Consider the following 60,948-nt stretch of genomic DNA (forward strand, 5'->3'; position numbering starts at 1 on the left):
CAACCATGTTCTAACTAATGTTGATGATTCCACTATGAACGGTCATTAAAATAAAATATTATGGCACAACATGTAATATAAACTGTTAAATACAGCCAAAAGTATTTAAATAGTTCTGCCACAGATAATATTGTGCTGTGATTTGTTGTTAAATTGGCTACATATTTTGTTTTGCCTTCAAATGATTTACCTTCCCTGATGAATTCTGAATAGGTGAAGCCTGAGTGCAATTTGATGTACTTCTTGATACTATTGCATTTCACCTTCAGCAACATGTCAACATCCTGAAACTGCAACTAGTGGAAAAAGGAAAAAGCGGTTCAATATTCTGCAAGGAGATGTTAGCCTATGTTTCACAAACAACAGTGATGATTGTTCATCATATGCAGGAAAAAGAAAAGAAAGAAAATCAAAATATTCTGTTTGCAACATGATGCCCTGGCAACTTTTTTAGAACTTTATTCAGAAAACAAGCATTATTAAAAGTTGTTTGCTTGTCATTTTGCAGACGGACCTGATACTTTTTTAAAATCTTTTTAATATGGATCATGATGTTGCTGTTTTGGCATACTTTAGACCCATTTAACAAGTAAATCACGGCGGAATTAGTTATTTTGGGTTCACACCACTTGTATAAATCCACTATCTATCCACAACTCTATTTAAAGAACGAACATTTTAAAAGGTTGTTTGGTTGTTGTCTTGTGGAAGGACCTGATATAGTATGAATTCAAACGTTTTACAAATCTTCATCACAATGTTTGTATTTCAGCTTAGTTTTTATCAGTTTATTGAAATAACTTAGCCTGACGTGGTCATACTCAGAATGTGAGTCTGAAACCGCTCCATTGGGCTGTGATTATGGGGCGTGTTCCAACCGAACCAGGAAAAAAAAAATGCCTCTGCATTCATTGGATAGACCTACAACCAATCAGAGCAACGGAACTCAACTCAACCATCAACAGAACTCAACATTGTATATCGTCTCCATAGCAACCACTCTTTGCACAATGCATTCGTTCTTATTTCCGACTTTTAGACTTTTTTGAAGCTGGATATATCATTTGTTTCTTGTAAATATAAATGTGGATAACGTTAATGATAGTGACATGCTCGCTACAGTTGCATTTCTAGAGATGAATCGGCGAAAACACGTTTTATTTCTCTGATTCACGGCTTTGTTCTAGCGCCGGCGGTCCCTCTCTTCAGTCTCTCTCTATGTCTCTCCACCATATAACGCTCTCTCTCTTCAGTCTCTCTCTATCTCTCTCCGCCATATAACGCTCTCTCTCTTCAGTCTCTCTCTATCTCGCTCCACCATATAACGCTACCGTGCTTTCGGGCAGTTGTTGAGGCTCCTCCGCTGAGGATTTTAAAATGAATGCGCTGTCGATATCTTCTGTAACAGACGCGATGGTGGAATCTACACATCTCAACAAATCCAACCCAAGCGTTCTTTGGTGACGTGGTTGATTCTGTTACTGTTGATCATCTGTCCGACAATCTGATTGGTCCGAACAGATCCTGTTCGGGCAAAAATTGCTTCTCAACGGAGCAACTCCAGACCGAATGTCAGTACCCGATCCGTTCCACCGGCACAATCCGTTCTGCGCATGTGCAAGATGACACGTATGTCATGACGTATGCGCAGATGATAATACCGTTTTACGACCTGCCCAATCTGTTCCACACTAGACTCCACCGGGATAGCTAACAGCTAATTCGGCTAACCGCTAGCCGACAGCCTTCAGTCTAAAATAACGCATGCGCAGAACGGATCGTGCAGGCAGAACGGACAGCAAGATTCAGTCTAAAATAACGTTAAGTCAAACATAATGGGAAAAGCAGGCTACAGCTAAATTAAGACTTTACAGTTATAACAATAAAGACAAGTATTGAGTGATTGTATTTTAAATGAGCACAAGTAAAGTAGAACTGATGTAACAGCTGTTATATATGTTAACGTTTATTTTCAAGTTTTATTTTGAGGGTCTTTTAAAGTTTACATGCTGTCTCAGCTAAGCGTGGGAACAGATTGGGTAGTGTCGTAAATCCTCGTACCACAGCACATGCGTGAACATCTTGCGCATGCGCAGAACGGATCGTGCCGGTGGAACCAAGGGGGTAAGCTTCGCTTCAGAACTCGAGCCATCATGGCGCCATTTTGTTGCTAACTGGCCATCACCTCCTGTTAGCATTCCGCTGACCGCCATTTTTTTTTTACGTCACTTGACTGAGAATAACTTTACATCCGAAGCATTTAAAGACTCGATTTGTCCATTGTTTAGTTCTAAAGAAACACGACAACGTATAAAAGGCTCCATTACCTTGTATCTCACGTTATGGCTCCGTAGCAGACGTTTTTGTAAAAATAGGCTAACGATTGTGTCATAACCAAGTGACTTACTGTCGCACAGTAGAGGAATTACCGTATAGTACAGGAGAAGCTCGCAGGCAGTTTCGACTTACATTAGCTGTTTAGGTTTAATTACTAATGTTAACTAGCATGTTAGTTAGCAATAATTAGCCTGTGCTTATGTTATCTCCTTACATATACCTACACTCTCCGTCTCTGTAAGATTGGGAATGATTGAGATTTCTCTCGGCACAGCTACCAGAACACTTACAACTTTCAGACACGTTGCTCACGTCACATTTACGCTGTCTCTCTCAGTTGGAGGCTGCGCAGTAAAGCTGGCCATCACCGGAAAAGTGCTTCTAATAGCCTTCACTGGTCTCCGTCCAGAGCAACGGGCTCTGTTGGTCCATTATATATATGTCAATGGGTGGAACGGATCGGGTACTGACACCGAACTTCCCGACCTCGAATTTTGTGGGCGGGGCTAAATTCGGCTGGCATCCAGGCTAGCAATAACTAGCTAAACAGTTAAATCTGAACCTCAAGTAACATTGGCGCTGGAAGCAGCACACGTAACGTTACTTGAGAAGGCTGTACTGGTTCGTTCCACCAGATGACGTTACTAATCCAGACATGACGCAGTTTAATTTCCTAACGTATCTGGGACTTCCACAGCAGAAACAAAGCTGCAACTGTCGGTATTTCTGCCATATTGATGGCGGAAAGAAACTATGTTGGGGCGTACAAATATACACCGGCGGGTAAACGCGAGTAATGTTAGCGCTATTATAAACATGGAGGACGTGAACGGCGCGAAGCGAAAATGGCCAGTGTGAAGACGCCTTCATCACTGACGAAAAACAAACGCGGACGTGCACAAATCATCTTGAACCTGACGACGACGCCACATAAAATTACTTCCATTAAACGTACTAGCTAGCTAACACCGTTAAGCACATTTTATATTAAAACACACTAATGTAATTTTACCGTTTTACAGTTGCTGGACTAACTTAGAGTGTCATTTATAAATGTGGTTCTCCTTTAAACCGAATATTCCTGACAGAAATGTTCTCTCACACAACTTAACCGTCTGCAAATTTTAAAAAATAAAAAGCAACGGCGACAACGACCCCACCCCCACATACACATTTTCAGTTGGTGTAGCTAAAACCCTGCTATCGTAATAGAACCATAGTAAATACAATGTTAAGCACTTTTATCACATTTAAACACGCAACGTAAATGTTTACCTCTAACGTTAACGTACAGTTGATAAATATAAGGAAAAAATGCTAAATTACTTGCTAGCTACCGTTAGCTATAGCAGTAAATTCCATTAATCCACATGTAAGCACATCGACTGCATCACACCCCACTTAACGTTAAAACATGGTTTAAATAACGACAAACAGCCTTTATAAATTGATAAATGTGGTTCTTACCTTTTAAACCGAATATCCCAATCCCACACAGTTTTCTTCTGGGCGCTAGCAAAATTCACTGCCACGGTAAGTGAAGACAAATATATCCTGCTCGTCAATGAATGAGCGCGAAAAAAACGGATGTGGAAAGTAACTCAAAATGAGTGTATGCTCCTAACTCCTTGAAATGACGCCCCCCACAGAGCTTTTTTCAGCACTGTAAGTGTTAAAATAACACACAAATCAACACCCATTCACTCGGAATAATTTACACTGGGAATTTAACTCAAATTAACATTACAGATTTTGCTGTGAACGTTTCCTACCCCTTTTCTATCATCAGGATGAAGAAAGAAGATCAAGCACCAATGTGTCACTTTGAAGTGGCATGAAATGAACATGTTCCTCTGAGTCAGTCACTCTAGTAATGTTGCATTCAAGCTCTATAGGAAAAAAATTTCTATGTGCTCGATACTATTACTTTAATTTCTTTTTTTCTATGTGCAATGTTAATTGCTTGTGGAATAAAATTTTAATTCAATTGAATTCAATTCAATTTTATTTATAGTATCAAATCATAAAAGAGTTAGCTCGAGACACTTTACAGATAGAGTAGGTCTAGACCACACTCTATAATTTCCAAAGCCCCAACAATTACAGTAATTCCCTCAAGAGCAAGCATTAGCAGTGGCTATTGCGACAGTGGCAAGGAAAAACTCCCTTTTAAGAAGAAACCTCGGCAGACCCAGACTCTTGGTAGGCGGTGTCTGGCGGGACCGGTTGGGGGTGTGATGAAAAAAAAAAAACGCCCCCCCTTTACAAAACATATGAACGGATCCTGACTACTCTGTGCGTATGAACATCACAGCAGGGCGTTGCAGGATGAAACGTGGCGCTGCAGAGCATGGGTGGATGCAGCAGACGCAGCAAGACGCAGCAGGACACAGCCGGGCATTGCAGGGAATCGCAGAGCATAGCTCAGCGAAGAAGAAACATTTGGACTCCGGGCAGTAAACTCCCCAGAGCTAGGTTAGTAACAAGCAGTTCTGGGACAGGATGCATACAAAAGGAAACAAATGAAAACATTGATGAGAGGCTGTACTGGCCTGCCTCCCTCTACTCTCACTATATTATTGATTATATGATAAATAAATCTGATGACTACGAAGAGAAGCAGGTGGGCCGGGTTAGGCGGACGCTGCAACTCCTCACTCCCTAACTATAAGCTTTATCAAAGAGGAGAGTTTTCAGTTTACTCTTAAATGTGGTGACGGTGTCTGCCCCCCGAACCCAGACTGGGAGCTGGTTCCACAGGAAAAGAGCCTGGTAGCTGAAGGCTCTGGCCCCCAGTCTACTTTTAGAGACTCTAGGAACCACAAGTAACTCAGCATTCTGGGAGCGCAGTGCTCTATTGGGACAATAAGGTACTAAGAGCTGTTCTAGATAGGATGGTGCTTGACCATTTAGGGCTTTGTAGGTCAGGAGAAGGACTTTAAAGTCAAACCTGAATTTTACAGGAAGCCAATGCAGCGAAGCTAATACGGGAGAAATATGATCTCTTTTCTTAGTTCTTGTGAGAACACGTGCTGCAGCATTCTGGATCAGCTGAAGAGTCTTAAGGGACTTATTTGAGCAACCTGACAGTAGGGAATTACAATAGTCCAGCCTGGAAGTAAAAAATGCATGGACTAGTTTTTCAGCATCGATTTGAGACAGGATATTCCTAATTTTGGCAATGTTACGAAGATGAAAAAAGGCTGTTCTCGATGTTTGTTTTGGATGGGCGTTAAAGGATATATCCTGATGAAAAATAACTCCTAGATTTCTGACAGTGGTGCTGAAGGCCAGGACAATACCATCCAGAGTAGCTATATCTTTATATAATGAAGTTCGGAGGTGTTTAGGGCCCAGCACAATAACTTCAGTTTTGTTAGAGTTTAACATCAGAAAATTGTAGGTCATCCAGGATTTTATATCTTTAATGCATGCTTGAAGTTTAGCTAACTGACTGGTTTCGTCTGGTTTGATTGACAAGTATAATTGGGTGTCATCCGCATAACAGTGATAGTTAATTGAGTGTTTTCTAATAATATTACCAAGAGGAAGCATATATAAGGAGAATAGAATTGGTCCAAGCACTGAGCCTTGTGGAACGCCATGGTTAACTTTAGCGTACTTGGAGGATTTATCATTAACATTTACAAATTGAGCTTGATCAGAGAAATAGGACTTAAACCAGCTTAGTGCGATTCCTTTAATGCCGACTAAGTGTTCCAATCTCTGTAACAGGATGGTATGGTCAATAGTGTCAAATGCAGCACTAAGATCTAGTAAAACAAGTATGGTGACAAGTCCTTTGTCTGCAGCAGTTTGAACGTCGTTAGTAATTTTCACCAGTGCCGTCTCTGTGCTATGATTCTTTCTAAATCCTGATTGAAAGTCTTCAAATAAACTGTTGCTATGGAGAAAATCACATAACTGATTAGCATCTACCTTCTCAAGGATCTTGGAGAGAAAGGGAAGGTTAGATATAGGTCTATAGTTTGCTAAGACCTCAGGATTGAGGGTGGGTTTTTTCAGAAGAGGTTTTATCACAGCTACTTTAAATGACTGCGGTACATAACCTGTTAATAGAGACATGTTGATCATATCTAGTAACGAAGTGTTAACCACGGTAAAGCTTCTTTGAGTAGCCTCGTTGGGATGTGGTCTAAGAGACAGGTAGATGGCTTAGCTGAGGATATCGTTAACATTAATTGTTGAATGACCTGTCTCTCTTAGTTACACTGTTATAGTTCTAGACTGCCGGGGGACTTCCTTCCTTTGACACACTGAGCTGCTCTCTCCTCTCCCTTTCTATTACCATTTGTGTGCATCCCATTCCAGAAATGCTTGTTATTAATCCTAGCTTCTGGGGAGTTTACTCCCCGGAGTCCTTATGTTTTTTCCCCCAGCGTATTTCCTTGGAGAACGTTGGCACCAAGATCCTGGTTGCAGCTGTCGCCGTGGTCCTGCTGCACTCCCTGCTGAGCTCAGTGGTGCCCTGCAATGTCATCCTGCGTCCTGCTGAACCCTGCTGCTTCCTGCTACGTCCATCCATGCTCTGCTGGGCCACGTTACATCCTGTAACGCCCTGCAGCGCCCTGATATGACATGAACTACTACGACTACCATTTGAAGTCACTGTTCCATTATTAATGTGACTATTATCGCCACTGTTTATCGCATCCCCAACCAGCACCGTCAGACACCGCCTACCAAGAGCCTGGGTCTGTCCCAGGTTTCTTCCCAAGAGGGAGTTTTTCCTCGCCACTGTCGCACTGGTCGCACTGCTTGCTCTTGAGGGAATTACTGCAATTGTTGGGGCTTTGTAAATTATAGAGTGTGGTCTAGACCTACTCTATCTGTAAAGTGTCTCGAGATAACTCGTGTTATGATTTGATACTATAAATAAAATTGAATTGAAATGAATTGAATTGAATTGAAGGTTTATAGGATAAAAGCAGTCTAAGTATATCTCAGGTCTAGTCGTTCTTTCTAGCAGTCCTGCGTTGAAAGGTGAACCGTTAGAAGTTGAGGGCAGGATGTGATGAATTTTATCTCTAATTGTTATAATTTTATCATTAAATAAGCTCATGAAGTCGTCACTACTCAGAGCTAGAGGAATAGATGGCTCAGTAGAGCTGTGACTATCTGTCAGCCTGGCTACAGTGCTGAAAAGAAACCTTGGGTGATTCTTGTTTTCTTCTATTAATGATGAGTAATAGTCTGATCTGGCATGTCTGAGGGCCTTCCTATAGGTTTTCAGACTGTCTTGCCAATCCAAACGAGATTCTTCCAGTTTGGTGGAACACCATTTACTTTCAAGTTTTCACGAGATTTGCTTTAATTTACGAGTTTGGGAGTTATACCAAGGTGCAAGTTTCCTTTGTTTCATCATCTTCTTTTTGAGGGGAGCAACAGAGTCTAAAGTAGTCCGTAGGCAGGCCGTAGCACCATCTACACAACTGTCAATTTGAGAGGGACTAAAGTTTACATAAAGGTCCTCTGTTGTATTAAAGCACGGTAATGAGTTTAGTGCTGTTGGAATATCTTCCTTAAATTTAGCTATAGTCAGATAGGCATCTAGTGTAGAAGCTTTTATCTAATTTCGTATAATCGGGTATTAAGAATTCGAAAGTTATTAAGAAGTGGTCTGATAATAAAGGATTTTGTGGGAATACCACTACATCTTCAATTTTGATGCCATATGCCAGCACAAGGTCGAGGGTGTGGTTAAAACAGTGAGTGGCCTCATGAACACTCTGACTGAAACCAATAGAATCTAGTAGTGAGTTGAAAGCAGTACTAAGGCTATCACTGTCAACGTCCACATGGATATTAAAATCACCTACAATAAGTACTTTGTCTGATTTAAGGACTACAGATGATAAAAACTCAGAGAATTCAGATAAAAATTCAGAATACGGACCTGGAGCTCGGTAGACAACAACAAATATAATTGGCTGTACTGATTTCCATGTTGGATGTTGAAGATTAAGAACAAGGCTTTCAAAAGAGTTATAATTTCGTTTATGTCTAGGATTAATTAACAGGCTTGAATCAAATATGGCTGCAACTCCCCCTCCTCGGCCTGAGCCTCTAGGAATTTGAGTATTAATATGACTGGAAGGAGTCGCTTCATTTAGACTGACATATTCTTCATGGCCCAGCCATGTTTCAGTAAGACAGAATAGATCAATTTGATTATCGGATATCAATTTGTTTACTAGTACTGCTTTAGAAGATAGAGATCTGATATTTAGTAGTCCACATCTAATTTTTCTATCCTGTTCTATCATTGCAGTGGTAGTTTTATTTCCAATTAGGTTGTTAAGTATTGCCCCTCTCTTGGTTACCTTTGATCTAACTGATCTGAGTCGAGGAACAGACACCGTCTCATTTTTTGGGACAGGCTGTGGCTGACGTGAACTGGATGCTAAATTGACTATGTTTGCAGTCAACTTCTTATTACTTAGGGGATTCACCACTTTGTATGGTCTGTTGTTGATTATAACTGGAATAGTACTAGTACTACATGTTACTGGAATAGTACTAGTACTACATGTTACCCTGCAGAAAACATTTTTAGATTCATCCACTTGTATAGTGCTATCAGGATCAATACCTGGGGGGCATGAATCTGTGATATTTTCAACAGAATGTCAATACTTGCCTTTCAGTGTGGTCGTTATGTTGTCAGATAGCAGCCTGGCTCCGTGTCGGTTTGGGTGGAGACCATCATGCTTCAGCAGTTTGGGCATTTTTTTTAGACTTGGAGTTGATTGTTAGTTTGTTAGTTTCTGTTTAAAAGGGTAAAGTACACCTGTTTCTGTAACTCAACCTCACACGCAGTTTGCTGATTAGACTCATTTCACTACTTGGATCATTGGAGTTGAAATGCAGTACTGGACTATTAGGCCTGTGTTTGACATGCATGTAACCAAGGTTGAGGATGGCTGGGGCCATAGGCGTAGATTTCAGGGGCGATGCAGGGGATATGTCCCCCCCAATATTTACAGTAGAAGAGGTAGATTTGATATGAAAGACAACCCACTCCCCAAAAAAAGAGGTAAAAATAACCGTTCAGGTGGCTCAAACATGTTTATATCCCTCTTTGGGCTGCTGCATTTCTCCAAAAGTAGAATGTGTCTCAACTTTATGACAGTATTGTAGAAAAAAAAAAAAAAAAAAAAGAATATTCGAATCCCAAAATTGAATATCGAACACCTTCCCCACAAATCAATAGCTGTATAGTTGGATATTTATAGTCGGGATCCAGCTTTACTTCTTACCAATAAATATATGTTTTCCAACAATTTCATACACAGGAAATGAAGTGTTTGACGCTCAAAAGCTTCCCCCCCCCACCCGCCCGCATTTTGACACCAAACCTACACCCTTGGCTGTGACAGGTTAAATGTCATGTATTTCCCAAACGTTGGCTGCAGCCCTGGACAGAGAGGAAAATGTACCTCCGCCCTCATTGGCTGACACTGTTCCATGGAAACTTCTAGAATAATATTATTGCCTTACTGTGATCACGTGTTGCACCTGTTCTTAAGGTAGCAAAGGTTCTTAAATTAAAATGACATTATGCCTACACTGTGAGAATATTTGCTGAATTTGAAGCATGTCCCTAATTCAAAACAATATATCAGAAGCAGACAAAATCTACAGAATAGTACTCTACATTCCCACGCGCCGTGAAGGCAACATTGTAACTATTACTGTAAACAGAGCAGGTGATTTCCATAGAAAGAAAGCAGGAAGTTTTTCATAAAACACCAGCTCGCTCGGTGTGTTTGCGCGTTAGTTTAGCGGTTGAAACGGTCTGAAATGGGTTTTAATGAGTGACCGGGACCTGGACTGACAGAATTCTTCCTTCACAATGGTTCTCCTCCGACTAGTTTCGGTGTTCATTTGTGTGTGGCTGTCGTCCGCGGTGAGCGTTTTATCACGGTCGCATCTCAACTGCCCTCGACAGGTAAGGTTAAGCTAGCTCGGCCCGGCCCGGCCCGTCCCGGGTATAATACCAATATTAGCCTATACAGGCTTTAGCTTTCAATAGATACAGAAAGTTATGTCTGATTTATTATCCCTTGTGGTGTCTTAGGGTCAAATTTTTATTTTTTTAAGTCACAAATTAGGTATAATTTCCTATAAATGAGGTGTACTGACCATGAATTCCAAAAATGAGCGTAAAACTGGTAATAGGTTGGTGTTGGTGGTGTTAATGGTAGTGAAAAGAAGCGTTAAACGTAAAAAAAGAGACAAAAACATTGAAAAAAGAGACAAAAGTGTCGGTCGATAAAAGAGACGAAAACGTCAGAAAAACTTTTGATTTACAGGACGACATGTACACGGTCGAATGGAAGACAACACAAGGGTTAGGCCTAATCTATGTTACCTCCTCTTATGTTCTGTATGTTGTGTCGTATCTAAATAATAAGTGTATATAATAGTGTGTATATAATCATCATAACAGCGTTGTCTTGATAGGCGAGATCAATATTGAATATGCTGTCATCCTGTTGAGTCAGTTTGTTATAGTGTAAAACTGGGGAAATGTCATTTGAAAAAGCCACAAGCTTTGACAAACCAAATGTATTCTTATACTAGAATCTGTTGTCACCATGTTTTTTTTTTAACTTTATTTTTTATTTAACCTTTATTTATTCAGGGAAGGTTCTCTGAGAGGCAGGCTCTCTTTTGCAGGAACGCCCTGATCACATTCACACAGTTCCACACATTCATACCTGGAAGCTGCCCAGTACAGCCACAGTCTGATCTGGTTGGGGTTAAGGGCCTTTTCTCAAGGGCACCTCAGTGGTGGTAATGAGGGAGGGACAAGCGTGCTGCTCTTTCACTTTCCCCACCATTTTATCCTGTCGGTCTGGGGATTAAACCGATGACCTCCCGGTCACAAGCTCTCTAACCTTTAGGCCACCATTGCCCTATGGTTGTGTTATGACAGCATATTTATAGCAATGTTAGAAACTGGATCATCTCAGTTTCTTGTAAAAACAAAAGATAATGTCATGTTATAAGGAACTGTTTGTTATTTATTTAAGGGGCCACAGGAGAAGTTTTGGGACCTTTAGTCAAAATAGACATGACCCTCCCTTTATCAACAATACATTTTAGATGACCCTCCAAAATGATTGGGAGAAAAAGGATGACCCTCCCCAACAACTTATTGTACTGATTTGCACTTGGCAAAGATGTACAGATTCCAATTGGGCTTTTTTTACAGCCATGACGTGACTAAACGGCTGCATTCTCATCTGACGCATCCCACTCCTCTGTTATGGTGTGGTGGCCATTTCAGTAGATTTACTCACTAACATTGTTGTGGAAACATGGAAACTAAATGCACACTTCCTGCATTACTGCATTACTTCAAATACTAAGTTACTCCTCTAGTAAACTAGTATTCACATTAGGGCTGGGCGATATGGATAAAATCAAATATCACGATATTTTTGACCAAATACCTCGATATCGATACCGCAACGATATTGTAGTGTTGACTATTGGTGCTTTCACAAAATATTTACACAATGAGATTTTTGATAATCAGTCTTCAGTAATGTAGATATAATGACTAAGTGGGTAAAGGCAAATAATAGAAAAGTTACAACAGTCTTGTAAGTTCAGAAAATGACATCACTTTACTGTAATGCAGCCTTTAAAAGCAGGAAAAGACAACACTTATGCCATATTACAATATCCAAAATGTAAGACGATATCTAGTCTCATATCACGATATCGATATAATATCAATATATTGCCCAGCTCTAATTCACATGAAATAAAACAATAAAACATTGAGACCATTCAACAAAGCACACTGGATAATTCAACACTGGTTGCTATGGACTCGTCACTAGGCTTCCTCAGTCATTGAATATTTTAGCATAGGTAAAGCTGCCGAAGCTGAACATTATCCAAAACTCCATTTCTCAGACGAGCGTCAATTTGGGAGCTTGCATGCTACCACTCCTTCCTTCTCAAATGCCTGTCGTTTGCACAATTTCAAAAATAATCGCCGGGACCGAAAGGATATACCTCCCGTCTCATGCCTTCCCGGCTGCCAGCTGGTGCTATCCGCGAGTTTCGGCTTTTCAAAGTAAAAGCTTGCCTCTGGTCAGCCATGTTTTCGTACGGTGTTTTGGATATTTTTGAACTAAACAGTACGGCAATCATGCTAATGAATACAATTATTTTTTCAGCAGATGTCTTAGTTACAACATGACTGAGCTAGCAAGCGGTGCAAGATTTATTCAGTTTGGGAAATCCCACGGTCTCTAAGCTACAGGTCTGGCTGACTAAACAGGGAGGGACCCATCTGCTAGCGATAGGGGCCGAGACTGAGAGAGCTACATGGAGCTACATGGATAAATACGCACCAAACAAGCCACTTTGAAATTTTGCTCTTCTCATGAATGCAAAAGTTGGGTGACCCTTCCCCCTAGACTAAAACAAATTGGATGACCCTCCGATCAACAAAGATTAAAAACACACGACCCTCCCCTATTTTCCTCCGGTGGTCCATTCCATGAATACCGAACGGTCCCTAATGACAAAGTTACAAAAACATGCTGGTTCTGCTGAGATGTGATCTCCTGTAAAGTATTCCCATTTAAACTTGCATTGTTTACAAGTAACAATGTAACAAACAGTGGGGGTTTGAAGGCCGTTTTAAAGACATCAAAATGTCATTTATTACATTTATTCTTTCTAAATTCTATTTGTGTCAAAATAACATATAAACATCTTTTCCTATTCTATTTTGCCTGGAAACGCTTCCAACACGCTTGCGTGTTGTGTGAAAAATAGGCGTCGGTCCTATTGCTAGCAGGCATGCGTTTTTGGCGCCGGAGACGTGCGTGTCACGCAGGCAGTGTGCACGCTCTAACCTGTTAACATGGGAGCCGAAATAAAAACGGACACGCCACGCAGCCAGTGTGCAGGAGGCCTTAAACATTGTCTTTGCCAACACATCTCTATGTTTATGTTTAAAGGCTACTATGTGTGGGAAATGGTCATCATCATACTGTCACCTTAACGCAGCTCAAAGTGATTTTCAACAAATTGTACAAACCTTTTTGAAACCATTGGTAATTCATAATTTCTCAGATATAGGCCACAATGTCGCTACACTGTCTCATCATTTTTCTGTCATAACAACACATGAAAGTTTCTCGTTGAAACAACATCGTGTTGATTGACGTAGTAAGCAGAAAAATGCGCCATGGCAACATGAAAGTATCCTGTGATGGCCCACACTGTTGCTACGGGATGTGGTTTCAGGGTGTTTTAAAGTGTTCCGTTCTGTAAAGCACTCAGCGTAATTGGTGAAAGGTTGGCAAATCAGTAAAGTTTATATTTGTAATATTGATAATTCTACAGTTCTCTCTTCTAATCTTCTCTTTGTTCTTTTCCCCTGGCACAGGACGTGAGTTGTAGAGTCACCACAAGTGAGTGAATTTGACTCTTCCCTATGACTGCTGTACTGTAATGTCTAGTAGTGTTAGTGTTCTGGAACCAAACGTTCACGCATTTCTGGGTTTAAATCTGAGGGGTTGTAATAATATTCTCCGACACATTGAGTCAATATTAGGTATAAATATCTCTTATCTTAAAATCTGACCATTGATATTCTACAAAGTTCCACCCCAATCTAACTCCGAGTGGACTACTTTCTGGCATTTCAATGAGTGTGAATGATAGAATGTGATGTCAGGACCTTCATTGCATTGCTGTATCTGCTGAAATATAAACAGTAATGTTGAAAAATGATGAAAAATGACGTTCAAATAGAAAAAGAGTGCATGAAAATAAATTTCTGGCAGTGATAATTGATCATACATTTTCTTGAGATTCACACAACCCAATAATAAATAATCACATACAAATAATGTAAAAATATAACGTCCCTGTGTGTGTGTGTGTGTGTGTGTGTGTGGGTGTGTGTGTGTGTGTGTGTGCAGCTAACTGTATGGACCCGTCATGGCTGTATGTGAATGAGTACACTCCCAGCAGTCCCGAGGGGCTGCATGTGACTGTGGACACCCGGGAGGACGAGACAGGCGTCCTGCAGCCGGTCCTGATCGCTGACTGGAAGATAAAGGATGAGGGTGAGTCAGTGGTACAAAGAAAAGTTGAAGTAGACCAGTGTTTCTAAAATGGGGGTACATATCCCCCTAGGGGTACTCTGGAGGACTGCAGGGGGTACGTGTCCCCCTAGGGGTACTTTGGAGGACTGCGGGGGGGTACGTGACATTTTTTGCTAAATGTTTTTTCAGTTCCAAGGCTGTAGTTACTTCTGCTGTGTTTTTTTTCTCCAAGTTTGTCGCTTTTTTCAAAGGTTTTGTGTCTCTTTTTTCAAAGGTTTTGTGTCTGTTTTTGAAGTTTGTCACCTTTTTTTTGAAGGTCTTGTCGTTTGTTTTGACCTATTCTTGCCTTTCTTCCTTACTCTTTTTTTTTTTTACTGTCACTTTTTTCAAAGTTTGTCACTTGTTTGAATTAGTTGTCCCTTTTGTCGCCCTAGTGTTGCCTTCCTTCTTTCTACTGTTTTTTTTTCTCGAAGTTATTATTATTATTTTCGGCCTATTCTTGCCTTACTTCCTTCTTTCTACCTTCTTTTTCCAAGGTTTTGTCTCCTTTTTCCATCAGCATTTAAATGTGTTCCAGGTCCAAGGCTATTGTTTAGTAAATCTATCGCTGACATCGCTGTATTGTACATCTTTATATTTGTTTTTTCTACCAAAAATGATTTGCAGTGGTACATGGCTTAAAAACACTGTTCACAGGGGGAACATTATTGAAAAAAACTGGAGTACCACTGAAGTAGACCATGAAAATGGACAGGAAGTGACCTGTGCTGTGTTTGTCCTCAGGCAGTATCGGTTACCTGAACGCCACCGAGCTCCATGTTCTGGTAGTGTCCACCAACGAGAACCTGTGTGTCCGATATTCTTTCACGGAGAAACTGCCAATGAGAAGTCCATCAGGGGAGCAGGTGGGCGGCTCACAATACATAATAGTCACATTATCACACATCATGGCCGTTATAATATTTGTATATATACATATATGTTAGTATTATTATAGTTTTTTTGTCAGTTTTTCTATCAATGCTGGTATTATCACAGTTGAGAACCTTTTCATTGCTCAGTATTAGCATGTTGGCTCTATGGCAACAGCTGCCATCAGCTTGTTGCAAAGAGACGGCCCTTATTTACAGAATGAAACCGTTTCTACGATACTCTATATATAATAAAACTCTGAAAGGAAAGCTGAGATACAGACCCATTCAATTCTCAAGCACACTTTCCATGAGCTGGCTCCATCTGGCTGATTTTAGAGGACATGTGCATCTGTATTATACCAGAAACTATAAATATGAGATCTGAAGCACATACTCAATATGAATTTCAACAGATCAAGATGAGAGGAAAAACTGTTGCATATCTTTTTGTTTGTTGTTTACGGTTTGTAAATGGTGTTCAAAACACTCATCAAGGTTGAATTTCCCCGACTGTTTTCAGTGGTCGTTCTCAGCTGACATGGTGGTGTTGGAGCCGGGTCAGATCTACCGGGTCTCTGTCTTCAACATCCCCAAACCAGAGCTGGGCCACAGCAGCTATGACGTCAGCACGGAAGTCAACGTTCCCGGTGAGTTGTTCAGCTGCTGGTTGTTGTTGTTGATGATGATGAGCAGATGTACCAGGAAGCCTTTCTTTTTCTGCTCCGGCTGCTCCTGTCACTGTTTGGTTGTGTCCCACCAATCAGTCCCAAAACGTCCCAATTAGAGAGGAAACGCCCTAAACATATTCTTTATAAATCTTTACAATCGTTCCCTAAAAGAACCAAACAGGCCTGCCTTGTTGCACCATCCAAACTTTTCTTCTAAACTTGACATTTTTAGCTTTCTAGCTCGAAGGTTTTTGTTGTTACACGAAGCGAACGGAGTTTGAGAACGTCAACACACAGAGAGAGGAAGGAGAGCGACATTGCGCCAGATGTCAGGCTTTATCCTGGAAATGTACTTACTCAGTTAAAACTATCTCATTCCAGGTTTCTTATTATTATTAGTCCTATATTTTTGTGTAAGTAGAGCCTAAATACAATGGTTGACTGGAATATACAGGGTTATGCACAGTATATCTACTGAAATATGAAGTATGTGAAAGGTCACCGTAGCAGCGTAGGCAACATACAGTGTGAGATGATTCATACCACTCTTACGCAATATCCTGAACTCAAAACAACTATGTTTTAGGTGAAATTAACAGACTGGGGAGATTCTGTGCATCCGGTGTCATCGTCACTGATGAAATTCTCTGGTTTTCTCAGATTGTCAAGATCCCAAAATGCGGATGACCCATTATTGCATAGCGAGAGGTGAGTCCCTGCCATTCTAAAGTCCAGTAAGGGTGAGCGAGCCATATCAAGTCCACACTAAGATGATGTCTTGTTCGCTGCGCCGTAGGCAGTCTGTGGCGGCCCTCCATCAGCCTGGCTCAGATCGCTGGAGCCAGGGGCAGATCAGCGCTGGCCGTCAGCTTCACTCCTGACCCACTGTGTGACCAGTACATGGTCATCGTTTGCTGCTCCAACACCCAACGTACAGTCCGGGCATACAAGGTAAGGTCACATCATGCTGGACATTCAGGTGCCCCTGTGTTTGAGTAGTACTGTGCAGTAGGCTGTCTCACATACTCTAGAAGATGAATGCGTTTTCCCTTTTCAGTGAGTTGACCCAGAACATTACGGTACGTGCTCATTACAACATCCTGTCCTTGTACCTTAGCCTAGTTTTTACCCCAGTTTTCTTCTTTATGTCAGTTCAGGAAACGCTGTCCTGCAGTATTTTTCTACTCATTGTACAAATGGCTGCTCATTACTTTAATGTTCCTCTCAGAGACATAAGACATAAGCACATGGGGGGTGCACATATGTTGCAGGCATGTGATTTATAGCAACATGCCTCTAAAGATTGACCCTTGAAATAACTCTTCTTAAACAGAAAAGTCTTCAACCGATAATGATGTTCTTAAAGTGTCTTCTTCCTGTTTAGTACTCTTATATGCTGCGCCTCAATGATAAAACTATACTCGTGAACTATCTCTCTTCTCCAGGCTAATCAGACGACCCTGAACGTAACATTCAGCCTGGATGAATGGCCGAGATCTTGCTGTCAGTTTGACGCCGAGGTACATCTTTTCACTCTTCTTTTTTTTCAGCTGGCAATAACTCTGCATTCTCTGTGATCACATGTGTCAACGTGACTTTATTCTTCCCTGCAGATCAAACCTCTTTTCCCACCATGTGGCCAGGACTGCACCCGTCGAAGGAAAACGCTGAATATATGTCGCGGTATGTTGGCACAGTTGGAATGTCAGTGTCATGTGACTGGATGCTCTACCTGGTGATTATGGTCCAACGCTTCTTAGCCTCACAAAACACAACTAAATAAGATAAGATAGGCCTTCAGTGATTGCAGAGGGAGAATTTGGTTTTTCAGCAACACAGGGAGAGAATAAAGACAATGGCATCACATTGTCAGCGTTGCTGTTCGGACAGTGTTCAAGTGGCGAAGCTCCGGACCGACCAGGAAGTGGCAGCCACACCTGCATTGCATGGCAGTTGGCCATGTGAGGGAACGCGGAAGCACAGTTCACTGCTGGAGCACAGTGATGGAGAGGAAGTGGGCTTTGAGAAAAGAGGCAATAAAGTATTGAATAACCGCCAGGAAAGATAAGTGTCCCCCTACATCAGGGGGGTCAAACTCAATTTCACAGAGGGCCACACTGGAAAAAGAGAATCACATCAAGGGCCAGACATGTATAGTTTATTGACATGCTTTTATTTCATCGAAAAGGTAAAAACTCTTTGACTCAATTATTGCATGGCTCATATAGTCTTCTCACTTACAGTTTGGTCTACTTAAAGCCCTGAAAAAGTCAGCTAAAAAGTTCCAAAGCCGTCCTAGAATTTAGCAAATCAAGCAAAACACTGATTACATTTTCTAAGCAGGCTACCACCCAGCTGACTCACAACAAGCTATTTCACAGCCTGAATATGTAAACTCTCTGCTTCTGGGGGAATTCCTGAGTCTCAAAGTCAGCAAATATGCCAAATTCTGCTTTGAGTGTTGCATAATTGCAAGTGAAAAAACAGTTTTCCATTTTTTTGGATTGGCACACAACTACGTGGGCCAAAATGTATTGTGAACCTAAATTGATATGCGGGCCGGATCAGAATTTGCAAGGGGCCGGATTTGGCACGCGGGCCTTGAGTTTGATACATGTGCCCTACATCAAGACACCATGTTTTTAAATTCAGCCTGTACAGCTGCTGTACAACTTATACCATCCAATGCAGCTGCCTGTTCATGGGAGATCTTGTTTTCTGTTGATCAATTTCTAATACCAACGACTACTTCTGCTTTACATTCCCCCCCCCCCACCAGTAAAACAACAATTTCACACTACAGAACTTTTTCAAGGCCATTGGTTTGGCACATGATCCATCTTTACTTTCGTGAAATATGTTTCCTCAATTCCTTCTTCTCTGCACCTCTTCCTTGTTACTTTGAATTCGAGGGACTACGGTGTAAGTGAGAGTCATGAGGAAACAATTAGGGGAATTAAAATCAACCAACCGAACAAAACAAGTTAGCACGGTGTACAGCTCAGGCTGATGGGAATGTCATTTTTTGTGCAGTAGTCTGGCTCACAGGATGTAAATTCCATTAGCTGCTATCTATTTTGCGAGGGCACCGTGGCTGCGCCCGGAGCCTCACAGTGTTTTTCCCCCCAATCCCAGAATAGATAAGTGGTGGAGCCTGACTATAAATTACTTTAATACTGGACAAATTCAAATTTGTACCTGATGATGGCACCAGATCAAAGTCAGGCGATCACCTCAGTCAGTAGGATTCATCATTGTGAGCTAGCTTCACACATTATTTATAGGCCTACACCATATTAAAATAACATGTTTCAAATCACAGTCAGCTACTTTGAATAAGATCTCTACTGTATGAGCCCCCAGTAACGAGCATGTATCAAGTTGGGGTTGATACATGATAGTGATGATCATAGTTATAATTGCTTGTATTATTATTTCATCATTAACATATATAGTACATTTTCAAGGTCAGGTATTTTTGTTTTTGTATTTGTATTGTATTTTGGGCATTGTGTGCACATGACAACCGTTTTCATCAAGATATAAAATTTGGCGTTATGTAACCCTAATTTACATATTTGACTACATTTGGGCTAATTGTGCTCCGTCGTGGGCTAAACTGTTACCAACGAACAGAGACTAAATGTAGCCATGCTGTCCACGTCCGTGGGTCTTGATGCTTGGTGGGATCTCACTGGATAAGTAATCAACTTTTAGCTACTAGTGGAGGAGAAGTCTGGGGACAACAAAGTCATAGGGATTCAGCCCTGGGGACCAGAGATGTAACGATTGTCCACCAGCCATACCGACTGACTGACGCTAGCATGACTCAAACATCACCTGACCAGTGAACTCTTCTGATTTCCAGTGAATCCAACAGTTGCCCCCGATGTCCCTGTGTACACATTTGTCATCCTGGGAGTGGCATTCGTGTGTGTTGTGATGGCAGTTATTATGTACGTCCTCTGCCGGAAGCCAGGTTAGTCACATACAAAATACATTTTCATAAAAAAAAAAAAAAGGAATGCCATTTCATCCTAACACATTGATTTTGTTGATTTGTGCCTTCAGTGTTGTGGGTTTAAAATAATTCTGCTGATGCTATTTATGTGTGCTCTCATGCACTTTCAGGTAAGCCTGGTGTTACTCCGCCACCTGTGGGCGGTGTGACAGCGTGGCAGCAGCAGCAGCTCAAACAGCGTCCCAAAGTGCTGGTCATCTACTCCCAGGACCACCGCCTCTACAGGGACGTGGTGCTGAAGCTCTGCGCCTTCCTCCGGGCCAAGTGTGGCACCAAGGTGCTGGTGGACCTGTTAGACTCCACCTCGGTCGGCATGATGGGCCGCCTTCGCTGGCTTGAGTGGCAACGACAGCAGCTTCAAAATCCGTCCGATAAAATCCTGGTGCTGTGCTCGCAGGGCGTCCAGGCAAAGTGGAGGGCCATGTGCGGCCAAGGGCGGGTGACGCTGAGGGAAGACCTTCTCTCCCCGACGGACGACATGCTCACTCCCTTCCTCAACCTCTTCCTACCTGACATGCACCAGGCAGGCATGCTGGGTAAGTACATGGTGGCTTACTTCGATGACATCAGCAGGAAAGAGGACGTGCCGTCGGTCTTTGACATCGCGGTCAAATACAAGCTGATGAAGCATTTCGAGGAGCTGTACTTCCGCATTCTGGACATGGAGAAGTATCAGCCGGGTCAGGTCAACCACATCCGGGGCATTGGTGGGGACGAATACTTCCAGTGTCCCTCAGGCAGAGCCCTGAGGAACGCCATTGAAACCTTCCAGGCCTACCAGCTGGAACATCCCGATTGGTTTGAGAAGGAGTGTGTGGCCGGTGACGAGGAGGTCTTGACTGAGGCTAACCTGCTCATTGAGCAGCTGCACATCCCTCCAGTCCTCCAGTGTCTTCCTCTCATCAGAGATGGGCCTCCCGTCTACATCCGCGAGGTTGACATCAGGGAAAACGGCGACAGCGTTCATGTCCTTACACCTGAAGTGAACCCGGAGCGCGAGCGGTCCTCACTGGCAGAGCTCACGCCAGTAGTGAACCCTCAGGGTCTGTCCAGCCTGGATGAAGTGTTGAGCGATCACATGCATCCCCACAGCCCCAGGCCCCCGTCCGTCTACGTAGTGGAGCCTGTTTTGAAAAACGTGCTGCCACCAACACGGAGCTGGCTCTCCCCCGAGGAAGAACCCTTCGGTCAGATCCCCACTGAGGATGAGGATGAGGAAGAGGACTCTCTGCTACCTTTGAGCCAACCCTCCGCTCATTCGGACCAGAGGAGCTCGGCCCCACACAACTCCATGATGGACTCACAGCCTCCAGAATCCTCATGCGCCAGCATGCAGAGGGAATATCTCCCTCCGTCCAAAGTGGCCCCCTCTCAGCCTGTGGAGATGGAGGAGGACGAGGTTCTGGGGCCCAGTGGAAAGGGCCCAAGCAGTGGATCGGATCAGGGCTACATCTCCAAAATGTCCTCCCAGCATGAACTCCCTTTCAAAGAGGATCCGCTGGAGGCTCTGAGAAGACTGCAGGAGGAGCTGTTTCAGAACAATCCCGAATACTCTGACATATGAGACCACCCCACCCCCACCCCCACGTTCACTGACTTTAACCGACATCAGCTGTGGGGTAATGATAAGCATCTGAATGTAGAGCTCCAAACACAGAGGTATTTCTGTGGCCAGTAAAGTGTGGGGCGTATATGTATGTGCATATATATCCAATGTTTGTTGATGGTATTCTAAATATAACAACCAATTTGTTATTGATGTCGTTTGATCAAAACTCATGAAGACAAATCTACATGATCATGCCATCATAGAACAAAGAAGTGACAATGAACGTGTAGATTCAATCTCCATATCAGTTCTTTTCAACTCGGTGAATTTATGGTATTCAGCCAGAACCTATTTTCACAGAGATATTGTACTTGGAAGAAGAAATGATGGAATCATTTGCTCCAGCATCTCTGGCCGTTGGAGGAACTGCAGCTGGGCTTGTGCTTCTGGCACTAGGCTCATCACTACCAACTACCAACTAGGCTCAGGGGGCCCTTAAGCTCCAGGTTCACATTTTGGCAATAACTAAAACACATTCTGAAATGATAGGAGACTCAAAGCTGCAGTTATTAACTTTCGTGAAGAATAACTTGTCATATTTGCTCAAACTGTCACCATATCCTGACAGTAGTACATTAGACAGAAAATCTGTGAAACTTGTTTTCTCTCTCATTCTGGTGCTCCTGATGGCATCAGGAAAACAACCAATCAGGGCCGAGTCTCGGAGATGAGAAGGTCTGGGTCCGGCCGGTCGGCCGCCGGGCGCTGCTTGGTTTTGACTCGACTTGAAAAACATGAGGAGAGAAATAGGCCATGCAGCACCAGAATCCTGATTCATATTTCATCAGCACTGACACAATCTGACTCATGTCCTACTGTCAGGATATAGTGTCAGTTTGAGCAAATATGACAAAAAGTTATTTTTATAAAAGTTACCTGACTGAACCTTTAAGTTTTTTCTTACACAATCCCGAGGCCCTTCTTGTAAAATAAAATTTAGCCGAGGTCTAGTTTTAAGGCTTTGTAAATTTCAGTTTGTATTGTGCCTACATGGCAGGGTTCCCCCCAGAAAACATGTTTAGCCCAGTGGCAAGTGTCCCAGCTGGGGCCGGTCCCAGACTGATGGCAGCACTCATGTAGAGCCCAGTAGTTTCTGTGACAACAGAATCATGGGATGGAACCGCAAAATTGAGAATTTAAGGTTAGGGGGTTAGGGTTAGGAAAAACTATGAGACAGATTCCACAGGGCTCTACATTAATTAAGTCAGCCAAAATATGACTATGTCTAAGTTTCCAACTGAGCCGCCCCACTGTGACTGCAGTTTTAAAACGTTGGGGAAACCCTGCATGGCACACTTAACTTCATCAAGTCAGCTACTACTCACTAATGGGAGCAGCAGCTAATGTTTCCCCCGGGGCCCGCTACTGGCTTCATCTGGCCCTGGGGAGTTGTTGCTCCACATGGACACAAATGAAGATGGCCAGCCAAGATGTATGTTCGTTGAACATTGCTCTATGATATTAAATCTAGAAAGTAGGGGTGGAACGGCACATGCATTCGTATTGGACCGAAACGGTACGGGCATCTCGGTTCAATACCTGAATTTACACGGAGAATACACGGCATAAAAATAAAGAAAACTTGCGTGCAAATTAATTAACGTAATGCGGAACTACTGTTAGATACGCGTTTCTTTAGGGACACCTAATCTGTATTCAGCAGTCGTTGGGTATGTGAGTGGAAATACATCTAACATGCTAACGCATATCCAACGCCATCACCCAGATGTGCCAATCACTGGAACGAGAGAAATATAACTGTCCAACCTCTCCTCCCTACAGTGCTTAACCTAGCCTCGTGAGAGCGTCCTGATCTCGCGAGCTCCAGTTTTTTACTCGCAGATCAGTCTGGCATCTTGAGAGAGAAAATTTGGAGCCGTTCGCCAAACGACCGACCAATCAGCGTTGGTTTTGAGGCGGGTTTAGGTGGCGATAGACAGATGGTTTATCCAATCAGCTAACCAGTATTTTTAGACAGCGGTAGCCCTAATTCTGTTAGCCGCTCGCTAATGCTTTTTTCTCTTGGATCCTTCTTTTGGAATATGGACCGGGAACCTGAAATGGGGCCTTTTATTCCTAAATTCTCGTTAAACAAACGGCAAATATCCTTTACCGACATGTTGCTTGCTTGCTGAGCTAACGAGCTACGCTCTGTCTGCAGCAGCAGCAGGGGTAGCCTGGCTTGTGGTTGTATTTTCATACGCTTCGTTGATCTGATTGGTTGATTTGGCCCGTCTATCACCAACATAGGTGGTGATAAACAGATGGTTTATCCAATCAGCTAACCAGTATTTTCGCCCCTTCCCAAAAGTTCTCCACCGCTAAGTTCCCAGATGGATATGCCGAGCAAATGCAAAGCGATCCATCTGGTCCAGGTTATGCTTAACCAGCCTTTAGATACAAATACAAATAGGGCCAAAAATTTCACTGAAGCAAACATGTCATCTTCCATCCATTCAATATTCACTCGTAGAGGAACCTGGCTTCAAGTATCGTATGTACTCGAACCTCGTTACAACATGCCATCTTGTCCACACATGAGGCAAACTTCAACAGACCTTTTTCACAGCAGACATGTTGACATGTCATAGCAGGAAAAGCACAGGTGTATTCAGAACCATTACTGATGGCTGCATTCCACTTAGGAGAGACCCTGGTATTAAACGATTAATGATGGCTGCATTCCACTTAGGAGAGGTCCTGGTATTAAACCATTACTGATGGCTGCATTCCACTTAGGAGAGGTCCTGGTATTAAACCATTAATGATGGCTGCATTCCACTTAGGAGAGACCCTGGTATTAAACCATTACTGATGGCTGCATTCCACTTAGGAGAGGTCCTGGTATTAAACCATTACTGATGGCTGCATTCCACTTAGGAGAGGTCCTGGTATTAAACCATTACTGATGGCTGCATTCCACTTAGGAGAGGTCCTGGTATTAAACCATTACTGATGGCTGCATTCCACTTAGGAGAGGTCCTGGTATTAAACCATTACTGATGGCTGCATTCCACTTAGGAGAGGTCCTGGTATTGTGCATGCTGACTCACTGAAATATCTTACTGGGACACTTGATGGAACTGAGCCATCATTAAGGTTATCAGTTTCACCTGTGCTTTTCCTACTATGACAAGTCAACATGTCTGCTGTGGAAAAAGGGCCTTATGCAACCAAACACGAATGTTGATGGAGCACGAGCTGTCAGCTGCCCCCTCCGTTTCACTAACGACTGATGGTCGGACTTTGCGTGCTACGAAAAGCTATCTCACGGTGACTGCTCATTTTAATGACCGAGTGGGAGATGAAAGCGTCAGTTGTACAGACGCGGCCCCTGTGTGAGCAGCACACAAGCCCTCCCCCAGCTGATACGCTACAGGAGGTGGTGGCAGAGTGGAAACTAGAACGGTATGCCTGTCGCACTTAATAACCCTTGTGTTATCTTCGGGTCAAATTGACCTGTTTTCAATTTTTGTTTTATATCAGAAAATATGGGACATAAAAATAAGCGCTGAAAATGTGTAGAAGATTAAATTTAACAATATAAAATGTTGGAAAAAGCAACCAAAAAAAAGTGAAAAAAAGGCGTCAAAAACGTTGACAGCAAGACAACACAAGGGCAAGAATACTTTTATCTTTTGTCAGGGAAGGTCTCGCCTAGGTAGAATTTAGTTTGGTTATTATTATATGTAATTTACACTTTTCATAAATAAGAGATGCTGTATTTGGCAAAAAAAAAGAAAAAGCTCCACCAAACAGTAAAAGCATTCCAGGGAATGAGGTTTATTGCAAATAACATTTGTATCAGTGTGTGTTTGTGTATACAATTACATTTACTTTGATAATTAAGATCTTTTTTTTTTTTATAATTCTCACAGCACTTATCTTTTGTTTCAGGGCCAATCATTGTCCTCTGTTATCCAGTAATCCATAATAAATATCAACCACTCACTTTGAACAGTACTTTCCTCTGATTTATTTCAGGTTTCAACCACATAATACTCTTGTCTTACATCTACAGTACATAGATAGGATTATATCAGTACAGATATACAGCACACCACTTTACAGTACAGGTCGAGTCCTCTCTGTAAACGACAGCAATGTTTCTTTCACCGTAAACACGTTAAAGAAAGCCCATATACAGAAATATAAGACAGGAGAGGGTTCAAATTGCACACATTGTGGTTTTCATTGCACGTAGGCTAAAGAAGAAAAACTGGAATATGTGTAGCATGATTGGCTGCTTCCAACATCCATGTCCATGAAAGCCTTTGGTAGTTTTCAGTGTAGCTATACACTGCTTTTTGGTAAAACCTGGACCCTATTTTCCTATGTTTTTGTGTCTATGTGACCAATAGGAACAACACTTTTCGAAATTGGTCCAGTATTAAGCAAGACAGTAACAGTCGGCAGCGGTGAAACAAGCTACAATGTAACCGTATAGGACCAATGTTCACTGTCAGTCAACGTCCACTAAAAGTTCTGTTGTTGCCGCTGACAGACTCAGATTATTATTCTAAGTGTCTGACAGCATTATGGAAAGGATCCCTACAGAGATAGACCTTTTAGTTAAAGAGTAAGATCCTTTTAGTGTAACCGAAATCCCCATCACCAAACTCCATGTAAATAATCAGGACTTTAATCATCATAAAACAAACTTCATTCAAAGTGGACAGAAACTAAATAAAACTACCAAAAGCCGTCTTGGTTCATCTTTCCACCGTTCCAACAATCACCACTCTGGTTTGGTTGAAATAAATCCTTAATTCACCCATTTACATGTGGAGATATGCTGGCTCTATACACGCTAAAAGTCCTGATTATTTACATGGAGTCTGGTGGAGATATGCTGGCTCTATACACGCTAAAAGTCCTGATTATTTACATGGAGTCTGGTGGAGATATGCTGGCTCTATACACGCTAAAAGTCCTGATTATTTACATGGAGTCTGGTGGAGATATGCTGGCTCTATACACGCTAAAAGTCCTGATTATTTACATGGAGTCTGGTGGAGATATGCTGGCTCTATACACGCTAAAAGTCCTGATTATTTACATGGAGTCTGGTAGAGATATGCTGGCTCTATACACGCTAAAAGTCCTGATTATTTACATGGAGTCTGGTAGAGATATGCTGGCTCTATACACGCTAAAAGTCCTGATTATTTACATGGAGTCTGGTGGAGATATGCTGGCTCTATACACGCTAAAAGTCCTGATTATTTACATGGAGTCTGGTGGAGATATGCTGGCTCTATACACACTAAAAGTCCTGATTATTTACATGGAGTCTGGTGGAGATATGCTGGCTCTATACACGCTAAAAGTCCTGATTATTTACATGGAGTCTGGTGGAGATATGCTGGCTCTATACACGCTAAAAGTCCTGATTATTTACATGGAGTCTGGTGGAGTTTGGTGATGGTGATTTCGGGGCTGTTTCATGTTAAACTAAAAGGATCTTACTCTTTAACTAAAAGCTCTATCTCTGTAGGGATCCATCCCATAATGTTGTCACACACTGAGAATAATAATCTGAGTCTGTCAGCGGCAAAAACAGAACTTTTAGTGGATGCTAACAGACGCTGAACATCTGTCCCGTAGGGTTATATTGCAGTCCGGTTCACGGCTGCTGGTTACACCGTTCATGCTTAATACTGGACCAGTTTGAATTTTTTTAGTCAACTAGACACCGTGGCATGAGAAATAGAGTCCAGGTTGAAAAATACCAAAATGCCCCTTTTAAAGGCCAACTGTACTTCGGTTTAAAGTGAATGAATTGTCCTGCTTGGGATTAAACTGTGTGGTGTGCAAATCCAAATAAAGACAGTTGGAGAGCCTTTCCAACAGCGTAGGATACATATGATATATGATACATTTGAGCAATCACTGGCACAAGGAAATAATACAAAATAGTATCAAATATAACATTTGAAATACTTTGGCAATATATGATGAGCAATAAACAAACAGAAGCTGTTCTCAGCGCGACATGAGGAGCGTTGCTGAGAGAACCACGTGTCATGTGTCACTGTGTGTGTGGTACGACATCTGTCCACAGAGAGGTCAAAGGTCAGCTCCGTAACAGAGCCCGTGGAACAACGACCCACAGAACATTCGGTTGGAACTGTGAGAGTGAAGGTTCCTTCGGGTGAATATTTTTTTTTTTGTTGTTGACAAAAATAATCTCTAAAGAACCACTTACTCACTTTCAACCACACGTCATGGTCTTCCATCAGCAGATACATGTGACATGAGGACGGAACCTTCTCATTCATGTCAAAACAAGAACTGTGTGTATGACATCATCATGACATCACATGTCACAGCTGTGGGGACCCTGGACAAGACAGTGAATGAAGCGCCCTCCACCCCCACCCCCGCATACAGTGTACAGTACAACCACCAGTTCTTGAGCAAGGCTGCGAGATGTGATTGAAAGCTCTGGAAAAAAAGCTAAGTTGACATTGCGATTCAGAGTCAAACTATTTCATTGTTCTCAATAATTATGATCATTCCTATCAATTATTAGGAATAAACAATCCACTGCCTTGCCTACAGCTAAATTGACTGAACCTTTTTTATTTCCCACAATGCTCCACTCAGAGCTGACCTTCAGGTGGCACGGTGACAGCTGTCTGGAGTTCATTAGAGACGCAGCTAGACGCATGTTAGCCACATGGTTAGCGGTTTGAAAGTGAAAGATGGCAATGACATCATGACTTCACGTAAACATACACGCCCACTTTCTAAAGCCAAGTGGCGTGTTATCTGTACGCGTTTTCAGCTATCCTATGAATGTATGTCTACGCCGTATCCAGCGGACGGGTTGCAGACTGATCTCAATAAGTGGCGTATGTATGACACGCCATGCCATCTTGGCGCGTTATCAAGACGCATAATCACTTTTCGGACAGTTGGGTTTAGGAAAAGAAGAAAGCTACGGTTGGGTTTAGGAAACGTGACACGCGGGACCCGATCCCCGGTCTCCTGGGTGGATTTTCACCCTTTCATACTACTCGCTACGGTGTAAATTGCCACGCAAACACAAGGTAATGTAAGTCAATGGAGGCCAAACGGCGTTGATAAACACGCTAAAAAGCCAGTATTAGTCCTTCCAGAGTTTTTTTGTGATTGTTGCGGGCAAAAATCCTTGATTATGCGGCACGTTTTCTTAAAAAATGCGATGGAATATGCGGGATATTTATGCAATTTTATGCGATGAAATTGCGGGACTGACTTGATGACGTTCACGTTGCGTAATTACATCACTTCATAACGTTCCCAACAGGGGAAATGGCTGCTCTTGTGTGAAGTAAACGCAACATTTTTCAACTTTCTGCTAAGATATATGTGACTTTTTTGCAACAAAAATGCGGAGATTATGAAATCATGCAAGCCCCGCATATTTTGCGCGGAAATCGGCAATTTATGCGGCGAAAGTGCAGCGTATTTTAAAAAATGTAGCCCCCACATAAATATGCGGACTTTGGCTGATTTTGCATTGAATTATGCGATTGCATGATCACATTTTTTCTGGAGAGACATTATGCGTGTTGATAACACGCCAAAATGGCATACGAATTGGCGTGTCATACATACGCCACTTCATGAGATCAGTCTGCAGTGGGACATTATTAAGAGACAAGACGGCGACAGCCTGACCTGTATCAGCTGCATGTCACCGTTTTAGATTCAGAAATAAGGAAAAACAATATGCAACAAATGCAGCAAGACTTAGGATTGTTTAGCAATTTGTTGCGTCAGGACCCTTCAAGGATGTTAGCCAAATGTACAATAATGGACCCGTGTTTCTCTAATGGGAGCTACACAGTTCTGACCTTTACAATAGATCCAGGACATCCAGGCTATTAATCCCTAATCTTAACTCGGGTACGCTCCTTTATGCTCCTCGTCAGTCCGAGCCTCAGCAGTCCCCCCCCCACTGCTCAGAAAGGCACAACCTCTGACCTGCATGCACTATACACCGCAATGCACCGAGTTCAGTCAGCTCTAAAATAATAGGCACTAAAATAAGTTCAGACCCCTCTGACCCCTATTGCACAATGTCTTCACTATACATCTTCTTTATATACTTATCTAATATACTTTGACCAGCCATGTTTACGAGACACAACGTTACTGAAAAGCTGATGGAGGACAGTGGTCATGCCATGATATGCTGTCGTTCAGACTGCTGTTAACACTGTCTGGAATCTGGAATCACCCAGCAGCACCTGGATGCACATTTCACCTCATCACTATGTAAACGTCTACACACACTCTGAGAAAGGAGGATCTGAAACGCAACTTGTTGGATTCAGCATGTGTGGCACTTTCATTTTTACTTTGTTTTTTTTCAAATCCAAACTTGTAATAGCACAGTCCAACTTTTTTAGTCTGATTATTTGTTCTTACCCAAAGTCAGACAAATGCGTCACCGCTGTGCAGACAGGTCTGGGACCTGTTCAGCCTAGCTTAGCATAAAGACTGGAGTTCCAACAGAGCTCTGTCATGACAGGACAGAACCTTTGAGCTGCTGCATGCAAACAAACACTCAACAGGTCCTCTGACTCATTGCCTTACAATACGACCCAAATGAGCGTTTGGCGATCCGTTTGTCAGTGCCTTCAACAACGCATAAGACCAGTGCAAAAAATCGGGGGGGAAATGTCATTTTCTCTGATCTGCCACCTCCGTGATAACGATTTGGATTAAGTACAAGCATTGGCTGTTGGCAATCTCCAGAATCAAAGTCCCACACATTGGACACCCAAAACAGTTTAGTGGCGCAATAGCATGCAGCTTTACTTCTGCCTCTCCTTCCTGAAGAGGACAATGAAGAGGTGGCACTACCTCCCGTTCCAACCTTAACCAAAAATATCTCAGTCACAGTTCCTAAATGTGTTGAACAAACAAGATACAACATGTACTTTATAAAGTATTGGATTTGTTGGGCCCGTTTCTCAACGTATGACTACATTAAACTCTCAAATTTGGAAGGAACTCTGATTGATATATATATATACACACACACATACATATACATATATATATATATATATATATATACATATATATATATATATATATACACATATATATATATATATTTATATATATATATATATATATATATACACACACACATACATATACATATATATATATATATATATATATATACATATATATATATATATATATATATTTATATATATATATATATATTTATATATATATATATATATATATATATATATCTCACAGACATTCATTTAGAGTTATGTTTGTGTCCACCTGATGAATGGAAGTCCAATATTCTCTCTCTTTTAGCTCTAGTTTTGGTCTCCACCAGGTCCTGAGGGAGATCTCTGTCTCTTCAGCTACTCTGAGTTCCCCAGCTAGTCTCTTACTGTGTCTGTCTGCTGTTTGCTGCTGAACAGGTAGAGTACAAGTGGGTTCACAAGATCTGCCAAGCTCACAAATCACTTGTCACTTGTCCCTGCGGACATGTCAATGCACCACAGCTAGCATGTAGCTGGCTCACTGGCAAACGCCATGTTAAGAAGCAACCTTCTCTAACAGTGTATGTGAGGTACATGGCGATGGAGCACTTTGTTCCTCTTTCTGTAATATGTGATCTTGGAGGTATAGGACATATAACAGACAATGATGATCATCTCTAAAGACATGTAAGCACAATATTTTTTTACCATCACTAGGTTCTTTCACCTTTTTACTGATTTTTCTTAAAGAAAAAAGGGATTCCATATCTTATGAAGTCCTAGGACTGATGTAAATATTTATAGTCTTACTTAAAGGTGCTCTAAGCGATGTGACGCGTTTTTTTAGGCTACAACATTTTTTCATTTTCAGCAAACATCTCCTCACTATCTGCTAGCTGCCTGTCCCCTGAACACACTGTAAAAAAACGTGGTCTCTGTAGACAGCCCAGGCTCCACAAACGCCAACAAAAACAAACTGGCCAACCTGCACCACCAAACATAACAAACTGTTCCAGCCAATAACCGAGAAGAAAGAGTTGGGTGTTGGGGTGTTAGTGCCATGAATGTATAAGTGGGCAGAAGGGAGGGGACGGGATGAGGGAGGGGCGAGCTTGACAACACTTCGAACGTCAACAAGAAGTGACGTCACCCAACATCGCTTAGAGCACCTTTAAGTCCCAGGTGAGGTGAAACAGGTGAGTCTGCTGAGCTGATTTGTATACTGGGTATGAGCTTTTAGCTAAGAAGAAACACCGTAGGCTCATGAATGAATAAATGGATGTTTCTTTGAGAAACTGAGAGCTGGGCCCAGAGAAAATGAGAGCTGTCAGCAGCCAGTGATCTTTTCGGACTCATGATCCCAGAAGTGAGAGGAGAAGTAGTAAAAGAGTAGCACAAAGCCAGTGGTCCCGACAGAAAGGGCTGCTGGCCAGGGCTCCGATTGAAAAGGGCGGTAGAAAACCTGTTTGTCGTGGCACTGTTGGATCTTTACACATGGTCCGCAGACAACACTGCCATTGATAGAAAAGACTGGTGCACAGACACTGGGGGGGGGGGATTCTTCAAATGGCACTTTACGTCCCAACACGACACAAAGTCCAGCTGCTGTCTCTCTGTGCTGCGTTCGAGTGCAGCCGGTGGAACTCGCAGACTGAAAACATACAACTAAACAAGGTCCAATGCACTACAGCGTGTTGTCCGTTTGTTGAAGGCTATTGCAGGTGTTGGGTTGACCGTAGCACCAGTAGGCTGGTCTGAAAAGGGAGCGCTGTAACTGCTGGTGCAGATTGATGCGTTCCAGACATTGTCCAGAAATTGGAAAAATCCATTTTCATGTTATATATAAAATGTCATCAGCCCCAAAAGCCTCAGAAAGATTACTCAGCTCCAAGGTTTCAGACATGCAGTTATCATTCGACGCAGCAATATACCCTGTTAACAAAAGCTTCTTAGCCTTTAATAATACATCTATAGAATCTTTTTTTTGTTTGCATCACACGATATCCATCATAAGCCCAATGTAGTTTTTGGTTGAACACGGCTGGTCATGGCTGGATTACTGAAGTAGTTTGGTAATATGCACCACTAAATGGCCAGGGCCCTCAGGCAGCTCCTGTATTTATATCCAGTTATGGTGCCCATTTATAGATGGGCCCTACATAAAAATTTAATATAGCTGCAATTACGTGCTCATTAGACGGCCACAGCTCATTCTTACCACGTGGCGCCGTGGCTGCTGATCTGCGTCCAGGTATACAGTTGACGTTTGTCGACGTCTCTTTACAACTTAACAATGAATGTAAAAATAAAAAATAAAAAAAAGGTACAGTTGCATAACCGGCTGTTAATCGGTGAAGGAGTTGGCACTGGTGATGAATCCCAGGCAGCCCTTGATATAACCAAGTACTAAAAGCAGCTGCCCTGGGGCCCCGCAGACACCAAAGGGGCCCCCAATTAGGACATTACAATAGCTTTTTAACAGTCTTTGGGCTCCTCTCTTTATAAGTCTTTATAGTTTGGGTGTATGCTTTTATATTTTGCACATGACATAAAAACACATGATGAATAAAGGCTCAGTTAATTTTTTTTTTTGGGGGGGGGGGGTGGAATTAGTCTCTTTTTGGATTTAAAAAATATATATATTTATCTTGTATGTTGTAAAACAACCTCTCTTTAATGATGGATGTGATTGGGGGCCCATCTATCTCTGACCACTAGAGGTAACTGAGAAATGTGTATTTTTGCAATATGGGTGAATTTGTTTTGTACCTAGTAATATAACTGTATGTATCCAGAGCCGCTATCTGGAAGCAGGAGCTGCACGGGTTTGTAATTTGGACCAAATTTGAATTTTACCATTCCCAGCTGTGTCTGGAACGCAACACGAATTCCCCACTTTCCCGCCACCACACAGGCAGGCGGCTCCCGGTCTTCTGCCCAGGGCCGGGCTCTACGACTGGGTCACGGCCAGGGTGTTGACGTATCCGTGCGGGCACATGTCGTTCTCGGACACGCAGTGGGAGAACTGGGCCGGGTTGCCGCCACCGGCCAGCCTCCGGACCCCCCGCACCGCCACACACTGCTCCACCAGCTCCAGCAACTTACACGCCAAGAAGAAGATGTTTTTGAGCATGAACACGGACACCGGCATCCTGTAGACGTAGACCTGGAAACAGCGCACTACCAGCAGGGGCGCGTTGACCAGCAGGCCCGTGGAGAAGCGGGCCCACAGCCAGCGGCAGCGCAGCTCCGCCGCCGTCAGCTCGTAGAGCCAGACCACCGGCACGGCCAGCGCCACGAAGTACACCGAGATCACGGTGTACTTGAGGTACGCGGCGGGGATCTCGTTCCTCAGCAGCATCTCCACCAGCGTGAAGCTGTCCAGCAGGTCCAGGCAGGTGCTCATGAAGCAGCCGTGGGAGCGGTGCCGCGTCGCCCCGTTCAGATCCTCGATGATGGAGTTGATGAGGCAGAAGAGCAGCGGCGCGGACAGCAGCATGACGATCTTGAAGCCGGTCACTCCGCACGGAACCTTGAGCTCGATCAGGTCCAGGATGGACGTCTCCAGGATGAGCACTACCTTCGGAGTGCAGGCGATGACGTATATAAGCCAGGCCAGGTAGGCGTAGGTGAACTCCCCGAGGCTGCAGCCGAACATGGAGCTCTTCTGGTGGAACCCGCAGGCCCGCTCTCGCTTGCTCCGCGCGTTCTTCACGAAGAAGATGCCCCAGCCCGAGATCACCACCAGGTCCGTGGCGATCCACGAGCACCAGTACAGGTCGGTGAATATGATGAGGTAGAAATCCAGGACGCCGCCCTGGAAGACGAGCAGAAGGAAGCAGAGCGCCTTGTACAGCAGGCTCCTCTTGGAGCGGTGCGCCAGCAGCGGAGCGCTCTGCATCAGCTCCCCCGATGTCATGATGCAGGCGGCGGAGACCAGGGGCTGGATGCTGCCGCTCTCCTCCGGAAGGATGCTGCCGCTGGTGGTCTGGGTGTCCCGCCTCCCGCTTAGCTGCACGGCTTCCGGAGAAGAGGAGACGGGGGAGTCTGGGCAATAGCTCGCTTCGGCTCGGAGATAATCTGCCTTCGGATTGTCTTTCCCAGTTTCTGAGAGCATTGTATTTGTGCGGTCGCCTCCCTTTCTCCCCCTTTTTCTTACTTCCTGATGATTTTAAAGGAGAAGAAAAAAAGAGACATGCGCAAAGGAAGGCATGGAGTCTGATGGAATGGACTACAGCTGATTTCATCCATCCGATTCTGTATATAGGGCTAACTGCTAATTTGTCATGTAGCCTATTTAATTCTCAATAAAATAGCCTATTTAGTCTTTAAAAATAAATAATAAAGCTATTCAATTTATAACAAAATACATGATCAAATGATTTTGTATCCACTTGTCACATTGTAGCCTACATGTTTGAATTCTTTGTTTTTTAACTATAAGGTAGCATAAATACATCTAGAGAATATACAGAATGTGTTATTATGTACTAATGTTGCTATAAGTTGTGTCAGGGGCCACATCACCCGCTTAGGGGCCTTGGGACATACATGAATTCCTCCCACTATGTGTACAGTTAGTGTATGCTAGAGTGCTAACTGCTAGTCCTGTGTAATCCCATTGTTTCAGGAATATGCAACGTTTAAACACAAACCGAGATACCCATGGTACCCAAGCCCGGAGCTCAAAATCGGGTAGATCCACCTCAAGGTCCATATTATGTCACCTGAAATACATTTTCAATTCAATTAGCTCAAACCAGTTTACTGTGACGCAGCAGAACAAGGTGAAAACGCAATATTGACATGTTATCGCTGCACATAGCTGCCACAGTAAACAGCCTGGCAAACCGTGGCCTGTTTACTCATCCAGCAGACAGAGTAACATTAACGTTCAGAGTAGTGTTTGTGTCCACCTGATGAATGCTAGTCCAATATTGGCTCTGTTTTGGTCTCCACCAGCTCCTGGGGGAAACCTCTTGTCTCTTCAGCTGCTAAACGCTGCTCTGAGCAGATGACAGTGGAGTTGTACTGCTGTTTTTTTTTTTTTACTCTGGAATTCAAACAGACAAAAAGATTAAGACTCCACACAGTACAGAGGTTGATAATAAACTTTTAATTTCAAGTTAAGATGGATGGCTGTGGAACATAGAAAACACACATTTCAGTATAAACATATGCATTCCAACGGAGTTTAACAGGTTGTCTCGGCAGCAAAGCATTACTCAGCGAAGCCAACAGAGAGCAGTGAACCTACACTTCACACTGGTGGTTGTGGTCAATTTAAAGCCTCAGTCTCAGCTCCATGATTCTCTGCACTGCAGGTCTGCTGAGGAGTTATAGGGTGGACTCTTATAGCCTGGTTCTGAGGTACAACCGGGTGTTCCTGATGCTGAGATTCAGGATGGGGGAGAGTGGGGAGGGAACAAAAGAGTTTAAATAAAAGTTCTTTATTTAGTCTCTGACTGACGTAGCAGTCATACTGATATATGGAGCCAATTGGACCACATGTAGTTCTATCACAGAAAACCAAAAGTATCTGGAAAACCTGACGTAACATTTCACATTAATTGCACAATAAATTCATTCTTCATTTAAAAGCAGAATCTTTCCCAGATTACTTCAATAGGCGACAGGTGTCTCTGTGTGTGAGAGACAGGAAGGAGGGGGTTGGGGGTGGGCGTACGCAGGATGTTTTACCCATAGCCCTGATCCAGGACCTGTCATACAATGTATAAGTGTCCTCTCTCACGACGCTCGAGTCCCTGAGCAGGCAATAAAATGCGTTACTGAAGACGGCGTGTGTGTGCTCCGTGCTGCCACTGGTGGCTGGAAGATGTGGAAAGGTGAGTACCATTGTGTTCAGTAGTATAGCTGTAATACGGCTTCCGGCCACCAGTGGCAGCACTGAGCAGAACTCTCTGGGATCAAATCAGTATCATCTGATCATCATCTGATCATCATCAGTTCAAACCCTATTGTTGTAGATCAGCTTTTGTAAATCTTGTTGAAATATTTCAACCATTTGCTGCGTAACAAATTTTACGAGCTGCTCGGTCACTGAAATGACTTGAGTTACAAAGATGGCTATTGAGGATCAGGGTGGTCATCCTGCTTTAAAAATCAGCCACAAACCTTCCAAGAGTTTCATTGTTTGGGCTTTGATGGACAGTCTGTGTCCAATTATGATCTGAATGCCTCATCAGAGACTTTTTGTAACCCTGAAAAGAAAAAAAGAAAAAAAAGTGGCCACAGTGAATACTTTTCAGTACAACATGAAAATGATTATGGTAAATGTATTTAAACATCAGCACAATATATTGGCCATCAGCAGCTTTAATAAAGAAGAAAAAAAAATAAAATAAAATGAAGTAAAATCTTACAACATGCCCATCACGATTACAGTATATGGTGCTGAGTAAGTTGGAGTGCATCCTCAGAGTCTCAGAAGTACGTTATTAACACCTGGGTAGACGATAAACCAGTCAAACCCACACCCACAAATAAACTTGACAATGTTTATTAGCATTATTTGAAGAAAGTTATAATTTTGTAGTTAAATCTTATATCGAGTTCTTTTTGTGTCATTTTACTGTTTTTCCTTTCAACATGAACCGCACAAGAAAGACCCACGAGGATAGAAGTCTAGAAAATGTTTAGCACGAGCGCACTGACTTGTACTAGAATTTTTTTTGTCTTTTTTTCCTTTTAAAGTTCATTTAGTAATGGCCTGCTTAAAGGCACTGCCACAATACAAGGGGAGTGCGGGTGGGGGAGGGAGGGGGGGGGGAGCTACTGTCCATCACTCGCACAAGACAGTCCATTCTAGTGTGTAGTATACACGAGGGTGGGGGAGAGAGGGGGTGGGGGGAGAGATTGGCGAGGGGGGCCGCTATAGGTAAATCTCATAGAAATCGTCCAGTTCCTCGTGAAACAAGTCCCACTCATCCTCTGAGTCCGTCACCTCGTCGTCGGTTCCTGCAGCCAGCAGCATCAGCAGCATCTCGCTCAGCTCAAACGTCACCATCTCCTCGTCCTCGTTGTCAAATGAGTCGCTGCTTTCCCGCTCGTCGAAGATATCCCACAGCCGTAAGCGCTCGCCGAGCTTCTGCGGGGACAGAGTTTGATAAGAATGTCTTCTGGGGACCAGTGTTGGAATAGAATACATACGCAGAATACACTTTATTGTCCCCGAGGTGGAAGTTTGTCTTGGGCATAGTGCTACAATCTGTTGCTTCACAACACAAACATGACAGAGAAACCGTTCTAAAATCAACACAGAGTCTACATAAAAACACAGACATAAGATCAACGGAGCAGCTTAGGACATAAAGGAAGGACACAATATGACTGTACAGACAATACCACATCTTAAACAGTGACTGTAATAATCAATGTGCTACGTGCATATTACGTACGAGAATTAAAACGACAACACGACAGGCAAACACCAAAGTTAATATTGGAGTGGCTAGAACAGCTGCGTGGAAACGATGGAGATACTAAGAGATCATTTCTAATGGGGAGGGGTTAGAAACTAATATTCAGTTGGTTGACATATACAATTTCACCGCTAGATGGGAGAAATTCTTACACAATGTAGCTTGAAGTAGAATTTTCACGTATCTGTACTCTACTTCATTATTTATTTTTCTCTTACTCCACTACATGTCCCCTAAGCATTCGTTACTACTAATAAATTCTGAATAAATTTGTTACACTGGATAAAAAGCAGGTTTGGTGAATTATGGCTCCTAGTTAATGCACACTTCATTCCAGTTGGTGACCGAATGCCTAAAAAAGAAAACCCAACCATAGGCCAAAACTAAAGAAGAAGAGGAGGACGCACAATAACTGATGGGGTCATGGAAGCACCTGGTGCAGGCTCTGCCACCATGGTAACAGACGATGGTCACCCCGACGACAGTGGTGAACAGGGTGGTGATGAAGATAACGGTACACACCTTTGGCCATACAGTTCATAATGAAAGTTTGTTTTGGTTTTTTTACTTCTACTTCTAATAATGAAGTACATTTAAAGGGGTGATAGAATGATTATATAGGGTATTTCACACTGTTCCTTATGGTCTCCTAATGGGCTATGTAACATTGGTTGGGCTGAAAATGGCCTGGTTGATATTTTATTGGCCCTTATGCATCCCTGTGTTTTGGCCCTATTTGTAACAAGAGCTTTTCTTCCAAATATGGTATGGTCATGAATATTTAGATGAGCTGTGCGGCTGATTGGTTGAGCGACTTGCCATAACACCATATTAGAGACGCCGCTGATTGGTTGAGCGAATCCCCAATACACATACATAAGAGAAGCGACAGAATCTCATATTCCAGACACTGCAATGTTTCATTACCAAATTCACTTCTGAGACTTTTTTAAGCGAGAAATCAACTATATAAAGCTCAAATATGGGCCGTTTTACAAAATGTTATGGCTAATTGCAAATTTGGTAAGACGTGTCGGACTTTAGGAGCTCCACACAGTCTGACGAGAAAGCGGCAGCCTGCTGGGCTCCATACCCAGCGCAAAGTCACCCTTTGTGGATACTGCACTACGGGCGCCGCGGGCCGCTACCGGCATAACTAGAATATATTTACGGTTTGAATTTCGTCACGCCACTTTGATTTTAAGGCATTTTTATGAACGTGAGGCGTCTTTGTAGAACGAGCAGCTGCTTCGATATATGTCCCATTCATTACAATGGGGAAATACCGCACTAGCTAGCTACACTGTCGCCATAACGCTAAAAATTATATTTAATTTTAGAATTTCGATGCCACTTATATTACATCATTCCCCAATGTCTTATAAAGCTAACCGTTGTGTCCGGATTTGATTTTAAGGCATTTTGTGAACGTAAAGAGCGTCTTTGTGGAACGAGCAGCTGCTATATGCGTGTCCCATTCATTACAATGGGGAAATATCGCAGCTTGCTCACTTCGCGATAACTAAAGTATATTTACAGTTTGAATTTCCGTCATGAATATTACAGGTTCCTCAAGGTCTTACAAAGCTTAGCTAACACTTGTCCGATTTTGGATATCAATTGAATGTATTTTTGTGAATGTCAGAGTTAGGAGGGGGCTAGCTAGCTCTCATTGATGGACTCCATCTCACCGCGGCTCTATCAATGAGACTTCGCGGACAAGAGGCGTTTATTTCCCGATTGTTAGTTTAAATAACTCAACACACATACCCATTATGAGATTAACTGGAACCTGCGGGCTGCGGTAAAAGATTGCGACAAGCGTTCCGCTTCCGTACACGTGGTCGGGGCGGCGCGATGTAGCAACCGGCAGCACCAACCGCGGCACTAAACTCCGACATATAGTCGGAGAAAATTTGCAATTAGCCATCCATTTTGTCGTTAAGGCGGCCCATATTTGAGCTGTATATGGTTGATTTCTCGCATAAAAAAGTTTCAGAAGTGAATTTTGTAATGGAATAGCAGAGATCGCGTGACCTAGCTAGATTCAGAAGACTACCTGATCTCAGGTCAGTTGTGTAGCCTATGTAAATGTTGGGCGTGACTGTTCTCTTAAGGTTCCGGATTTTGAGATGCTTGCGTAAGCAACTTAGCTTTGTTGGGATTCGCCCGTTTTCAGCGGCAGTTTCAAAATATGAGATTTTCATAGTAAAGGGGTGTCAGTGGGACTTTGAGCTTCTATGTATGTCCTTTTTACCCACTGAACTGTCGTTATTCAACTATGACAGGGTAAAATCGGTTTTGCATTCTATCACCCCTTTAATATCAGAAAATGACTTTTGATACTTAAGTTCAGTAAATATCAGATACATTAAGACTTTAATTTAAAGGTTTCTGATAATTGTCACTTCCATCTCAATATTATCCTTCAGCATCTCGTAATGTTGACTCAAAGTAAACACTTTACAACATGCGTCATCATTTCGACAGCCAAAATAATGCTGAATGATTTACTAGCTCATCATTTTGATAATAGTGTAATCTAGATGTAAGGATGTCGACCATGGTAATGAACATTTGGAATCACTATTTCCTAATTTTGAGAGTCCTAACTTTTCAGTTTGTTTCCATCAGTTAGAAAATGGCTTTCATATCTACACCACCACCGCCGCCATAGAAATAAAATGGATAGAAAGGCCATTCCCATTCAAATCAATTGCATTTGTTGTGATTTTGAACTGGATGGATTGCATCTTTTTAGGGTGTTCCCAAGACTGAGTCAACACTTAAACAATTGACTCTTCACACATAACCTTTGAAGCCAGGCAGGATGTATTGCAGGACGTGTCTACATGTTATCACATTCTCTACTCTCCACATCCAGCAGAGGGTGCTGTTACTGGTGTTATCAGCTGAGTGAAAGCAGAGCAGGGGCAGCTTTTCACACCGTTTCCCTTTTCTCAGAAAAGTATTGAAACTCACAATATGTACTCTGGTAATGAAAACTGTGGCTATCACACAATGGTGGCAATCTTGGTAGCACTAATGGATTTTAGATGACAGGATCGTAGGAGGGAGTGTGAACGGGTTACCCGATTCCTGCTGTTGGATCCGGTCTGTCTTCGCTGAGGCTGAGCTTCCTCCAGCCGACCGTCTGGAAAGGCGTGCTTGTAGAAGCAATTTGAGCCAAAAGGACACGTTCCGCGACCCTGGTCAAAGTATCGACACGGTTTCGTCCTGGAGAAGACGAGAAGGGAACCAGAGAACAACAAGAGCTAGTTAGAGTTAGAGCACCGAATCACACCAGAGGCACCAAGCAACACCGAGTTGATGATTAGGAGGTTTTCTCAGTGGGGCTTTCAAAATGATCACCACATTCTGTGTGTTTCTGAGTTAAGAGTCTGCACCGGATCATCTGCCCACTCCCCGCCATTACCACCCACTCCTGTGATGATTCTCATCACATACACCCACAACAGCTTTCTATTCACAGTCCGTGTGCTCCATCCTGCAGAGACACTAACAGGTTTGAATAGCTGATACTTAACTTTATGAAACCAGCTTATTAAGCCAACTTTTTCAGCGTAACAGATACATAAAGAGGGAGGAAGACCTTATACATTGTGTCCCCGTTTCTCTGATTCCTTGTGTCCCGCAGTACATACAAACAAATAAGATTGAGTGCAGCAGTGACAGTGTTTAGGTGTGTGTGTAGAGCATAGGACATTATGTGTGTACCCCATGCCATCCTTGTATTTCTGGATGAGCTTCTGCTTGTCCTCCTTATCCTCCACCCAGTACTCGCTCGGGATGACAAAGTTGGATGTGATTCGACACTCTGGACAAGACCTGCGAAGATAAAAAATAAAAAAAACGGGTGAAAGGTTAGTTGTGTGTAGTAGTATTTCACTTGTCTTAATTTGAAACCAGAGTAGACAAGCGGACGCTGTGTGTCCAGCACACATGGAAGAAATTAGCTTTAACTAAGTTAATCTCTGTAACTTTCTGCACTTTAGGCTTTATTATTAGGAATAAAAATATAAAATAATTCAAAAGTCCTTAATGGTTTTCATTATACCGCCTGTCCATTGGATCTTCATCAATTGTGTTTTTTTGTATTACATTGATCCAGGAGACAGACATTCACTGCGTAATGCTTCTCAGTTGCATGGGCGTTCCGCTTCTGTCTGTAAAGAGCCTTAAATTAAATACCTGTTGCTTTTTATTTGTCACATAGATCACACAGCGTTCAACGTTCTACAAACTATAAGTCAAGAAAAAAAATACTAACTTGATTAATAACAATTTATTAATCTCCTGAGAAACTCTACCAGAGATACAGATTTAAAATCATTTACCACGTAGCCTACAGTGACTTGTGAAACTCTTCTTTGCCATGTGCAAGTGACTCACTTGATGATTTTGCTCTCAAACTGCTTGGCACTCCTCCACTTGCGAATGCACTTTAGACAGTAGCAGTGGCAGCAGTTGGAGAGGATGCCAAAACGGCGCTCACTTGGGTTGGCCTTCTCAAACACCACCTCCATACACACACCGCACATCATGTCTTTGCTGCGTTGGATGGCAAATGAAATCTCCATGTCTTTCTCTAAAAAAATGGGCCTGGAGGGAGGGGAAAAAAAAAAAAAAAAAAAAAAAAAAAAAAAAAAAACGAGAAAAAAAATTATGATATGTATGTATATATATATATATATATAAAATAGTAATGCAATAATTTAATTATATAATAATAATAATAATAATAATAATAATAATAATAATAATAATAATGTAATTATTATAATAATATAATAATATAATAATTTATAATATCCATGGGAAGGTTTCATCAAGAGGAATGGCCAGCAGTATTTTCTTTGTCACAGCACAGCCAGCTAACTCTGTCCTACCAGGAGAGCTGAACAGACCTGTTACTTTGCCCTGTCTTTTGCACTAAATCAATCTTAAGTGTTGATCTAACCCTGCTGTTTAATTCTAAGTTTCTCCTCATAAGGAAGACTTTCAAATGGCTTCGGAAAATCAGGGTCGACAATATTAGCAGTGTCTGCCATCGGTTGCAGTTTGCTAGCTGGCTAGTTACCCCTACAACACTAGCCTAGCCTACTGTATGAATGAACAAACATCTAACAAAACGATATAAATTCAGCGGGAGGAAATGTAGGAATTAGGTTAAACTGAAACAAGGAATGTGGTGTATAATTGTATGAAATGTATGATGAATATTGGCTAGCAATTTCGCCAGGCAAATACCAAGAAACAGGTTGTAGCAGTTCGTCTTTCAACTAGACTTGTAAAATCCGCGATGGGACTGAGCTGAGCTCTGCTTGAAGTTGAACAGCTTCGGCAACTTTTTATAGTACAAAATCGCTGTCAATCAAAAGGAGATACAGTCCTTCGACAGACCCTCCAATCATCACGCAAGCCCAGCGTCCAGGCCAGCCCCCTGCTCCATTGACCCCCAGACGCGGGCGTCCGTGGCGTGCACATAATCGCAGCATTTATCCAATGACCGTCTAGTTTCGGCGCTGAAAAAAACCGCTGCTCCAAGCAGTCCCATTGAAGTCAACGGACGGCTGGGCTTCAACGGGAAATGCACTGATACGTCACGGGAATGTATGAGAAGGAAATCGAGACAGCCAATTCTGAACCAACTCGTCTTCGAGATGAACGTATTCTAACGCATTTTAGTCAATAAAATGTTAACACAATAGTACATATTTGACCATTTAAATTTTAGACATTTTAGGGGAAGCTGAGCTTCCCTTGCAGTCTTAAAGAAATCGCCACTGTTCCCCCTGCTCTGGTGTTTCCGAGCCCCTAAACCGGAGACATTTGGAAACACTTCTGACCCACTTTGGTTTGGAATCTGCAGGGTTGTGTTACAGTCTTAAAAGGACAATTCCGGCGCAAAATGAACCTAGGGGTTAATAACATATGTGTACGTATCTGTTTTCATGCTAATCGAATGCGTCTCTAGCTTTTAACAAGCTACCGCAAAACCGGTGGTTAGCTGCTAACGCTAGCTTTTGGGGAAGAGGGTAAATCACTATTTTCTACACCACTAACAAGGCTCAAAATAGCACCACACTTCCACGGTTGCATGATGAGGGTCCCTACATGTAGACTGAAGCATTGAGAACTTTGTAAGTGTACAGACAGTTTATTAAAAAGATAGATTATAAAGACAGTAGCGTTCATGTTTACATTCGGGCGCATTCTAAAAAACAGTCATGAGCAGTCGAATCACGAACGCTGTGTTTGAGCTATGTTACTGGTTGCACGGTGTTCGTCCTTAGACTGGTCATGACTGTTTTCTAAGATGGCGCCCGAATGTAAACACGAAGGCTACGGTCTTTCTAATCTATCTCTCTGAACACTTACAAAGTTCTCAATGCTTCAGTTTGCGCTCCACCTTTTATCCCTCCCTTTGTCATTAGCACCCATTTAGGTAACAGTGTGTCATTTTTAGCCATCTTTTACTGTCTTAGCTGTCTTTTACTTTCACTGGCAAACTGTATTTTAAACAGTGAAAGCACATCAGCTTTTACCAATTTGCTTTCTAATCCACCACGAATAATTCCGCGATAAAGTGGGAGAGTGAACGTTGAGCCCAGCATGGTTAATGTTTCTGTAAGCGTTACCTTTGTGTGCTCTGAGCGCTGGGCGTTGTCAGTGGGGTGGAGCACCTGGAGGCCGCACATGTCACACACGTCGCCGTGGAGATAGGCACAGTTGATTCCATAGCGGCACTCTCCAACAGCTGCGTACGGACAGAGCTGCTTCCTCAACGCTTCTTTGTCCTGCGATGCCTCGCTGTCAAACTCCTCAATGAGAGGGACGGAGCTCTCCCCCTTCACCGGCTCAGCTGGGCATAGACAGATTTGTGCAATTATTTTGTGCCACTTTAAAAGAGAAAACAAAAACTCTTCATGCTTACGAATGCCTTCTCTTGCAAATGAGGAGACTCTGATCTGAGGACACTTCCCCCTAACTGTTCAGACAGGCCTCACAATGCAACCTAACCAACCTTTAAACTTGAACTTAAAGTCATAATTTGAGTTGCTCTGCATTTTCAGACCAGCGGACCCTAGCCACAGTGGAAGCATCATTACTGTCATTCCCACATGTTCAAGTGACTGGTACAAACCAAACAAAAGCAAGAGTAGAAACATAAGATGAACAATCAAGCGCTTTTCCAGTAGTGCTGGTCCGGTTCTTTGGCCTACATCAGAGTTTGAATGAAAGCTTTCACACAAGCCAAAATGAACCCAGCCAAATGGACAAATGCACCAGAGGCTGTTTGTTGAACCAAAAGAGTACCCTAACCCCAAAAGGGCAAACTGTCTTTTCTGCCTGTGGCTGCCAAAAAAAGTCCCCTTGGAGCATGAACAATCTGGGTGGGTGTGTCTCGATGTCCCACATGCGTAGTCAGTGTGGATCGTCACATTTATTAGAATGGAGGTGAAGCGGTTCCATGACAGATGAGTGACCAGAGAGGAACCTTTAGGGACTAATAGGAATTCAGAGAAGGCCCAACATATCAGCATTTTAAAAACGGCATATTTAACATATTTCAATTAATGATAATTATCTCTTTTCATGCCCATTTCAGCTCCAACGAGTGATTTAACGTGAAACAGTGCTCTGGAGTACCGACGTAGATTGGTCAGAACCTTCAAAAAGTACATAGTTCTAGAGCTGACCCACATGCTTCCAAGCTTTGATCGTTGCCATGGTAATTAAAGTCCAAATCAGTATTACAATGCTTTGTTCTTTTTTTTTTTTTTTTTTTACTATTATATATGCATTACCCCAAAAATCCAGAATAGCCCATGAAATAAGGAGTAGTAATCCCATATTATTCATTTATGCATCAACATTAACTAGAATTTGTTATTCTCAGACGGAGCGCTTTTTATCGTGGGTGTGTGTGTAAGGGCAGGAGTGTGAGTGTGTGTGTGTGTGTGTGTGTGTTTGTGTGTGTGTGTGTGTGTGGGTGTGTGTGTGTGTGTGTATGTGTGTGTGTGTGTGTGTGTGGGTGTGTAGGTGCGGCGCTGGCCTGGGTGCTGAAATCGACATACTATAGACAGACCGAGGAAAAAACATGTCCCAGCCTGCCTGCCTTGATCCTGGCACCTGGCCTGAGCGATCATCTAACATTACACCACCCAAACAAGTTTGACCACTTGAGGTTAATAAAACATTTTTTTTTTTTTAATTCTATGTTCTGTAATCTATTATTCTATTACTTTTCCTGATGTTTTAGGTTTTAGACGTGGTATATTTTCAGCATCAGTAACAAGACATTTAGGCAGGGTATCCTATCAAAGTCAGAATTTTGGTATCGTAACACTAGTAGCCCTGAATTCAAATTAATTAACGCTTGTCAGGTACTTATGGGATGACATCACGTGTGACATTATGAAATACCATCCAGTCATAAAGGTTGGTAAATGTGTGAACTTCGGGTAATGTGCGACTATGTTCCATCTTAGTGTAACCAATGCTGGCGACTCACCCCGTCCACAGTACGGCTGTCCAGGAACAAACTCTGCAGCGTTGACCCAATCTTGTGCCCCTGAACCAGGTGTTGGCCCACTGGGTTCTGGGTCTGACGAGGCGGCCAGCGAGACAGAGGGCAGCGGCAGCGTCTGGGAGGGTGGCAACTCCTCGTTCTTTGCCGGTTTACAGTGTTCAAACCTGAGGAGGCACACAGGACCCGGATTGTTACAGTTCAAAAGGATCTACTGTCCCACGGCACTTAATGCAGAACACTTATAAACAGTGTTGTAATGTAACCAAGTACAAATACTTCTACCGTAGAATTGTCACGTAGCTGTACTTTACTCAGTTATTTAGATTTCTGGAAACACAGCGGGCCTGCGGCGAAAAGTTGAGACAGACTCAACGTTTGGAGAAACGCAACCCAGCGTCACGCTGCGGTGGCCAGTCACGTAACGGAGATCAGATTGTCGGAGTGTTTTGAGGCGGTGTGAGAGTCCCGTACAGAAAAGTTTGTGGAACAGCTGAGTGTTTCCTGCAACAACGTAGCACTCGCTGTGTGTCGGGAAACGTTGTCTATAAACAATCTGACGGAAAACAGAGATTGTGAAATATAAAGTCTACTTGTGCTACATTTGGGGGTTATTGACACTCCCCCTGCTGCACAACCCTGTGGCAAATCGCCACGGTAGACGGTGTTGCCGGTGTTACACAAGCAGCAGCACCGCAGCCCCCAGTAGGGAAATGTTTTACCCCTTTTTTGCCCCTAACTGACTGGCAGTATTAAAATAGTCAGCAATTGACTGATAATGAACATTATTTAGGTTTAAAGCTATTATTTAGATTTATTCTTTATTCAAACGAACTAATAACTGACTGATAATAAACATACAGTACTGGTGTTTATTTTTCCAATTTATTTTAATTGAGTGTATAGAATTGGTCGTCAATATAATATAATGTACGTATAATAAAAAGGTAAATAGCAGACTTCTAAATACCTTTGAGTGTTCATGCAAAATCCACGTAGAAAAGGTTTTTATTTTCATTCCAGCTGAAAGATTTACTATATTGGCCGCCCTTAATAGTGATCGGTAAATCTTTTCCCTCTAACATCAGTATGGGCTCTTTAACTATCAATCAAAAATGATAACTTTAAGATGCTGAACGTGCATACGTGGGATTGTAAGACTACTGACCTGACTGAACCATCTACTTACAAGGGTTCTACCATCAGTAAAATGTTCCTGCTCCATTGCATGAGCCAACTGTGGTCTGATACAAGGTGAAGTGAATTTACTGTTGGACCAGTAGAGTGGTTTAGTTAGGTTAGGTTATTGTTGGTCTCGCATCCACAACACTGCGAAGGAGGGTCTTTCTAGTCCACACAGCATTCCTGGATGGGAGAAAAACGTTCTCTGGTTTATTGGCATTTTTTAAAACCAATCACAATCATTATGGGCGGTGCCATGCACCAGACTGAGCCATGGTGCCTCTGCTAAATAGCGTCGGGAAGGAACTTGTTTTGGTGGAACATGCGTATGTTCAAAAGTTGTTTTTAGTTGTTCAACAGAAAACTTGTCTGAAAAACTTAGATTGGACAGATAGTCTAGCTAGCTGTCTGGATTTACCCTGCAGAGATCTGAGGAGCAGTTAAAGAAAGAAGAAGGGGATAGACATCTGGCCGAAAATGAGGAACATCTGGCGAATTTCCGGCAGCACCTGAACAATCGATATCGTCGTTGATATAGACTAGGTTATTGTAAATATGTCCTACAGACTTTATAGTCTTAAGGGACTAAAAATAGCTGCTACACCTGCTAACTGACCTTACCTCTCCTCACCTAGGAAAAGCACCCAGGCCCGCTTTGTTTACAAATTCCTGTGACATTAATTTAGTGCATTCCCTTTTGACATTGCACCAACATGACTGTTGACAAAACATAGCTCCTTGAATGTAATGGCTGACTGGATGATCAAAAGTCAAACCTATGTGTCTAAATGTTCTGCCTCTCTGAACTCTTCTGCGTTTCTGTAAAAAATGTATTCAAATTGTCAGTCCTTAGTGTAAAACTAGTCAGACAAACAGCATGCACCTGTATGTTTGTGCAGTGACACTGACGTTTGCAGACACAGAGGCAAGACCTCCAAGAAACTAGGCTTGATCTTCAGTACATTCAGTTTGTACAGACCGGTTTGCCATTTTTAGATCCATGAAGCCTGTCCTTGGGACACTTTGTCTCAAACTGTTCATTCTACTGCTTCTACTTGAAGACAAGATTTTGGTTCTCCTTCTTCGCCTGTAAATAATAAGCATGTAAATGGAATGTAAACTGGAATTTCCCCTGCTGGGCTGTTCTTAGTTGCAGGTTACTCTCCAGTCTTCAGCTGTGGAGACAACCTTAGAGACAAACACAGTGTCCTTTAATGGCCACGGTCAAAACATTAGGACTACAGAGTGGGACGTTTCATCATGTCGTAGAGACAAGAACACAACAGAAAATGTTAAATCTGTCTGTACATGGCCCTTCAACAATGCAAACTAATACAGAATCCGTATCCACACATGTACATATTATCCAGGGGTTTCGGTCACAAAGTGCTTTCTCCCCAGCAACCTCGATCATTTAAAGAACAAAGAAAAAGAGATTACTCTTTATTGTTAGGGGGAATCTACGTATATACTAGTGCTGTCAGTTAAGCGCGTTATTAACGGCGTTAACGCAAACCCATTTTAACGGCGTAAATTTTGTTATCGCGAGATTAACGTTCTTTTTAGCCCAGCAAACTTTGTAGTTTTTTTTCACATGCTGTTGCAACAAATAGTAACGTTAGAAAAACTACAACACCACACCGGATCTAGCTAGACCGAAAACAAAACAACATGCACGCTGCACACACTTGCTTGCGAGCCGGCCAAAGAGAAGTACATACCTACAAACTAGTCGCTTTTCGACGAAAACCGCCGTTTTGAATGGGGTCCGAGACCCGGTGCTAATATGGCACCGGTGCCTTAACAACCGTTATCTACCGGACTGAATAGCAACGCGGATTTCGGTGCGTTATTTAGGTTCCACTTAAATGCCTGCGCTTCTCTCTGATGCTCTGAAAACGGACGTTAGAGGGAACTGAAACATCGCCGCACAGGAGGCCAGTCAACACTACACTTAGCAGTAGGTAACGTTAGCCTACCGTTAGCTAGCAGCTGGATTAAACACGGTTAAAATGTTTACAGCTAGACCAGTGTTTCTCAACGGGGGCGGTACCGCCCCCCAGGGGGCGTTCAGAAGATGATGGGGGGCGTTGGAAGCAATATTTTGGAAAGGGGGGCGTTGAGGTGCCCTTGGGGGGCGTTTGTTTGAAAACTAGTTTAAACCAAAGATTCACAATAACAATACATGTTTACACTTAAACTACTTGCAAAAAACAGTTTTCTGCAACATTAAAAACCTGCCAGTTCACGGCACTGCAACTGGACGGACGGTGGATCATTGTTCGGGCGCAGCTCCGTGTTGCCTTCATGGAACGGGACGTCAGAGCATCGTCTTAAATGAGCTCCGTATTTCAGCGTGAAGCTGCGTTCAGAAAAAACATCAATCGCCGCAGGGTGGTGCGACGTCCTGTTGTATTCTTTAATCCCCCAATGTAGCACAAGTAGACTTTATATTTCACAGTAACAGTTTTTCGTCAGATCCTTTATAGAACCCAACGTTTCCTACTACCTGAGAAGCAGCTTAATTTGGACGAAAAAAAAAGACGAAGCGAGAGATTTTTTTATTTTTTTTTGGTGACGAGAGATATCGACTGTGTGTTCTTGTTTGGCAAACATTTAGCTGTCCCCCAAACTCCCGGGCAATTCAGGGCTTGTGTTTGCTGTTTTAAAACTTTCTTGTTGAAGCGATAGAGGCAGAGATGTCGCTGTTTACTGTACGGGACTCCACCTCCTCAAAACGCGGCGCGATGTGGGGTTGCGCTTCTCCAAACGTTTTTTTCCTACTAGCTTTACTTTCGCAAGACAGGCGATAGCAAACCTAGACTTTCAAACCTAGACTCTTCAATCCTAGACTCTTCTAACCTAGACTCTTCTAACTTATACTCTTCTAAGCATCAACAAAGCGGCTCTCACTAACTTTCAAAGGTTGTAAACTTATTTCCATTCGGCAGTAGGTGTCGTTTGTCATCACCAAAATGAAAACCTTGTTTCTGTGTGTGTTTGTGTGTGTGTGTGTGTGTGTGTGTGTGTGTGTGTGTGTGTGTGTGTGTGTGTGTGTGTGTGTGTGTGTGTGTGTGTGTGTGTGTGTGTGTGTGTGTGTGTGTGTGTGTGTGTGTGTGTGTGTGTGTGTGTGCTTGTCGCGTGTAATCCTGCTTTTACCCCTTGATAAGTGCAAGCTTGTTTTCCGTTGGAACAATTTGAATGAAAAATAGATTTGAATGTTAAATTGCTAGCTGTTTCTGATTGGCTACTGTTAGTGTTTGTAATAATAATACATATTATTTAAAGCGCCTTTCATGACACCCAAGGTCACTTCACAACCAAAAAGGACATTCAAATTATAGTCATCTTATAAAGGTGCTGAGGTTCACACCATGCAGCATGCCTTTTGATAATACCTAATTATAGTTTGAATGTTACATATCTAGTAGTTCTGATTGGCTGCTGTTATTTAATTTGAATGTCAAATGGTTGCATTTAAAAAAAAAAAAAAAACTGTAAATATTTCTATTCACATGGCTTTTTTGATACCTGGGAAACTAATACATGTGTTGTTTGTCATTCAATGATTTGATTTATTGATTATTTTTAATAATAATAGTAACAATAATAATAGGCCTATATTAGGGTGTAATCATTAATATCTGGGGCAATTAGCCTACATAATATTTGATGGGGGGCGTTAGGGACCTGGATAATGGATAGGGGGGTGCTGGCACAAAAAAGGTTGAGAACCACTGAGCTAGACGGTGTAAAGTGTGTCTGTATTTCACTGGAGAGGACTCCAACACCGGACTGTAGTTGCCGTTGTCTGAAAAACACAGTCATGATGTCATGTTGCTCGCCTCGCTAGCCTCGTGGTGCATTCACTGTAATTGTAAAATACCCTTTTCCCATCCAGTGGTTGTTTTCACTTTTTTGTGCTCCTTTTTTTTTTAGATCAACTTTTTATTGTTTTAGATTTTAGAACATACGGAACAGACAAATACAATTGAACAAGGTGCTCTTTTTTTATATATACAGTGAGGAAAATAAGTATTTGAACACCCTACTATTTTGCAAGTTCTCCCACTTAGAAATCATGGAGGGGTCTGAAATTGTCATCGTAGGTGCATGTCCACTGTGAGAGACATAATCTAAAAAAATAAATCCAGAAATCACAATGTATGATTTTGTAACTATTTATTTGTATGATACAGCTGCAAATAAGTATTTGAACACCTGAGAAAATCAATGTTAATATTTGGTACAGTAGCCTTTGTTTGCAATTACAGAGGTCAAACGTTTCCTGTAGTTTTTCACCAGGTTTGCACACACTGCAGGAGGGATTTTGGCCCACTCCTCCACACAGATCTTCTCTAGATCAGTCAGGTTTCTGGGCTGTCGCTGAGAAACACGGAGTTTGAGCTCCCTCCAAAGATTCTCTATTGGGTTTAGGTCTGGAGACTGGCTAGGCCACGCCAGAACCTTGATATGCTTCTTACAGAGCCACTCCTTGGTTATCCTGGCTGTGTGCTTCGGGTCATTGTCATGTTGGAAGACCCAGCCTCGATCCATCTTCAATGCTCTAACTGAGGGAAGGAGGTTGTTCCCCAAAATCTCGCAATACATGGCCCCGGTCATCCTCTCTTTAATACAGTGCAGTCGCCCTGTCCCATGTGCAGAAAAACACCCCCAAAGCATGATGCTACCAACCCCATGCTTCACAGTAGGGATGGTGTTCTTGGGATGGTACTCATCATTCTTCTTCCTCCAAACACGGTTAGTGGAATTATGACAAAAAAAGTTCTATTTTGGTCTCATCTGACCACATGACTTTCTCCCATGACTCCACTGGATCATCCAAATGGTCATTGGCAAACTTAAGACGGGCCTTGACATGTGCTGGTTTAAGCAGGGGAACCTTCCGGGCCATGCATGATTTCAAACCATGACGTCTTAGTGTATTACCAACAGTAACCTTGGAAACGGTGGTCCCAGCTCTTGTCAGGTCATTGACCAGCTCCTCCCGTGTAGTTCTGGGCGGATTTCTCACCTTTCTTAGGATCATTGAGACCCCACGAGGTGAGATCTTGCATGGAGCCCCAGTCCGAGGGAGATTGTTGTCATGTTTAGCTTCTTCCATTTTCTAATGATTGCTCCAACAGTGGACCTTTTTTCACCAAGCTGCTTGGCAATTTCCCCGTAGCCCTTTCCAGCCTTGTGGAGGTGTACAATTTTGTCTCTAGTGTCTTTGGACAGCTCTTTGGTCTTGGCCATGTTAGTAGTTGGATTCTTACTGATTGTATGGGGTGGACAGGTGTCTTTATGCAGCTAACGACCTCAAACAGATGCATCTAATTTAGGATAATAAATGGAGTGGAGGTGGACATTTTAAAAGGCAGACTAACAGGTCTTTGAGGGTCAGAATTCTAGCTGATAGACAGGTGTTCAAATACTTATTTGCAGCTGTATCATACAAATAAATAGTTAAAAAATCATATATTGTGATTTCTGGATTTTTTTTTTAGATTATGTCTCTCACAGTAGACATGCACCTATGATGACAATTTCAGACCCCTCCATGATTTCTAAGTGGGAGAACTTGCAAAATAGCAGGGTGTTCAAATACTTATTTTCTTCACTGTGTGTGTGTGTGTGTCTCTCTCTCTCTCATTAACCATCTTATCATGTTGATAAGAGCATTAAAATGAGAAAAAAAAATGGGACAAAAAGAAATCAAGGGACATTTAAAAAAGATAAAAATTTACGATTAATTGCTAGTTAACTATAACATTAATGCGATTAATCACGATTAAATATTTTAATCGTTTGAAAGCACTAGTATATACATAAATCTATAAAATGGGTAGCTCAAATCGAGCAATCTGACTGGTTCATAGCTGTGATATAATAACCATATACTATGATTCAAATTCCTTTGCACAGTAAGTGTCACTCCTCGTCTGAGAAAAAAAAAAAAGGTCAGACTAACAAACTGATAGCTGGAGCCACAGAAGGAAGACGTTCATCTGCACACACTGCCTTGACACAGAGCTGCTAAGTATACCTTTAAAAAGGACCATTCCGGCACAAAATGAACCTAGGGGTTAATAAAACGTGCACCGAGTCGAGTCGAACGTTCTCTGGGATATGTTTTCATGTTAATCGAATGCGTCTCCAGCTTTAAACTAGCTAACGCAAATCCGGTGGTTAGCTGCTAACGCTAGCTTTCGGGGCACTTGGTAAGTCACTATTTCTACACCACTAACAACGCTCAAAATAGCACCACACTTCAACGGTAGCATAACGAGGGTCCCTACATGCAAACCAAAGCATTGAGAACTTTGTAAGTGTACAGACAGTTTATTAAAAAGATAGATTAGCAGCGTTGTTTACTTTCGGGCGCCATCTTGGAAAGCAGTCATGAGCAGTCGAACCACAAATGCCGTGCAACCAGTAACCAGTAACGTAGCTCAAACACAGCGTGACAAATTTTACCTGGTAGAAACACGGTAGTTGCTGCTCTACGGTTACGGTTAGTTTGTGTTATTGTGTGTCTGGCTTTACTGTTAAGCAAAAGAAATAGCCCACACTAGCTGCTAGTGTAGGCTAACGTTACCTGCACTGTGTTCCTTACGTGCAGCCAGCCCTTCGGGTAATTTCCCCATTGGGGATGAAGAAAGAGTATAATGAATGAATTAATTAATTAATTAGACTAATCAAGCAAATTCACCTAAGGTACCTAATCAAATATTGGATATATGCTCATTGATCTGCAACATTGTGCACAATAATCGGATACACTGATACACAGTATGAAAGGGAGAGCTTCCACAGTATTAATGGGATGATAATACCAGAGTTTCAGTACAGACAACAAAACCTTTTCTATACCTTACTATGAGATATATAAACACGCGTTCTGTTTAGTTCCCATTTTACTGAAGTGCCATGCCGTATAAATGCCAGATAGAACATTATCTTATTAGCTTGTCTCTCCAACACAGGGCTTTAGAGTGTAAGCAATTTGCTTATATACAAGAGTGAAAACTAGGAATGTGAAAATTATTATTGGCTGCACCATGGTAACAAAAAGAGCTTCGCAAAAATGCACAGATTTACTAAGCACGGGCGCTAACAAATGTGTTGCAGAGTCTCTCTTCTCTCCTCTCTTATTAGCCAAGATTAGTGTACCAAACATTCAGGTAGCAGCTTCTCAATTTACCCGGTGCTGGCTGTCGCTTTCCACAGTTAAAAAAGGACAAACGTCGGGCACTCTGGTAGCTCACCAGGTAGAGCATGCACCATGTATCCAGACTTGGTCCTTACCTCAGCGGCCGGGGGTTGGATTCCAGCACGGGCCCTTTGCTGCATGTCGTCCCTTCTCTCTCTCTCCTGCCTAGCCTGTCTCTCTCCAAGCTATCACTATCCAATGAAGCAGAAATGCCGGAAAACATAGATTTGATTTGTTTAATTTCTAATTTTCTTTCAAACAAACGTCACACATTACTTCTTCACTCAAGTTAATTCTGTGAGTAACCTGAAACCCAAATGAAAATGTTTAGCCAATGCCTGGTTCAAATGCTACGAGCCGGTATCTGTATGGTCAAGACTGGACTAGTTAGGTTAAGATGGTGACCTTCTGCCGCCTCAGATTTAAGCGGGATTTATGGTCCTGCGGAGGCTCCACGCAGACCTTTGGCCGTAGACTACGTAAGTGGTCTGATGTTTATACTTGTGCATTTGTGTGTGCGTCGATCTCTCTAGGAGAATAGCAGGGTCAGTGTGTGTGTGTGTGTGTGTGTGTGTGTGTGTGTGTGTGTGTGTGTGTGTGTGTGTGTGTGTGTGTGTGTGTGTGGTAGAGTGAGTAAGAGAGTGATGGTGATTATCTTCAGAGTGAGTAGTGACTCTAGAGTCATAGTCAGAAACAAAGTGTCTCCCCTGTTCTTTCTGACCACGGTGGTAACTTAGCCAGCTTTGTGGGGACATGGTCCTAGTTAGGGCTGGGCGATATGGAGAAAATCAAATATCACGATATTTTTGACCAAATACCTCAATATCAATACCGCAACGATATTGTAGTGTTGACTATTGGTGCTTTCACAAAATATTTACATAATGAGATTTTAGATAAATAATCATCAGTAATGTGGATATAATGACTAAGTGGTTAAAGGCAAATATAGAACAGTTTGGTAAGTTCAGGAAATGACATCACTTTACTGTAATGCTGCCTTCAAAACCAGGAAAAGACAACACTTATGTCATATTACGATATCCAAAATCTAAGACTATATCTAGTCTCGTATCACGATATCGATATTATATCGATATATTGCCCAGCTCTAGTCCTAGTATTTGACAACTAGTACTGGGAGCAGTGAGAGAGTGTGAGTAGGGCTGGGCAATATATGGATATTTTATCAATATCGTTATGAGACTAGTCTTAGATTTTGGATATTGTTATTTGACACAAGTGTTGTCTTTTCCTGGTTTTAAAGGCTGCATTGCAGTAACGTGATGTCATTTTCTGACCTTACCAGTTATGTAAATATTTTGTGATAGCAGCAATAGTCAACCCTACCATATTGGCGCAACATCGACATTGATGTATTTGGACAAAAATATTGTGATATCTGATTTTCTCCATATCGCCCAGCCAACAGCTACTGCATACCGCAAACATCTAGTAAAATGACAGGCTGCATTTTGGTCTCAAGCCTGCCATGTTGCATGTGAGGACAACAATTGTGATTCTGTTTCGAGTATGGTGCCAGCATTAACAGGGTGGGGGATGTGAGGGATTGGGGGTCCAGTAGGGTTATGGATGGTCCAAGATCTCTATTGTACAGAAGCCTGATCCAGCTGATCCTCTAACTAAAAGCAGTTAATCTGTCACTCTGAAATATAACCTCTGTGATCTGAGCAAAAAGTAAAAGTGTGTGATTCTGGAGGACGTTTTGAGTTTACATTAATTTAGGGAAGGGGGTAAAAAAAATGTGCTGGAAACTATTTGAGAATTTACTGTAGTCTTACTTCCATCACAGTGTGGATTGGTTTTTGTTTAGGATGTTTCTCATGTGGCGTTTGCCACACACAGGAGTTAAGAGTGCTTTAACGCAACTCATCTCCTGCTGGCATAAATACAACAGATGCATGGTAATGTAACGAGATAGCACAGAGGTACGAATCAAAATCACAATTACATTACGATCAATGGTGAAGCGCCAACAATTACAGATCCTCGGCTGTCCACACGGAACTGTCAAAATATGGCTTTAGCATAGAAAACAAGTAAACTCCATAGCTATCCCACAGCATGAATAACAGGCCACGACAGCCTGTGCACACAGCCATACAAAAGGAACACTCGGCCAGTGTCTTCTCCAGCCTTCTCCATGATGGGGAGCTACGCCAGAACACACGGTTAACCAGTCTGTTCCCAGAGAGCCATTGGGGCGCTGGGCGAGGGGGGTGCTATGCATAAATAAATGCAGCAGAATGAACCTGATGAACCCAGCAACAGCACAGGGAAAGAGAGCAGGAGGGAAAACAGAGCATTATGCAATTGCCATGCAGAGCACTCTGTCTGGCCCTGGGGGCTGCAGGAGAGAGGGGGGATAAGAGCTAGACAGAGCCCATCACAATGGATAGAGCCCAGAGAATTCAACCATAACAAACCCCCACAGTGAGAGCCTTTCTCTGGACTCTTAATACAAGGGTGCACAGCCCCACGGGGGCACAGATATAATGAGGACGCCCTCCTCACTGCCGCGCCATCACAAGGATGGAGGAATGTGACTTCACAACACAACAACAACAAAAGCAGCTCAGTGCTACACACAGCCGACCAAAGGCTTTCTACAGGCAATAAGCACACTATTCAAGAAAGAAAATAATCGAGTAACTAATGCGCCCCTGCTGCTGTTGGGCTGGCCGGTAACTATGGGGATGCTCCTGAAGCCAGACATGGAGCAGACCGTGTCTGCTGCCGTCTGGGTATACATTCAGCCTGGCAACAGACTAATCTGCTTCTCAAAAGGACCATACCGCTGCATATTTGAGCCCATTTACTACAAATAAATACTGCTCACCATATTCACAGCATGATGCGGGCTTTTAGACTTTTTAGGAAGCAAACAGCGTGACACTGATTTCAGTCCAGTATGAAAATCAGCTGGCATAGAAGGGAAAGTTAAGTTGTGTTTAGAAACTAACCGACTGTGGGCCATCTTTAACTAGTAGTAGGTTAATGAAATTAAACATTGTCCTTTTTAAAACATGAGCTCTTTGATAAGAATTGTTAGAAAAATGTCACATTTTTCTCCATATTGTGTATGAACATTGCGATGGCCATTACATTTTTATAAACAGATCAATTAGTGATGACAATATTTGCAGATACATCGATCATGAAGTAAGTTGCAGCTAAGCTGTATAGTCACTTTAAGATTAAAATCACTTCCATTGGTAATATTAAAATGCAGACCGGATTGATGTATATCTTATAGGCAGGATTTTGATTTTAAAAAATACACAACAGGAACTTTGCCCAAAAGAATATTCCAAAATGTAATCAGCCAAGAGCCCATGCATTCCATGTACTGGAACGGTTGTCCTTTCCATCTAAACAAAGGCCTATGGTGAGAAAACCAGAAGGAGAGCTCAACGCTGGCCGCCATGTTGAACAAACACTAGCTCCACAAACACTCAAGACTAGGGCAGCACAATATATCGGTTCCTTGTCGTCGTCGTCGTGATATCAACTGGCGCTACGAACACATCGCGATAGGGTGCAACCTATCGCGAAACACTGATTTTTTCGCATTAGTTGAAAGCAAATATCTTTAGAAAACCACACTTTGAAATGTAACGCTCTTTTCTTTAGTGCTGCCTTTTACAGTATATTAAATTCAATGGTTCAACATGGTCAATAAAAGAAAGTTGGAAATGATTTCCTTTCATTTGTTCAAAACTCAAGCAGTTTGTTGTATTTAAGTGGAATGCTGAAAGCAGCAGAGCTGAGTTCACTTTAGTATCTGTTTATTAAGCAATGGCTCTCACAATATTCAACAACAATATTGCATATTCAAATCGTGAAGCCCTACTCGAGACAAAACTTCAAACACATATTTTATAATATACAATTTCATTCTGCAGAGCAATGCAGAAATGCCCCCAGACTAGTGATTCTAGTTCCTTGGAATGACATGGGGCAGCCCACACACACCACCCACACACACACACACACACACAGTGTCAACAACATGTTGACATGAGGAAGCAGCCGTCTCAGGTATCCCATCCACTCAAGGAGCAGGCTGCAGCAAAGTGCTGGGCTGTCATCTGGCTGAGAGCAAGGCCACTTTTAGAAAGGAAGGTATAATGCAGCTCAACTGACAACTGGGAGCCTTTCTTTAGGCTGTGGCAGCTGGCTCTGAACACGCCAGTTGAGTGCAAACATGAACCAAGCCTGTAGGAGCCACATGTTTCTCCTATATGTTTGTTTATGGTCTCTTTTATATTATTCATTGGTTATTATAATCACCTGGTATTGACAGAGAGGGGGTGAGCCTGGGAACACGGTTTCTGTTGACCGGACTCAAGCACCTATTCGCATCACAACAGTCATTTCACATTTTCGTAACTGCAGTAGTAGTGGAGAATTAAATGACAAGTCACAGTGTGTTTTCATCTTTCAGTGTTTAGTCCCTTGTGGCCTTGGACTGCTTACAGCCACAACAAAGCCTTTTTTAAAGTCACATCCGCATTTGACTGATTTGTGGTATTTGTATTTAGAACTTAACATGTCAGTTGTGTCTTTACCTGCAACGGTCCCCAAACACACAGTTTCCCTTCTGGAAGAACTTGCAAATCATGGCTGCAGGTTTGCTGTTGGTCAGATCGTGTGAATATCGACAGTTGTCTCCTTCTTTGCAAAGACCGTGCATGAAATATCTGAAAATACAGAATAAGAAAATGTGTCTAGTTAATAGAAAATTTCTAGAATTTTAACATAACATCTTTTGTTCTTTTTTTCAAATCCGTATGTCAAACTGAACTTTAATCAAACAGATCCAGGCAAGTCAACGATGTGTCAATGTCGTCTTTCAGTTTCATTTGGTAACGCAATCAAGCTAGTCGTAGCACGGTCACAACAAACAACTGGACTCATAACGTCAGCTAATGTCTGGACGTGACACCCAGCCCGGTGCTGTGACTATTATGTAGGTCCACTTAAACTCATTACCAGCCAAACTCGCTGGTTTTAACGTCACGTTAACGTTAGTCAAAGAGTAGCTACCGAGTACCAACAGCTAGCTAACGTTAGTCAACATCAACTCTGACGGATGTAACGTTATCACTCTAGTGTCTTAACAGTTGTTTTGCGTAACGTTAGCTAGTCCAACATTATAGCCTGGTATTAATGCTAACGTTAGCCGGGTTAATCGTTGAAAATGTAGCTAGCTAGCAAGCTGGCCGCTAGCTAACTCACCACACTCGTCTGCTATGTGACCATAACACAGTGAACACAACAACACACTAGTGCAGCTAGCTAGTAGCTACAGCTAGCTAACATTAGCCAATAGCTGAAGCGAACCTCAGAAGACGCTGTTGTCAGTCGCTCGCCAGCCACCGTATCACCGCTATTTTGATGTCAAACGATAGATAATATAACTATCTTCGATATTTGTATAGTCCTTTGTCTTGTCTTACCTGCAAGTTACGTGTTTGGTCCAACCTCCTGTTACTGGGGTAGCCGCCGTAGACGCTGCTGCTGCCTCCGCCATTGCTGTTTATGTTGAGAAGCTACAGCCGGATGTTCCGGACGGCTACGATTCAGCTCGGCTTCTTTCGCATATGTACGGTTCAAGTCGGAGTTTGCCGAACACCTCGTACTGGGTACTGTCAACTAGGGGGCACCACAGTCACACTCGAGTTGAATTATGCAAACCATTATTTACTTCTAAATTGCGTAGCATTGTATTGTATGTTGATGTATGATATATATTGTTGTTTTGGGCTATTATACCCAATATTGTTTGTTTAAATGATCAACATTTCATACAAGAAAACTGAGGACCGTTTTGCCATCCGATTGTCTGTGAATGTGGCTTTTA

The 60,948-nt window shown here is 42.5% G+C and overlaps 4 protein-coding genes across 7 annotated transcripts in view; 1 reads left to right on the top strand and 3 right to left on the bottom strand.

The window, feature by feature from the left end:
• The window catches only part of LOC120553108, an 11,221-nt gene extending 7,026 nt beyond the window's left edge, over positions 1 to 4,195 (bottom strand). Inside the window, exons 1-3 of one of the 4 annotated variants that reach the window (XM_039791192.1) lie at positions 4,110 to 4,195; positions 3,805 to 4,000; positions 191 to 296 (exon numbers count right to left, since the gene is read on the bottom strand). The gene's annotated coding sequence lies outside the window, so the exon portion shown is untranslated. Of the gene's footprint in view, positions 1 to 190; positions 297 to 3,804 lie in introns of all 4 variants that reach the window. The other 3 variants (XM_039791194.1, XM_039791193.1, XM_039791191.1) reach the window with 3 other exon arrangements.
• A 5,872-nt stretch (positions 4,196 to 10,067) lies between these two features.
• il17ra1a (interleukin 17 receptor A1a) lies at positions 10,068 to 23,074 on the top strand. Its single transcript, XM_039792286.1, has 11 exons — positions 10,068 to 10,309; positions 13,781 to 13,805; positions 14,319 to 14,465; positions 15,228 to 15,349; positions 15,879 to 16,005; positions 16,687 to 16,734; positions 16,823 to 16,977; positions 17,472 to 17,546; positions 17,640 to 17,709; positions 19,895 to 20,005; positions 20,158 to 23,074. The coding sequence occupies exons 1-11, from the start codon at positions 10,214 to 10,216 to the stop codon at positions 21,609 to 21,611; spliced, it is 2,430 nt and encodes an 809-aa protein (XP_039648220.1). The 5' UTR covers positions 10,068 to 10,213; the 3' UTR covers positions 21,612 to 23,074.
• Positions 23,075 to 33,269: 10,195 nt separating this feature from the next.
• On the bottom strand, positions 33,270 to 35,414 carry tmem121b (transmembrane protein 121B). The gene has a single exon (XM_039791793.1). The coding sequence runs from the start codon at positions 34,782 to 34,784 to the stop codon at positions 33,618 to 33,620; it is 1,167 nt and encodes a 388-aa protein (XP_039647727.1). The 5' UTR covers positions 34,785 to 35,414; the 3' UTR covers positions 33,270 to 33,617.
• A 349-nt stretch (positions 35,415 to 35,763) lies between these two features.
• On the bottom strand, positions 35,764 to 60,671 carry mkrn1 (makorin, ring finger protein, 1). Its single transcript, XM_039791794.1, has 10 exons — positions 60,545 to 60,671; positions 59,654 to 59,785; positions 55,157 to 55,252; positions 46,649 to 46,830; positions 44,772 to 44,995; positions 43,432 to 43,450; positions 42,523 to 42,718; positions 41,848 to 41,958; positions 41,202 to 41,346; positions 35,764 to 37,772 (listed from the first exon to the last, which is right to left on the bottom strand). The coding sequence occupies exons 1-10, from the start codon at positions 60,616 to 60,618 to the stop codon at positions 37,560 to 37,562; spliced, it is 1,392 nt and encodes a 463-aa protein (XP_039647728.1). The 5' UTR covers positions 60,619 to 60,671; the 3' UTR covers positions 35,764 to 37,559.
• Between the last annotated feature and the right edge of the window lie 277 nt (positions 60,672 to 60,948).

The sequence above is a fragment of the Perca fluviatilis genome, chromosome 23, assembly GCF_010015445.1.
Source record: "Perca fluviatilis chromosome 23, GENO_Pfluv_1.0, whole genome shotgun sequence".
In the NCBI taxonomy this organism is placed as follows: domain Eukaryota; kingdom Metazoa; phylum Chordata; class Actinopteri; order Perciformes; family Percidae; genus Perca; species Perca fluviatilis.

Coding starts and splice junctions, on each gene's coding strand:
- il17ra1a (XM_039792286.1), top strand. CDS start 10,214: ATGGTTCTCCTCCGACTAGTTTCGGTGTTCATTTGTGTGTGGCTGTCG. Junction 16,978..17,471: donor GTACAGTCCGGGCATACAAG/GTAAGGTCACAT, acceptor TCTCTTCTCCAG/GCTAATCAGACGACCCTGAA. Junction 20,006..20,157: donor CGTCCTCTGCCGGAAGCCAG/GTTAGTCACATA, acceptor ATGCACTTTCAG/GTAAGCCTGGTGTTACTCCG.
- tmem121b (XM_039791793.1), bottom strand. CDS start 34,784: ATGCTCTCAGAAACTGGGAAAGACAATCCGAAGGCAGATTATCTCCGA.
- mkrn1 (XM_039791794.1), bottom strand. CDS start 60,618: ATGGCGGAGGCAGCAGCAGCGTCTACGGCGGCTACCCCAGTAACAGGA. Junction 44,996..46,648: donor ACAGCCGTACTGTGGACGGG/GTGAGTCGCCAG, acceptor GTCTATGCCCAG/CTGAGCCGGTGAAGGGGGAG. Junction 37,773..41,201: donor GATCCAACAGCAGGAATCGG/GTAACCCGTTCA, acceptor TCCCCGCAGAAG/CTCGGCGAGCGCTTACGGCT.